The sequence below is a fragment of the Erinaceus europaeus genome, chromosome 12, assembly GCF_950295315.1.
Source record: "Erinaceus europaeus chromosome 12, mEriEur2.1, whole genome shotgun sequence".
In the NCBI taxonomy this organism is placed as follows: domain Eukaryota; kingdom Metazoa; phylum Chordata; class Mammalia; order Eulipotyphla; family Erinaceidae; genus Erinaceus; species Erinaceus europaeus.
Genome location: NC_080173.1, coordinates 45,050,944 through 45,102,336, shown reverse-complemented (window position 1 = coordinate 45,102,336; position 51,393 = coordinate 45,050,944). Strand labels below are relative to the sequence as shown.

General features: G+C 44.4%; 2 protein-coding genes across 3 annotated transcripts; both read right to left on the bottom strand.

The window, feature by feature from the left end:
- Window positions 1–374: 374 nt before the first annotated feature.
- On the bottom strand, window positions 375–11,713 carry TMEM101 (transmembrane protein 101). The gene is made up of 4 exons (XM_007531834.3): window positions 11,519–11,713; window positions 11,070–11,250; window positions 2,472–2,618; window positions 375–1,426 (listed from the first exon to the last, which is right to left on the bottom strand). The coding sequence occupies exons 1-4, from the start codon at window positions 11,653–11,655 to the stop codon at window positions 1,118–1,120; spliced, it is 774 nt and encodes a 257-aa protein (XP_007531896.1). The 5' UTR covers window positions 11,656–11,713; the 3' UTR covers window positions 375–1,117.
- A 15,169-nt stretch (window positions 11,714–26,882) lies between these two features.
- Window positions 26,883–49,724, bottom strand: LSM12 (LSM12 homolog). Of its 2 annotated transcripts, XM_060203408.1 has the most exons (6): window positions 49,512–49,724; window positions 47,070–47,203; window positions 34,175–34,284; window positions 32,153–32,279; window positions 30,929–30,985; window positions 26,883–28,487 (listed from the first exon to the last, which is right to left on the bottom strand). In XM_060203408.1, exons 1-5 carry the CDS (start codon window positions 49,633–49,635, stop codon window positions 30,944–30,946), a joined length of 537 nt encoding a protein of 178 aa, XP_060059391.1. In that variant the 5' UTR covers window positions 49,636–49,724; the 3' UTR covers window positions 26,883–28,487; window positions 30,929–30,943. The 2 variants fall into 2 exon arrangements, with proteins under 2 accessions (XP_060059391.1, XP_007531895.1); XM_007531833.3 differs by lacking the exon at window positions 30,929–30,985 and having other exon boundaries at window positions 49,512–49,723.
- Window positions 49,725–51,393: the final 1,669 nt, after the last annotated feature.

Below are 51,393 nucleotides of genomic sequence, written 5' to 3'. Positions count from 1 at the left end.
CAGTAGACAGACCTGACCTAGAAGCTAGCTTTGTGGTTTGAGGCTTACCTCATCTGTAAAATGCAAAAATCCTCAACCTTATAGTGAACACTTAGTTCTCTCCCCATTCACCAGAGATTTCTTCAAATGGAACTGGTACCGTATGTGAGGAAAAGGCGAGTACTGACAAGAGGAACTGAGTGAAAGGCCGAAAAGCATATACTACAGGGAGGATTAGGAGATTCTTGAAAAAAGAGTCAAGGACTGGAAACTCAGAAAAGAGGGAAGGTCACAGGAGGACCAAAGCAGGGCCTACTCAGATACAGTCTTTCAAAATCCAACACTGAGCCCAGTCACTGCAAAGTGCCCCACAGGAAGAATGATGCAAAGCCAAATGTCTATAAAATGTTTTATTTTCAAAGGACTGTGTGGTCTAGTGTTTGGGAGGATACCCACTTTAACCAGGAAGGCACCTATCCCACCAGGCCACCATGGAGCTGGAAATGGAAACAGTAGGAGGTAGGAAGCTGGTCACTGGTTGCCCCACCCCTGTGAGTCCCAGAGGTAACTGGCCTGCTCTGCTCTCAAGGTGTGTGACAACTAGTGCAGTTTCTCTTCCTGGCATGCCCTGAGAACCCATGTGACTGCCATGGCACCTGGCTCCTCTGCTCATCTGGTGCCTGATCCAGGAGTCAACAGGCATACTCACTACTCCCAGTCTTCAAGAAACACTGCAAAGCCTAGCTGCATCTGCCATGTTCAAAAGGACTTTCCCCCACCCCATATCACCTCACTTCTGGTTCTTGACCACTCTTAGTAACCCTACACTAGCACTGCCTTAACTCATTTCTTAGGGATAAGAGACCTGGTAGAGCAATTGGTGTCAGTTTTCTCCCTAATAAACAGGAAAAACAAACAACCTGTAAGGCATCATCCTCAGGACTCCTACCCACTCAAAGGCTAAGCCCAAGAATTGTGGAAGAGATCTGCTTCTTACCAACACACACATACACAAAGTAGAAGATTAAACAAATAACCGCCCCAAACGCATAAATAAACAGCAACTGGGCCAGTAAGGAAGAAGGAAAGGTGGCCTTCAGTGGCTCCCTGTACCCATCTCAGCCTCCAGCCACACAACTCAGCCATCAGTGGCCAGGATGACAGCAGCCCCAAAGATGCCCACACTCTCTCCAAGGAGCTTCATCTGGTTCCAAAACTCTACACGCCGGGTGTTGTGCCAATAGGCAACATTGCCATCGATGAGCAGCATGACTGGGGGCAGCAGTACAGCCAGGATCTGGGCAGCCAGGGTCACATAGTATCCTGACAGAAAAGCCAGCGCCAGGACTCCATAGAGCACAAAGAAGAGCTGGATCATTAACTCCCCTCCTGGAAGATGATTCAGATAGGCTAGCCGGTCCTCCTTACTGTGCTGCAGTGAGTAGGCCTAGAAAGACAACATCATCTAAGATTCTCCAAAGGGCTAAGGAGCCTGTCTGGGGCAGGTCATCTCAGAGATGGCACTTGCAGGTTAGCTCCTGCAAGAAGAGCTTCTGGCCTTCCTCTCAGACTTGAGGTGGTCTGAGAGTAGGGCCTGTCTCCTCAGACTAGGTAGGGAACTCTAGGAGGTTAGGGCCTCTGTCTCTTCTCACCTTAGGGGCTCAGAAGGGAAGAAATATATCTCCATGGGGGAGAAGTGGGGTGGTTGTTCCAACCTCCGATTCCATAACTCCATGCATAGGACAAGATGATTACTAACTAAGATGAAGACAAGTAATCGTGCCCCCACCTACCTACCTTCCCCCCCACAACAGGGAAGGGCAGAACTGGATATTATAGGAAACCCTCATCAGCCCTAACTAGAGCCAAACGCTACTCAGTCTCACCTTTGATCACTGTCCCATTCTTCTGGAGGTTGGAGCCATAAAAGAACCAATCTAGGGAGTCGGGTGGTAGCGCAGCAGGTTAAGCGCATGTGGCGCTAAGCGCAAGGACCAGCATAAGAATCTGGGTTCGAGCCCCTGGCTCCCCACCTGCAGGGGAGTCACTTCAGGTCTGCAGGTGTCTTTCTCTCCCCCTCTCTGTCTTCCCCTCCTCTCTCCATTTCTCTCTTCCCTATCTAACAACGACAATATCAATAACAGCTACAATGATAACTACAACAACAATAAAAAACAAGGGCAACAAAAGGGAAAATATGAAAAAAAAATTAATTAAAAAAAAAAAAAAACCAGTCTAACTTGTTTTCCTGGCACTCAGATTTGGGGCTGAATGGTCCATCTAACCTCTTTTTTCCTTGGTAACAGTAATACTAGGAGGGATTCTCAACCGGATTAAGCACTTGGAGGGGCCTTGATGTTCACAAACTGGCTAGGGCAAGTCCCAGAGGCAATGTGCAAGGCCTTTCTGTCCCACCTCCATAGGTTCAGTCAGCCATGATCTCACATCTCCCTCTCAGTCAAGCAGTTCTAGTCAACAGTGCCCCAACCTACCACACAGATGAGGTAGATGCCCAGAAACACCTGGCCAGTAGACTGAAGTGAACGACTTCGGGGTTTCCGGCGATAGAGCTCCCCAGCGCCACTGGCCAGCACAAGAAAGCCACCAATGATGGCAACTGTGCGTGAGTACATACGGACCTAGGTCAAGGCAAGAAAACCCCAGTCAGAAACTGCAGCCAGACACCACATTTCTCCCAGTTGTCCAGAGTACAGGCCTACCTATCTTTAAACATCCCATTTCATCTGATGAACCATCTCACCATATCCAAGTCCAATGTGCCAGTACAGCAGAAATAGGGAATACTTGTTATCAAAAATGGGTTAATCCCAGAGGGTATAAGAAAACTATCCCAGGGCTGAGGAAATACCATAATGGTTATGCTAAAAGGCTTTCATGCCTGAGGCTCCCAAGTCCCAGGTTCAGTCCCAGGCACTAACATAAACCAGAGTTGAGTAATGCTCTGGTAAAAATAAGTCATAATAAGGGGTCGGGCGGTGGCGTAGTGGGTTAAGCGCATGTGGCTCAAAGCGCAGGGACCGGCGTAAGGTTCCCGGTTTGAGCCCCTGGTTCCCCACCTGCAGGGGAGTCGCTTCACAGGCGGTGAAGTAGGTCTGCAGGTGTCTGTCTTTCTCTCCCCCTCTCTGTCTTCCCCTCCTCTCTCCATTTCTCTCTGTCCTATCCAACAACGACGACAACAACAATGGCAATAATGATAACCACTGCGAGGCTACAACAACAAGGGCAACAAAAGGGGGAAAAATGGCCTCCAGGAGCGGTGGATTCATGGTGCAGGCACCGAGCCCAGCAATAACCCTGGAGGGAAAAAAATAATAAGTCATAATAAAATAAAGAAAAGAACAAAAGCTATCCCAGGTCCTAGAGAAAGTAGCAGAACCTAAGTCCAGTCTTCACTCCCAGGCCTGTAGACTCAAATCCCAACACTCTCTCCTTCATACAGTTTAGTCTATTTCACACAAAAAAGTTACTGAGGGGGGAGTTGGGCGGTAGCACAGCAGGTTAAGTGGAGGTGGCGCAAAGAACAAGGACCAGCATAAGGATCCTGGTTCGAGCCCCTGGCTCCCCACCTGCAGGGGAGTCGCTTCACAGGCGGTGAAGCAGGTCTGCAGGTGTCTATCTTTCTCTCCGCCTGTCTTCCTGTCCTCTTTCCAATTTTCTCTGTCCTATCCAACTACAACGACATCAACAACAACAATAACTACAACAATAAAACAACATGGGCAACAAAAGGGAAAATAAATATTTTTTAAAATATTTTTTTAAAAAAGTTACTGAGGAGTCAGGTGGTGGCATACCTGACTGAGTGCACACAAGGACCTGGGCTCAAGCCTCCAGGCCCCACCTATAGGGGACTTCGCAAGCAGAGAAACAAGTCTGCAGGTGTCTGTCTCCCCCCATCCCTCTCAATTTCTGCCTCTTATCAAAACAAAACAACCAAAAGAACTGCAGTAGACTAGGGAAGAGGGAGATAAAAAAAAATTAAAAAAATTAAAAAGCTGGGGCCCTATTTGGGGAGTCTTGAGATTCCCAAACAGACATGATGGGCCTAGACCTCAAATAAATCCCTCTCTCCATTGTTACCGGTCATCTCTATCAGGAACAACAAAACAGACCCCTTTGTGGGCCCCCACAGGACCTTGGCCTCAACTTGGATTAACAACAGTAGAGAATATTCCATCCCCCAAAGGGAGGCTGGACAACATACCCTATGCTACACCTGAGGAAGATGGGTCCTGATATTGGGGCAGCTTGGAATTTCCTACTCATGACCACAGAATGTGAGCTCAGATCTACAGGGATGCAGAGGTCACATAGGCTCCCTAAGCTGAATATGGGCCCCAGATCACATCAAATCAATGGGGTTTACAGTCAATAATATTTATACACTTTCCCATATTTGGGAGCTATTCTTTTCCCTGAACCAGCTTTCTGGTCCTTTTTCCAGCCATGACATCATCTCCCCAGACAAAAATGTGGATCCATCTGCATATCAGATTTCAGGCTCAGGGGAAAAAAAAAACTAGTATAGCCACAGGCCCATTGGAATATAACTAAAATATGCCTACTAGCTATCTACAAAATGGAGATCCCACCCCTGCAACTCTTCATCTGCACTACTCCAGCCTTTAGGTTCATGATTAGTCAACAATTTGTTTGGCTTTATATGTTAAGTCTCTTTCAGCCACCAGGTTCCAGATGCTAGCATGATGCCACCAGACTTCCCTGGACAGAAAACCCCACCAAGGTATCCTAGAGCTCAGATTCCCCAGAGCCCTTCCCCACTAGGGAAAGAGAGAGACAGGCTGGGTGTATGGATTGACCTGTCAACACCCATGTTCAGCGGGGAAGCAATTACAGAAGCCAGACCTTCCACCTTCTGCATCCCACAATTACCCTGGATCCATACTCCCAGAGGGTTAAAGAATAGGAAAGCTATGTGGAGTTGTACCCCTCATATCCTATGGTTTTGTCAGTGTTTCCTTTTTATAAATCAAATTAAATTTAATTTAAAAAATGGAGTTTAAAAAAAAGACAAAAACAAACAAACAAAAAACCTCACGTAGAGGTTCTGCTTTAGAGGTTCTCTTCTCATGTTCTGCTTTACCATGTGCACAACAAAGGGTGAAGTATAGCCTTCACCACATTAAAGGAAGCTTTGGTTTCACTCCCTCTCATTCTTTTTTTTTTAAATTTAATTAATTTATTTACCCTTTTGTTGCTCTTGTTTATTGTTGCTGTAGTTGTTGTTATTGATGACATTGTTGTTGGATAGGACAGAGAGAAATGGAGAGAGGAGGGGAAGACAGAGAGGGTGAGAAAGACACCTGCAGACCTGCCTCACTGCCTGTAAAGTGTCTCCCTTGCAGGTGGGGAGCCAGGGGCTTGAACCGGGATCCTTACACCGGTCCCTGCACTTCGCACCAAGTGCACTTAACCTGCTGCGCTACTGCCCAACTCCCAAATTTTATTTATTTTTACCAGAGCACTGCTCAGCTCTGGTTTATGGTGGTCCAGGGGATTGAACCTGGGACTCTTGAGCCTCAGGCACGACAGTCTCTTTGTATAACCATTATGCTATCTACCCCTGCCCCCTCTCACTCTCTCATTTTATTTCTTTTTTTCTCTCTCTCTCCCTCTCTCTCTTCAGAGCACTGCTCAGCTCTGGCTTATGGTGGTACAGGGGATTGAATCTGGGACCTCAGGGCCTCAGGAATGATAGTCTTTTTTGTATAACCGTTAAGATATCTACCCGGGAGTCGGGCAGTAACACAACAGGTTAAACGCACATGGAGCAAAGCACAAGGACTGGTGGAAAGATCCCGGTTCAAACCCTCAGCTCCCTACTTGCAAGGGAGTCACTTCAGAAGCAGTGAAGCAGGTCTTCAGGTGTCTTATCTTTCTCTCCTTCTCTCTGTCTTCCCCTCCTCTCTCCATTTCTCTCGGTCCTATCCAACAACTACAACATCAATAACAACAATAATAACTACAACAATAAAACAACAAGGGCAACAAAAGAGGGTAAATAAATTAATTTTATATAAAAAAAAAAGATATCTACCCCATTCCCTCTCATTTTTTCTATTTGAAAAATTACAAAGCAATAAAAGCCCCAGAGTAAATTTAAAGAAGAAAAGAGGGGGAAAAAAGTTTTTGATATTGGAGTTGGAAAAAATAAACAAGCTATTTATGCTACTATCCCATAGCCTTTCACACACTTGCCTCCCCTGCTAAACCAGCAGTTCGCTTCTTAAGAGCAGTGCCATTGTGACTGGCATAGGTTTGTCATTTACAGGTTTAAATGCTCCACTAAGATGGATTAAATTTCATGAAATCAGATGAATGGATCAGGTACTTTCAAAGGGCTCACTGCACTCTGATCCTAAAGTTAAACTAAGTGTTTAAAGGGTTCTGGGCATCAAATGACATGGGTCCTGGTCCCAGCAATAAAGCTAATAATAGTGTGGCTTTGGAAAAGCATGCTTCCCACCTCTGGAATTCAGTTTCTATATTCAGAAAGAAAGCCTTGAGTAGGCAGAGGAGATAACATGCTGATTATGCAAAAGACTTTCATGCCTAAAGCTCTGAAGTCCCAGATTTGATACCACCATAAACCAGAGCTGAGCAGTGTTCTGGTAGCGATACGTAAGTAAATAAATAATACCTTTAAAATAAAGACTAGTCTGGGAAGTGGTGCAGTGGATAAAAGACTGGACTCTCAAGCATGAGGTCCCAAATTCAATCCCCCACAGCACATGTGCTGGAGTGATGCTATGATTCTCTTTCTCTATCTCTCTCATTAATAAATGTTTTTTTTTTTTTCTTTTTTGTAATAATGAAAAGATAATGCCTTGTATGGTCTAAAGTTCCTTCCATTCTTAGTTTGTAATAATATCCAGAAATCTGGGGGATTTTTTTTTTTTCTTCTTATTTTACCAGAGCACTGCTCAGCTCTGGCTTATGGTAGTGTGGGGTATTGAACCTGGGACTTGAGAGCCTCAGGCATGAAAGTCTCTTTGCATAACCATTATGCTATACCCCCACCAGATCTATTCTAAGATTTGTTTATTGGTGGCCAGAATCAGTGAGCCTGGTTGTGCACATACAAGAATATAAGTTCAGGTGGCCAGGAGGTGGCGCACCTGGTTAAGCCCATATGTTATAGTGTGCAAGGACCCAGGTTCAAGCCCCTGGTCCCCACCTCAAGAGAGAAAGCTTCACGAGTGGTGAAGCTAGGCTGCAGGTGTCTTTCTTGTCTCTTTCCCTCTCTACCTCCATCTCCCCTCTAATTTCTCTCTGGCTCTACCTAATAAATAAAATAAATGGTCCAGGAGGTGGCACAATGGATAAAGCACTGAACTATCAAGCATGAGGTTCTGAGTTCAATCCCCAGCAGCACATGTGCCAGAGTGATGTCTGGTTCTTTCCCTCTCTTCTCTTATTTTTTTTCTTTAATAAAATATAATATTTTTTAAAAATAAAAGAATCTGAACTAGGAATACCAAAGGAGACCACCCGGACCGAAACAAGACAGGACTAGAATGACCACAGAAACCCAGTAAATCACCCGTGAGTACAAACACGCGTGGCTGGTGACAGAGAGGAGAGAGGGGCCTAAGGAGAGATTAAGTGACTGCTAACAGTTCGACAGTTTGTCAGTGGAGACACCACCACCAGTCTGCTCCACCAACAAGGGGACAGCTGAAGGGAGGAAAGGACTCCCCAGAGACTCACCAAGTACAACTCTGAGTCCCCATTGCTACTACCCTCAGAATCTGGAGCAGCAACAGGGAGGGACACCAGGGCACAGAGATCTAACCGGGAAACTCAGGAGAAGACCTATACCTCGGTGGCATAGCTGAAGGGCTGTGAAAGTCTCTTTGCATAACCACTGGATTACCTCTGCCACACCCTGCTTTATCTCTTGGTCAGGAGTCATTGATTAAGCCAAGAAGCCTATTGATAGTTTAAAAGCCCTCAGGCTACCATAGCCTACAGGGGGAAAAAAAAAGGCTTTTACACCACTGAACTCCAACTCAGGGATTGAAAAACCTCTTAACTTATATAAAATGGTTAAAACAACAAGAAAAAATAATGGAGACTCGAACCAGGACAAGAGTCCAGCTAAAAGTCCTCCAGAGGGCAAAGCACAAAACAACGAGTTCAACATCCAAACATTAGCTAAGGAAATAATAACAGGAGTGAGTAAAGAATTTGAAAAAATTGTAATCAGAAATGCAGGAACAACAAATGAGAATATGGAAGAAAATTCTAATTATCTCATGGTTATTAGAGAGCTGAAAGCTGAAATTGCTGAGCTAAGAAGGCAACTAGCTGAACAAGCTAAAACAGTATCAGAGCAGGGCAACAAAATAGATGAACTCCAGAAAGCAGTAGAGGGCAGAGAGAATAGAATCAATGAGGCTGAAGACAGAATTAGCAAGATTGAGGATGAATTAGAGACAACTAAAAAAGAAGTAAGAGATCTCAAAAAGAGATTAAGAGATGCTGAAAACAACAACAGAGTCCTATGGGATGACTTCAAAAGAAACAATATACGCATTATTGGCTTACCAGAGGAAGAAAGAGAAGGGGAGGAAGAAAGCGTTCTCCAGGCCATAATAGCTGAAAATTTCTCTAGTCTAGACAACACCAAAGACATAAAGATTCAAGAAGCCCAGAGGGTCCCAAACAGAATTAACCCAGACCTAAAGACACCAAGACATGTCATACTTAGATTGGAAAGGAATAAGGATAAAGAAAGGATCCTCAAGGCTGCAAGAGAAAAACAAAGAGTCACCTACAAAGGAAAACCCATAAGATTAGCAGCAGACTTCTCCATACAAACACTACAGGCCAGAAGAGAATGGCAAGATATCTATCGAGTGCTCAATGAGAAAGGCTTTCAGCCAAGAATACTATATCCTGCTAGACTGTCATTCAGACTAGATGGAAGCATCAAAACCTTCTCAGACAAGCAACAGTTGAAGGAAGCAACCATCACCAAGCCTGCCTTGAAAGAAGTTCTGAAAGGTTTCCTATAAACAACCAGACCACCACAAATAGAACATATATCAAAACACTCTAAAACTCTACAAGAATGGCGTTAAAATATCTTCAATCTTTGATATCAATAAATGTGAATGGCCTGAATTCACCTATTAAAAGACACAGAGTAGGAAGATGGATCAGAAAACACAACCCAACAATATGTTGTCTACAGGAAACTCACCTAACGCAACAAGACAAACACAGACTTAAAGTGAAAGGATGGAAAACTATCATTCAAGCCAATGGCCCACAAAAAAGGGCAGGAACAGCTATTCTCATATCTGACATGATAGACTTTAAAATACATAAGATTAAAAAAGATAGGAATGGACACTACTTAATGCTCAGAGGATCAGTCAATCAAGAGGACTTAACAATTATTAATATCTATGCACCCAATGAGAAGCCATCTAAATACATCAAACTTCTACTGAAAGAGCTACAGCAATATATTAACAGTAACACAATCATAGTAGGGGACTTCAACACCCCACTATCTCAACTTGACAGATCATCCAGGAAGAAAATCAGTAAAGACATAAGGGAGCTAAATGAAGAGATAGATAACCTAGAACTATTGGACATTTTCAGAGTCATTCAGAGCAAGTTGTGGTATATATACACAATGGAATACTACTCAGTTGTAAAAAATGGTGACTTCACCGTTTTCAGCCGATCTTGGATGGACCTTGAAAAAATCATGTTGAGTGAAATAAGTCAGAAACAGAAGGATGAATATGGGATGATCTCACTCTCAGGCCGAAGTTGAAAAACAAGATTAGAAAAGAAAACACAAGTCGAACCTGAAATGGAATTGGAGTATTACACCAAAGTAAAAGACTCTGGGGTGGGTGGGTGGGTGGGGAGAATACAGGTCCATGAAAAATGATGAATGAAATAGTGGGGGTTTTATTGCTAAATGGGAATCTGGGGAATGTTATGCATGTAAAAAATAAATAAATAAAAAATAAAGTGAAAAAAAAAAAAAAACCCCAAGGGCAACAAAAGGGAGTAAATAAATAAATATAAAAAAATAAAAATAAAAAATAAAAAAAAATAAAAAAATAAAAGAATCTAAGTTCAAACCCCTGCTCCACCACCTGCAGGCGGAAGCTGCATGAGCAGTGAACAGGGCTGCACATGTCTCTAATTATTATTTATTATTGGATAAAGAGAAATTAAGAGGGGGAGGTAAAGGAGAGTGACAGACACCTGCAGTCCACTCCACTGCTCATGAAGCTTTCCCTGGGTCTTTGATCACTGTAATGTAAATGCTTAACCAGTTAACCAGGTGTGCCACCACCTGGCCCCACACCCCCTCTCTTCTAAACTCTCTGTCCTATCAAATGTAAGAAGGAAAGAGACCTAGAAATATCAGTCTGAACTATCAGTGTCAAAGGCCTTCACAGTTGCATGCCCAAATCTTTTTAAAATTTTATTATCTTTATTTAATAGAGACAGCCAGAAATCGAGAGGGAAGAGGGTGATAGTGAGGGAGAGAGACAGACACCTGCAGACCTGCTTCACCACTCATGAAGTTTTCCCCCTGTAGGTGGAAACTGGGGGCTTGAACCCAGGTCCTTGCGCATTTTAACATGTGCGCTCAACCAGGTGCGGCACCACCCGCGCCCCCCCCCCCCATTTATATCTTGATTGATTTTCACCAGAGTACTGCTTAGCTCTGACTTATGGTGGCGCAGGGGAATTGAACCTGGGACTTCAGAGACTCAGGCATGAGAGTCTCTTTGCATCATCATTACACACACCGCCACCACCCCACCCCAGTTCTGGCAGGGGACTGAACCAAGGTCTTTGGAGCCTCCGCAGGAGTTTCTGCATAGCCATTTAAGCCCAAATCTTTGCCCACAGCGCCACCTCCCGGGCAACAGGATCAGTTTTTTAAAGTGTTCCAGTGTACCTACCTGTTCAGCCGTAAGTACTGCCCGACTGACCCAAGGAATTGGCCTCTGGCTCCCCATCAGTCACCCTCGTGAAGTCTCATCTACTGTCAGGACACTCACCTTCAACCAGTCCCCGTAGTGGACTTGGCCCCCGATGTAGGCAGCGTAGGTGCTAATGGCCAACTGGAGTGCAGCCCCCAGTGCAAACCACCGTCGCTTCACTCCAAAGGACATGAAACTGGCGCACAGCACGGCCGCCCCCATGTCGAAGTACAGGTAGGGCACTGGGATGTCAGGCTTCCTGCAGCCGGGGCGCGGGGAAGCAACGAGGACAGCATGAAGCAGAGCAGAGACCTTCGCGTTCCCCAAAGCTCCACTGCTCCCCCAACCCGACATCCTAACCCCCTTTTCATGGTAGAATCCCAGCATTTATGCGTGCTCTACATCTTGCTGAGGAGAGTGCCTCCCAACAAGCCTCTTCAACTTCGCAACCTCACTGCACCCCCGTTTCAGCGACCGGCCGGCCGTACCGCCCCCCACCGCGTTGGGCGGCTCGTGAGCCAGCTCACCGGCGCGCCTCGGCCCTCTCAGCGTACAGCATTAGCTGGCTGAAGCAGCCCCAGAAGGGACAGCGTGTGAGCAACACTGAACCCAACTGCATAAGAAGCTGCAGCATCCAGCGTCTCGAACCCATCTTCGACGCCATCTTAGGAAAGGGCAGTCCGTGGCGGCCTCACCCGGGTCTGGGAGGCCGGCGAGAGGATGACACACGCAACTTCCGGGCCCCCCTGAGCTCTCACCAGCCGCTTCCGTCGGGAAACTAGGCTCCGGCTCTCTAGTTCTGAACTGGGGAAAGTGTACTGAGAGTTGAGCCTTTCTCTCTGCCCCTGAAGACTTTAGCCCGCACCCCTCGCCCCATTAGAGCCGCAAATTTGAAAACTGGACCAGAGGATGGAACAGTGAGTTCAAAACAGCAGCAGCCCTGGGCTGAAAAGTGCTGTAACAAAGCAAAGCAATCTTTAGAAGACAGCCGAACATGATTTACAATCCAGCTCCAACCCTGGGACTTTTGGCACCTAAGCACGTTATTTCACAGGGCTTTCGCGTGATGCATAATGCGACAATTCGTCCTTCCACATAGGCAGGGTTCAGTAAATGGGGCAGGGCATGGGAGCAGGCGATGGCGCACCTGGTTAGAAGCACACACTACAGTGAACAAGGACCTGGGTTCACGTCCTTGGTCCCCATATTCAAGGGGGAAGCTTCACAAGTAGCGACATAGAGCTGCATGTGTCTCTCCCCCCCCTCAAATTCTGTCTCTATTCAATAAATGGCACACATCCCCAAAAGAACAATCTCTGCTTAATTTTAAACTAAGGGGTCCATGGTCCAGTGAATAGTGTTGGATCCTCAAGTATGAGGTCTCAAGTTTGACTCCTGGCATTCAGAATGCCAGAATGATGCTGTGGTTCTATATTCTGCCCCCATCATTAATAAACAAGTCTTTAAAAAATAAATAAGGGGCTCCCCAGACTAAATCTGTCTGAAAAAGTCTTGGTCTATCTTTCTTTTGTTCTCGGAGAAAAGATATTGGGGGGGGGGTGCAAGAGGTGGCACACCTGGTTAAGGGCTCACATTAGTGCACAAGGATCCAGGTTCAAGCCCCTGGTCCTCACCTGCAGAGGGGTTGCAGGTGTCTATCTCCTTCTCCCCTTTCTTGTCTCTAACCAATAATAAAATCAAAGATATGATGTAGACATAGAGAACATCTCAAGTCCACTTAAAAAAAAAAAAAAAACACTTTACGGGAGTTGGGCAGTAGCGCCGCAGGTTAAGCGCAGGTGGAGCAAAGCGCAAGGACCGGCATAAGGACCCCGGTTGGAGCACCGGCTCCCCAGCTGCAGGGGAGTCGCTTTACACGCTGTGAAGCAGGTCTACAGGAGTCTTTCTTTCCCCCCATCTTCCCCTCAATTTCTCTCTGTCCTATCCAACAACGACAACAATAACTACAATAAAAAGGGGGGGCAACAAAAGGGAATATTTTTAAAAAATTTAAAGAATAGAAATTGAAAGGGAAGGGGGATAGAGACATCTACAGCACTGTTTTACTACCTGTGAAGCATTCCTCTTGCAAGTTGAGAACCAGGGGCTTGAACCCAGGTCCTTGTGCTGGTAATAGGTGCTATCAACCCAGGTGTGCCACTGCCAGACTCCATTGGGGTTTTTTGTTTTTTTGCCTCCAGGGTTATCTATGGGGCTGTTGGCTCCACCAGGAATCCACTGCTCCTGGAGGCAATTTCCCCCATTTTATCGCCCTTGTTGTTATATTGCTGTTGTTGGATAGGACAAAGAAAAATCGAGAGGGGAAGGCATAGAGGGGGAGAAAAAGATAGACACCTGAAGACCTGCACCACTGCTTGTGAAGCGAACCCCCTGCAGGTGGGGTGCCAGAAGCTCAAACCCAGATCCCTACACTAGTCCTTGCGCTTCGTGCCATGTGCACTTAACTCACTGCACTACCTCCCGGCCCACCCCAGCTCCACTGTTCTTTTCAAAGCTCCCACTCTACATTAAACTACCTTTTATGTTTTTTTTTTAACCAATGAGAGACCCAAAGCAGGGGTTTAATACAAGACCTCATATTTGCAGATACAGTGCTTTAGCCACTGGGTCACTTCCCAAGGCAACTTGTCTGCTTGCTTACTTGACTGATTCATTGATTAGACACTGGGTGAGGGGGGTAGCATATTGGTTACACAAAAAGACTTTCATGCCTGAGGGTCCTATGTCCCAGGTTCAGTCTCCCACACCACCATAAGCTAGAGCTGAGCAGTCCTCTGTTGAGAAAAGGAAAAAAAAAAAAAACATGACTTAGGGTGACTTCAAGAACTGGGTGACTTGCTATTCAAAAGCTCTCTGCTCCCTAATGTTTCATGTTGTCATATATGCATATGCATAACTTCACCACTTCCAGGCTAACTTTTCATTCTTTTTATTTCAGAGGCAGAGGAAAGAGACCACAGCACCCCCAGTGCTGTTACTTCCATGTGATGCCAGGCTTTTAACACAGGTTGTGAACATGGCAAAGCATGCTTCCTACCAGGTAAATTATCTTCCAGCCCTTTCACTTTCAGTCTTACCATTTGCTTGGTGCCCCCAACATCATCTCAAAGAAACCTTCACTTCATCTACCTACCCCCTTCCATGATTTTATCTGCTACCTACTGAGCCTCTGGACAAGAACCACCTAAAGTTGAGATCCCAATGTTCTGACTCCCCACTTCCAGCCACTCCTTATTCCTAGCAAGATGGGGAAAAAAAAAAAAAAGAGCAGGTGGCCTTTTAAATTTTCTGAACCTTCTTTATAGTAACAGCCCACCTTACTCCCACATGGTGCCAGAAGAAATATTGCTTCTGTCCCTAAACATTCATTCAGCTCCTCCCATACAGCCACCACCACTTGCAAAGGTCCTGTTTTATTATTAGCCTAAGTGCAATTGTGGGGGTTTTGTTGTTGGTTGTTTTTGCTGTAAGAGAGCTGCATGCCTGTTTTGTTTTTTTTTAAGATTTTATTTATTAATGAGAAAGACGGGGAGAGAAAGAACCAGACATCATTCTGGTACATGTGTTGCCAGGGATTGAACTCAGGACCTCATCCTTGAGAGTCTAATGCCTTAGCCACTGCGCCACCACCTGGACCACTTGTTTTCTTATGTGGTGCTGTATGAATGGAACCTGGGCTTCACTCATGCAAGGTAATACTGTTAAGCCACCAGGAGTCTCTGGTCTGTAAGAGGGCAGAGCCTTAGCTAGATATTGATCTAATCAGGCCACTGAGGTCAGGGTCTCCATTCACAGAAGTCCACGCACTTACCTGTATTCCTAGCAACACCTGTTGAGTGGACCCCCAGCCCAGAAATGGCAATAGAATCTGAGTTCTAGTTATGAGCTCTCCTGCCAGAGCATTATGCCCCCCTCTCAGAGAAGTTATAGCCCTATAGGTGGGGACAAGGGACAAACTGATGAAATCTCCATGGCCTTATATGCCAAAAAGCACAACTCTGCCCCATCCTTATTCTACACACACACACACACACACACACCAGGGTTATCACTTCTTCTTCTAGCGTTTTCCCTTAGGGTTATCACTGAAGCTCAGTATCTGCACGATGAATCCACCACTCCTGGTAGCCATATTTTTCCATTTCTTTCTTTTTCCCTTTTTGTAGATGAGACAGAAATTGACATGGACAAGGGAGATACAGAGGAAGAAATACCTGCAACATTGCTCCACCACTCATGCAACTTTCCTCCTGAAGTGGTGACCAGTGGCTTAACCCAGGGTCCTTGTGCATGGTAACGAGTATTTTACCAGGTGTGCCACCACCCAGCCCCTTAACTTTTTGTTTGTATTTATTTATTTATTCCCTTTTGTTGCCCTTGTTTTATTGTTGTAGTTATTGTTGTTATTGATGTCGCAGCTGTTGGATAGGACAGAGAGAAACGGAGAGAGGAGGGGAAGAGAAAGGCACCTGCAGACCTGCTTCACCGCCTGTGAAGTGACTCCCCTGCAGGTGGGGCTCGAACCGGGATCCTTACGCTGGTCCTTGCTCTTGCACCACATGCGCTTAACCTGCTGTACTACTGTCCCAACTTTTTTTTTAAGATTTACTAATAAGACAGAGAAGAGGAAGAGTGATCTAGAACATCACTCTTGCAAATGCAACACCAAGGCTCAAACTTGGAACTTCATGCTTGAAGAGTCCAGCACTATGGCACTTCCCTGGCTACATATGTAAAATGCCTTTTTTAAAAGATTTTTTTCATTTTTTAATTTCTTTTATTTGATAGAACAGAGGAAAACTGAGAAGGGAGAAGAATGGGAGAGAGACACCTGAAGACCTGCTTCACTACTTCTGAAGCATTCCTTCCCCCTGCAGGTGGAGAGCAGAGTTGTGCATGTGGCTACCCTCTGGTCCGGTCCTTCAAACTCTCCAGTGGGGAATTGGGGGGGGCGGGGCGGCTCTCCAATGGCAGGGGCCAGGCACGCCTGTCTAAGTGCACACATTAGCGTGCAAGTACCTGGGTCCCCATCTGCAGGCGAAAAGCTTCATGAACAGTAAAATAGGTCTCTCAATTTCTGCCTCTAACCAATAATTTTTTTTTTCTCCAATGGCTCCCAGTTGTGCTAAGAACAGATCCAGTCCCCACAGTATAAGGTCCTGCATGACCTGGCTCCTGTCTTTTTCTCCATCTTGTTCACTAGGCTTCAGCCATCTCTTATATGCCGACTCCCCTGCAGGTGGAGAGCCGGGGGCTCGAACTGGGATCCTTACACCGGTCCTTGTGCTTTATGCTACATCTTTTCTTAATGTGCCACTCTGTAGGAACCTCACACTAAAATCCATGTTCTGGGGGCCGGGTGGTGGCACATATATCACAATGTGCAAGGATCCACATTCAAGCCTACCACCACCACCCCACGCCCTGGAGCACTGGTTAAGTGCACTCATTACTCCCTCCCCTCCACATGCAGAGAGGATGCTTCATGAGTGAAGTAGGTCTGCAGTTATCTCTCACCTCTTTTCTTTTTTGATTTTTTTTTAATTATCTTATTTATTGAATAGAGACTGCCAGAAATTGAGAAGGGGGTGATAGGGAGAGAGACAGACATCTGCAGTCCTGCTTTACCACTCGCAAAGCTTTCCCCCTACAGATGGGGATTAGGGGCTCGAACCCAGGTACTTGTGCTTTGCAACATGTGCACTCAGACGCGCCACCATTTGGTGCAGTATCTCTCACCTATCTCCCACTTCCCTCTCAATTTTTCTGTATACAAAATAATAAGCACAATAAATTTAAATCCATGTCTGTCCCTGCTGTGCTGCCTCCAGTATGTCCAGATTTTTTTTGTTTGTTTTGCCTCCAGGGTTACTGCTGGGGCTTGGTGCCTATACTATGACTCCAATGTTCCTGGAGGCCTTTCCCCCCCCCCATTTTGTTACCCTTGTTGTCGTTTATTGTTGCTATTGATATTGTTGTTGGATAGGACAAATTGAGAAGACAGGGGGAAAGACACCTGCTTCACCTCTTGTTAGGTGACCCCTCCAACTCCCCCCCACCTGGCAAGTGGGGAGCCAGGGGCTCGAACCAGGATCCTTCCGCCAGTCCTTGCGCTTTGCACCACATACACTTAACCCACTGTGCTACCACTAGACGACCCCCCCACCTTTTTTAAACAAACCAGAGTACTGTTTAGCTCTGGCTTATGGTGGTCCTGGGAATTGCAGCTGGAATTTTTGGTGCTTCAAGCATTAACTTTTTTTTTTCCATAACCACTATACTATCTCCCCACCCTGAGATTTCATCATAAAAATCACAGCTCAGGCTAGTTGCTTTAAAATGGCTTGTGGGACCAACAAAATAACTCATTTGGTATCGTTCTGCTTTGCCATGTGCATGACCCAGGTTCAAGCTCAGCTTCCACTGTAGTGATGGAAGCTTTGGTGTTGTGGTCTCCTTCACTTTCTCCGCCTCTATCTAAAATAAATATGGACTGGGGAGATACCAAAACTGAGCTTATACTCCGGTCTCTGGTTAGAAGAAAATCTAAAGAAAAAAAAATAAAGTTGGTGTCCTTTCACACAGTAAGCACTAGTAACTTTCAGTTAGAAAGCAGACTAGAAACAGGGGCTCAGATGAACAGCTGTCACTTGTTAGTCCCTCCACCATAGTCTACATCAAGATTAGTGGAAGGGGAAGATTATGGGAATAGGCACTGGAAGTACCACCTCAACTCATGCTGCTAGTTTAGTAAGGTATCTCATTCAATAAGAGATTTTTCAACAAGACTGAAAAGTAAAGGAAACTGGGTGGCCCAGTGAGCAGAGCACGGGAGTTGCTCATGTGGAGCACAAGCTTGATTCTCAGCACCATGTATGTTAGGTATCCTGACTCCATGTATGGTACAGTACTTGCCCTTCAGAGTAATCTACAGATCCTAAATGGACTTTTAGAATTTTATCATAAAGATAAACTTTATCTATTAATAATAATAATTTTTTTTACCCTGTCCACTGCTCCTGGCAGCTATCTTTTTTCCATTGTTATTACTGGATAGGAGAGAAACTGAGAGGAGGGGAAGATACCTGCAGACTTGCTTCACTGCATACAAACCAAACCCCCTGCAAATGGAGAACCAAGGGCTCAAACCAGGATCCTTTGCACTATGGGTGCTTAACCCAGTCCCAATTTATTTTAATGAGAGGTAAAAGAGAAAGAGAGTAAGACCAAGAGCACTGCTCAGCTGTGGCTTCTGGTGGTGCTGGGAATTTAACTTGGGACCTCAAAGCCTCAGGTGTAGTCTTCTGCATAACCATTACACAATCTCTTAAGTCCCTTGATCTTACGTCTCTCACAACACTAAATCAGAGCTAAACTATGGTTTATGGTTTAAAAAAAAAAAGGGGTGGGGGAGGGTGGGATATAAATTACAGAAACCACCACCTTTCTTCATGTTGTACATATGTAACTCTGCCATTCCTGGGCACATTTTTAAATATTTATTTATTCCCTTTTGTTGCCCTAGTTGTCTTTTTATTGTTGTAATTTTTGGATAAGACAGAGAAATTGAGAGATGGGGAAGACAGAGAGGGAGATAAAGATAGACGCCTGCCTATGAAGTGACTCCCCTGCAGGTGGGGAGCCAGGGGCTAGAACCAGGATACTTACAGAGGTCCTTGTGCTTTGCGCTACCTGTGCTTAACCCACTGCGCTACTGCCCGACTCCCTCCTGGGCTTTTTTTTTTTTTTTTTTTTTTTCTATGCAATGCCAGCAATGTAGCCACTGAGTGTTTTTTTGTTTGTTTGTTTTTTGGTTTTTTTTTTGGTCTATTTGTTTTTTTTCCTTTCAGAGGCAGGAGACACACAACATTCTGTTATATGCAACGCCATAGGTCTAACATGGGCCCTTATGCTTGGAATCCCTGCACTCTATGGCTGCATAGCCTTATCTCAGCTACCACTCCCTTTCTCCCTATCCCTTTTGTCAATGATTGCTTCATAGGTGACTGGGAATCAAGGGACCACAGGATAAGACAGATTAAAGGGGCTGAGCACGGTACAGTGCGCAATGACCAGGTTCGAGGTCTCGGTTTCTACCTGCAAGGGGAAAGCTTTGAGTGGTGAAGCAGGGCTGCAGGTGTCTTCTCTTCCTATCAGGTGTTTCTCTTCCTATCTATCTCCCCCAGCCCTTTTGATTTCCGGCTGTCTATCCAATAAGTAAAGATAATAAAAGAAAGATTAGTTGGAAGCCACCTCAATGAACCTAGTTCCTTACCTTTAATTTCACTTTACTTTAATTTGGGCATCACTGCTTTTTCAAATAGAAAGGGTAAGATGTAACAGCACTTAAGCCTCTTCCTCCATGCCAGAGTACGCCCATGTTGGGTACTGGAGGTTCAAACCTGGGAAGAGTACATGGTAAAGCAGGTGTCCTCCCAGGTAAGGTATCTCAACATCTCTCTTAAGATCTTCTGAAAGAAGGGGCCCAGTGGTGGCACACCTGTTACAATGCACAAGGACCCGAGTTCAAGTGCCTGGGCCACATCTGCAGGGGGAAAGCTTTGCAAGTGGTTAGGCAGTGCAACAGGTGTCTTTCTCTCTCCCTTTCTCCCCCTACCCATTCTCTATACAATAAATAAAGATAATAAAAATTTAAAAATAAATACTGTTGGAGCCAGGTGGTGTCACACCTGGTTAAGTGCACACATTATAGTGCACAAGGAACGGGATTCAAGCTCCTGGTCCCCACCTAGAAGCATCTATCTCCCCCTGCCCTCTCAATTTCTATCTCTATCCAATAATTTTTATTTAAAAAATTTTAAAAAGGGGTGGGAGTAGACAGCATGATGGTTTGGCAAAGAGACTCTCATGCCTGAGGCTCCAAATCCCAGGTTCAGTCCCACACACCACCATAAGCCAGAGCTGAGCAGTGCTCTGGTAAAAAAATTAGAAAATATCTTACGAAAGAGACTAAGATGTCAGCACAAACATGCAAAACCTGTTTTGCCACTGATGCCTTTTATTTTTTTAAGTTGCCCCCAGGGTTATCACTTGACTCAGTGCTGGCACCACAAACCCATGGCTGCTGACAGCCAATTTTTCCCATTTCTCCTGGATAGGACAGAGGTACTATGTGTGCTTAACTGGGCCCCCTTGTGCCTTATTTTAGTTTTCCAGCTATAAGCTATATATGGCATTATCATATAAAAGAATAACCTCATGTTCAAACTTTATTACCCAGTCTAGTGTCTGATATCATCTCTTCTTCACCTGCATAGTACTTCCTATTGTTAATTATGTAAATTCCTGAAATGTTAGGTAGTACATGCTGATTTAAAAATTGTAAGCAAAAATTCAAACACAGATTAACAATAGATTTTTATGAGAATGAGAGCATCACTCAGCTCTGGCAGTATGACCCAGTGGTCAAACCCAGGTCAAGTTGGCAAGTCCTACACTTCACCCATGCATTATCTCCCTGTCCTCCTGAAAAACTGAGCAGTGCTGATAGCACTCTTTATCTTTCTATATCTGTCATTAAAAAATAAAATAGTGGCCCGGGAGGTGGCGCAGTGGTAAAGCTTTGGACTCTCAAGCATGAGGTTGCGTGTTCGATCCCCGGCAGCACATATGCCAGAGTGATGTCTGGTTCTCTCTCTCCTCTTATCTTTCTCATAAATAAATTAAAAAATACTTTATAAAATAATTTCAGTGGGAAGCAATTACAGAAGCCAGACCTTCCAACTTCTGCATCCCATATGATCTTGGGTCCATACTCCCAGAGCGTTAAAGAAAAGGAAAGCTATTAGGGGAGGGGATGGGATACAGAGTTCTGGTGGTGGGAACTGTGTAGAGTTGTACCCATCTTATCCTACGGTTTTGTCAGTGTTTCCTTTTTATAAATAAATAAAAAAAAATACATTACGAACACCCATCAGGTCAGGCAACAGCTCTGTGGTATCAACAGTCTCCTGAAGCCGTAGGTTCTTTTCCCAATATATATAAATAAAATTAAAGGACTAAAAAAAAAAAAATTAAGAAATTTTATTTAAAAAAGTTAACATACAGGGTAGATAACATAATAATTATGCAAAGAGACTCTCATGCCTGAGGCTCCACAGTCCCAGGTTTAATCCCCTGCACCACTATAAATCAGAGCTAATGAGTGCTCTGGTTAAAAAAAAAAGGGGGGGAGCCGAACCCCAGGTTCCCCACCTGCAGGGGAGTCGATTCACAGTGAAGCAGGTCTCCAGGTGTCTTTCTCTCCCCCTCCTCTTTCCATTTCTCTTTCCTATCCAACAATGATGACATCAATAACAATAATAAGTACAACAAGGGCAACAAAAAGAAATTATTTTTAAAAAAATACCTTGACATTAAAAAAATATGTGTGCACATCTAAAAAGCTAACATACCTATTTATTTGTTAATACATGTATCAGAATGGCCTTTCATCCTGTCTCATGTAAAACTCAGTAAATAAATCTTTAGAAAAGATTTAGGGTGGTGGCCCACCTGGTTGAGCACACACGTTACAAGGACCTAGGTTCGCGTCCCCAATCCCCACCTCCATGGGGAAAGCTTTGCAAGTGGTGAAGCAGTGTTACAGGTTTCTCTGTCTCTCTCCCCCTATCACTCCCTTCCCTTTCGATCTCTGGCTGTGTGTATCCAATAAATTTAAAAAAATTTTTTTAAAAGGTTGGTTCATTCCAGGTTCAATCCCCAGCACCACAAAATGCCAGTGCTTATTTCACTAAAATAAGTAAAATAATACTTACTATAATAATAAAATAGTAATAGTTTTATGAGAAAGAATCAGAGCATCACTCAGAAATTTGCAGGGTTAGGGATCAAACTGGATCTTATGCTTCCAAGTCCTGTGCACTAGCAATGGTTACTTCCCACTTCAACTCACTAAAGTAGAATCCTCAGATCAGAGACAGAGAACTCACAAATAGGGCATGTGCCTTACTATAGGCACAGCCCATGCTGGAGCCCCAGTACCACATAGGAGCTGCTATGCCACTAGAGGAAGTTCTGATGCAGTGACTTTGCTTTTACAAGTGCTGCTCAGCTCTGGCTTATGGAGGTGCTGGGGATTGGTGCCTCAGGCATAAAAGGGTTTTCTGCATAGCCATTATGCTGCCTCCTCAGTCCAAAATTGAGATCTCTTTCTCTGAATGAGAAGGCCCTGGAGTAATGGAATCATGGATGTGCAAGGCTCTTGCTCCACAAAAAGGAACTGTCTGGCACCAGCAGCCCACCGTAATCGTAATGATGAAAAGCAAAGCCAGGCAGAGGAGACAACATAATAGGTATGCAGAGAGACTCCCATGCCCGAGGGTCCAAAGTCACAGATTCAATCCCCCACACAACAAGCCAACGCTGACCAGTGCTCTGGTAATATATATTTATATAGCAAACCCACCACATAAACAATGACCATCTTCCAGCTGCCTGCATGATTTGACTGCTCCCGCCGAACTTTCTTGCTGTTAAAGATAAAGGGTAAGAGACAAGAAGAGAAAGACCACAGCACTGCTCTGTTGCTTGTGAAGCTTCCCCTGCGCGGGTGCTCCCATGTGTTGGGGGAGGGCTTAAGCCTCGGTCCTCACACATGATGTGTGCTTTATTGAGTGAGTTATCTACTGGCCCTCATCAGTATGTCTTTATTATTTTTTAATGGAGATAGAGAAATCAAAAAGGGGGTGTGGACGTAGGGAGGAGAGAGAAACAGAGACATCTGCAACACTACTTTAGCACTTAGGAAGCTCCCCCTACAGTGGGCACTCAATGTGTACACTCAACCAGGTATGCCACCACCTGACCTCAAGTCAATCTTATGTCTTTTTTTTTAAATTATCTTTATTGGATAGAGACAGCCAGAAATGGGGGGGGGGGGGAGAAAGAGGGAGAAAGAGAAAGACACCTGCAGCCCTGCTTCACCACTTGCAAAGCTTTCCCCCTACAGGTGGAAGTTGGGGGACTTGAACCTGGGTCCTTTCGCATTGTGACATGTACACTCAACCAGGTGAGCCACCACCTGGCCCTGTCTTATATGTCTTTATAACAGCTTTTGACAATATCTCTAGCTTCAAACGTGCCAAGAAGGCCTGGGACGTAGTACACTGGATAAAGTACTGAAGCCTCACACAGGAGCTCCTGAGTTCAATTCCTGGTAGTGCATGTGCCAGAGTGATATTCAGAGTGGTTTTCTCTAATAATTTTTCTTAATTATATTTTTATTTATTATTGTAGAAATACAGGGAGAAATTGAGAGGGATGGGGAAGATAGAGAAAATGTGCAAGGACCCAGGTTCAAGCCCCTGGGCCCCACCTGTAGGGGGAAAGCTTAGCAAGTGGCGAAGCAGTGTTGCAGGTGTCTGTCTCTATCACCCCCTCCCCTCTCGATTTCTGACTGTCTCCAATACATAAATAGGAGGAAAAAAATTAATATTTATTTTTCCTTTTGTTGCCCTTGTTTTTTATCGTTGTTGTGGTTAATGTCGTCGTTGTTAGATAGGACAGAGAGAAATAGAAAGAGAAGGGGAAGACACAGAGGGGAAGAAAAAGACACCTGCAGACCTGCTTCATCATTTGTGAAGGGACTCCCCTGAAGGTGGGGAGCCGGGGGCTTTAACCGGGATCCTTAAGCTAGCCCTAGCACTTCACACCATGTGCGCTTAACTTGCTGCGCTACCGCCCGACTCCCAAAAAAAAAAAAATTGTAAAAGAGAGAAAAGAGGGAGTCGGGAAGTAGCACAGTGGGTTAAGCGCAGGTGGCACAAAGCCAAGGACCGGCAGAAGGATCCCGGTTCAAGCCCCCAGCTCCCCACCTGCAGGGGGTTTGCTTCACAGGCGGTGAAGCAAGTCTGCAGGTGTCTATCTTTCTCTCCCCATCTGTCTTCCCCTCCTCTTTCCATTTCTCTCTGTCCTAACTGATGACATCAATAACAACAATAACTACAATAAAAGAGAGAGAAGAGACAGAGACACCTGCAGCACTACTTCACCATTTGTGAAGCTTTTCCCCTGCAGGTGGGGACCAGATGCTTGAACCTGGATCCTTGCACACTACAATGTGTGCATTTAACCAGGTGCGCCACCATGTGGCCCCTCTAATAAACCTTTTTAAAAAGTGGTGCACCCAACTGAGCACATATTACTAAGTGCAAGGCCCCAGGCTCAAATCCCTGGCTTCCACCCACAGGGGGAAGCTTCACAAGAGGTGAAGCAGTGCTACAGGTGTCTTTCTCTCCCCCTTCTTTGTCAATTTCTCTGTCGACTAAAGAAAGGAAGGAAAAAGGATACTGAAGTTGAGAAAAGTCAAGGGCTCTTTATCCTGATTTAGTGGTTCCCAAGCTGCAACTCCTAAACTCATAAAAAAAGTGCTAAATATTTACAGTTTCTAAAAACCAAATGCCAGTAATGAGCTGCTTAGGTTTAAACAGCACAGATCCAGTACCAACTCACTGTTGTAATATTTGTACCATACTAACTCAATGATCAAAACAAAAGCAAACCCAAAGGTATCCGATGGCAATGGGAGGTAACCAGTTGTCACACTCGTGTATCTGGGAATGCCTCAAAATCAAGGATACCTTATTAACATGCCTGTATGATTTACCACAGATGCCAAGATCTCTGCATCAGTCTCTTCAGTTGAATATTCTTTCAATCTAGAGGATAATTCTGCCATCAAAGTCTCTTTGTCATCCTAACACCGGCAAACAGAAGTTATCAGAACACAAGGCACATGTTTGAAGTCAGAAAACTATTAGGAATCAATGGGGCAGAGGCAGATACTCTGAAGTCCCAGGTTCAATCCCCAGCACCACCCTAAGCCAGAGCCGAGCAGTGCTCTGGTAAATAAATATGAAATCAAGTAGATGATGCCTGTAATTTTGTTCCAGTTATGCCACCATGGTCAACAGCAATCCTCTCAAAAGGTCACATAGTCCTGGTAAACTGAGTGGTTTTTAAATTATAATCAGACATACTAGTCAGGACTCCAGGGAAGAGGTAGTGCTGAGTTCCTTAAGAAACTGAGGGCAGGGTTCTGAAATCCCTTACCCTTGCTCAAGTATTTTACATTAGGCTCACTTGTAATGTCATCTAAACAAAGACTTCTAAAACAAAGATAAAAATCTCTGGGGTCTGGGAAGGTGGTGCAGCAGATAAAGCACAGGACTCTCAAGCATGAGGTCCCTAGTTCAATCCCCAGCAGCACATGTACCAGAATGGGGGTGAGAAATATACCTGCAGACCTGCTTTACGGCTTGTGAAGCGACTCCCCTGCAGGTGGGAAAGCCGGGGGCTTGAACCGGGATTCTTACATGGGTCCTTGTGCTTTGCGCCTCATGTACCAGAATGATATCTGGTTCTTTCTCTCTTCTATCATTCTTCATGAATAAATAAAATATTTTTTAAAAAAAGAATCTCTGGGGAAAGAGTTGGGGAGACAGCATAATGGTTATACAAAAGATTTTCATGCGTGAGCTCAGAGATCCTAGGTTCAATCCCCAGCACCACCATAAACCAGAGCTCAGCAGTGCTCTGGTCTTTCTCCTATATCTCATTAAAATAATGTATTTTTTTTTTAAAGTCTGTGGTCTGGGAGGTGGCACAGTGAATAAAGCATTGGACTCTCAAGCATGAGGTCCCAAGTTCAATCCCCAGCAGCACAGGTACCAGAGTGATGTCTGGCTCTCTCTCTCCTTCCATCTTTCTCATGAATAAATAAAACCTTAAAATGTCTCTCGGAAATTTCCAATCTAAACTCACCTCCAAACTCAACCATCTCAGGACCAATGTAATTTTTTTTTTTTTAACCAGAGTACTGCTCAGCTCTGGTTTATGGTGGTATGAGGGATCAAACCTGGGACTTTGAAGCCTCAGGCATGAGTCTCTTTGCATAATTGTTATCTACCCCCACCCCCAATGCAAAATTTATATTGACATTTACACAGCACCTTCAAAGTAATGCAGTGGATAAAGCAATGGAAACTCAAGCATGTGGTCATGAATTCGATGCCCAGTATATCAAATGTGCCAGAATAATGAGGTGGCTTTTTTCTATTTACCTTACTCATGAAATAAAATAATTAAATCTATTTATGAAAAAAATAAACATCAGGGGCCGAGTGGTGGCACACCTGGTTGAGCGCACATGTTATAATGCGCAAGGACCCAGGTTCAAGTCCCCAGTCCCTACCTGCAGGGGGAAAGCTTTGCAAATGGTGAGCAGTGCTGCAGGTGTCTCTCTGCCTCTCTAGTCCCCCACTTCCCTCTCGATTTCTGGCTGTCTCTACCCAACAAATAAAGACAAATAAACAAACATCTATCCATGGTCTTGGAGGTGGCACAGTGGCAAGAATATTGGAATTGGAAGCATGAAGTCCCGAACTCAATCCCCAGTATCACATGTGCCAGAATGATGCTCTGGTTCTCGTATGATTCCCATTAACCACCTTTCTTCCTTTTATTGCATCTTTTACGTGTTTTATATCTCTCAAGGAATCTTTACTGCACCCCAACCCTTTTAAGATCTCCAGAAGTATACATTTGCACAAAGAATAAAACAAAGACTTAAGTTTAAATTGGTGCCAGGTTGACTTCATATAGCTTGGTAAAAAGTGATCTCATGTGTACCAACTACCTTTTGTTCCCCTTCTCCACTTATATCCCTAGACCCTCTTCTTAAATTATATGCTGTATACTATATTCAGGATGAGATCTCAAGGAATGGAAAAAAACAAAAAGTGTAGTAAAGAGTAAAAAAGAGAATCTCAAGGAGAGGGTCAAACCAGATACACACCCCCAGACCCTTCCCCCATGTCCTCTAAGACACATACAAACCCAAGACATGAGTGATGGTTAAAAAAATTGGGGTTTTATTGTTTTTGCTAAACAATACTAAAAAAAATTCATTTTGAAGGCAGGGCTTGAATTATTTAATTTTGATCCATTTATTTAAAAAAAAGGGGGGGAAGAGACCATGGCCAAAAAAAGAAAAAAAAAAGTAACCCCCTATCCCACCCCTAAAGCTCTAGCCAGTCACATGAGCATCACCCACATTGCATTCATCGAGTGATGACGGCACTCTGCCCCATGACACTGTCTGGGAGGCACAAGGGCAACAAGTGTCAGTCTTAGCTCTCAGCAGGTTATTCGACACTAAACTAGTGGGCTAATGTCCAGAAATTCTTCCCAGGTTTTCTGCTCATTGGCTGAGCACATACAAACTTGTAAGCTTGTAGAATTTAGGAGTATGAGGAAGGGGTACAATAGGACTTTGGCAGAAAAGAAACGATAGACCACCCAAGTTTTCTCTTGGGGTAGTGGCTCTGAATAAAGACTTAAAAGAGGTCAGGACAAGTGGACTCCAGGTTTCTTAGGAAAGACAATCATCCCTCAATAAAGAGCAGAAATGTGCCATGCAAAATAGTTTCCTGCAGAGGGCACAGGAAGAAGGGCAACTGACTCTCCCATCTAGGAAACAGGAGAACTGTGAGGAGATTCTTCTAGTACCATGAAATAAGACAAAAGGCAGAAGGAGAATCCTGAGTTTTTGGCCAAATGTGAGACTGATACACAGTTAAAGGCTAAATGCCATCAGGAACCCTCAAAGCTGAATCCCATCTGCATACACTAGATCTACAAAGTATTGCAGAAGATTCTTGCTATGAACTACATCAAGTTAGTTGCCTGGTTATGGGTGGTGGAGAGGGCCATATTTTCAGAGGGATGAGTGGCCATGATCTAGTAAAAAGAGACCTGCAAGAAGCAGAAAATATTTAAAGAACATTTTAATATATATTTTCATATATATATTTAAAGTTAAGAAAAATAAAACTAATTCAAGCCATGCCCTGAGCAAAAAAAAAAAAAAAAAAAAGAAAAGTGAGACCTCTGTCTGTTGCTCTAGTCTCAGTTTTAAGTATCACAGTCAGCTTGTTACTTTTATTTTGAAAAAGATGTAAAAGTTTCTTTCAATCACTCAGAAGGCAAGTGTAGCCACTTATAAAAACAGAATAGCAGGGACAGACTAGGAAAGGAAAGTCGGAGGTAAAAGGGCAGAGCAGGAAAGGAATTTCAAAAATAAAATTAACAAGGTGACTGTTTCAAAAGGGGGCTGTGAAAAGGACATGGTGGACCAAAGTCTGTTAGTCAAGTAATGATTCAACATTTAAATTATTCTCTTGTTCTTTGTTGTTGTTGGGTGTTTTGTTTGTTCAAGTTTAAGATTTGGAAACGCTGACTCTCTGTTAACAAGAGTCAACAAGAAACATAGGATCCCTTCCCTCCCCCGGCCTGCCTCCGCTGAAGCCACCACCAGCGCCTCCGTGGCTGGATGCTGTAGAGTCCTCTGTGTATGTGGACTCAGGATGACAGAGCAGCCTCCTTCTGTGGTTGCTGGGCTTGTGAACGCTGCATTATCTTTTGGCTTTCCACGTCTCTAAAATGTTTTTCAACCTGAAAGAAACCAGGCAGTTAAAAGTAAGAAAGGGAGATGGGCAAGATAGTCTCCCCAACAATTCACTCAGGTGCCTTTGCCTCGGCTTCACCAATTTTTCTGCAATTTGCACTGACTGGCTAAAAGAAAGTGACTAGGGGTCAGGTGGTGGCGCACATGTTATAACGTGCAAGGACCTGGGTTCAAGCACCTGGTTGAGAGTACATGTTACAGTGTGCAAAGATCTGGGCTTGAGCCCCCGGTCCCTACCTTCAGGGGGAAAGCTTTGTGAGGGGTGAAGTAATGCTGCAGCTGTCTCTCTCCATCTCTGTCTCACTGTTCCCTCTCAATTTCTGGCTGTCTAGCCAATAAATAAAATAATAAAACATGAAGGGGGAAGCTTCGTAAGCAGTGTTGCAGGTGTCTCTCCAGCTTCTTCTCTATCACCCCCTTCCCTCTTGATTTCTGGCTGTCTCTATCCAATAAAGCAATATAATTTAAAAAATGTAAAGCATCTTATTAAATAAATAAAAGGTGGTATAGGAACTGAAGAGAGGGCTGGGTGGTGGTGCACCTGAGCATACATGATACAGTGCACAAGGACTTGGCTTTGAACCCCCAGTCCCCACCTGCAGGGGGAGTTTTGTAAATGGTGAAGCAGGGCTGCAGGTCTCTCTCTGTCTCTTTTTCTCTCTACTTCCCCTTTCCCTCTTGATATCTGGCTGTCACTATTCAATAAGTAAAGACAAGAAAGAAATAAAACTAAATTGGAATGGCCAATAAAACAGTTCACCTGGACAGTGTGCTGCTTTGCCATGTGTACAACCCAAGTTTGAGCCTAGTCCTCCCTCACTACATCAAAGGAAGTTTCAGTGCTGTATTTTGTTTTTTTTCTCTCTCTCTTTTGCCTCCAGGGTTATTGCTGAGGCTAGGTACCGGCACTTCAAATCCACTTCCTAGAGGCCACTTTGCTGCCGTTGTTATTAGTTATTGCTGCCATTGCTGTTCTTGGATAGGACAGAGAGAAATCAAGAGGGGGGAAGTCAGTAGGGGGAAGAGAAAGACACTTACAGACCTGCTTCACCACTTGTGAAGCGACCCCTTGCCCTGCAGGTGAGGAGGTGGGGGCTCAAACCAGGATCCTGGCGCTGGTACTTGCACTTCTACGTCATGTGCGCTTAACTCACAGCATTACCACCTGGCCCCCTTGTGATTTATTTCTCTTTGTTTTTTCCCTCCCTCCCTCTTTTTAATTAATTGATTAATTTTTAATCAGACCACTGCTCAGTGCTCAGCTCTGGCTTGTGGTGGTACAGGGGACTGAACCTGGGGCTTTGGAGCCTCAAGCATGAGTCTCTTTGCATACCCATTATGCTATCTACCCCTGCCCCCCTCTTTCTAAATCAGACCTCTGCTCAGCTCTGGTTTATCACGGTGCTGGGTTTTGAACCTGGGACTTCAGAGCCTTAGGTATAAAAGTCTTCTGTGTAATTATTATGCTGTCTCCCCATCCCTTTCTCTTAACTCCCAACAGGGTTATCACTGAGCCCCAAGGCCTATACTACAAGTCCACCATTGCCAGTACCATATATTTTTCTTTTTTATAGAGAAATTGAGACAGTAAGGGAAGAGAGAGACACCTGCAACATGGTTTCATCACTTGTGCTCTATCTGGGGTGCCACTATCTGTCCCTCTCTACCTCTTTTCTAAAAAGGTCACCCTAGAGCAGTAAAGTAGAAGTGGGAGGCGAATTATTATGATCCAATTCCCTGTCCCTTCAAAGTACAGGATGGATGACTGGGAGGTGTCTCAGAGTATAGCCATATGCTTTGTAAACTTGAGGTTCCCAACTTGATGCCAGCACTACATATTGGTCTTTCCCTCTACCCAACCATTAAATAAACCAATAAATCTTGTTAGTGGTTGTGGTGTGGAACTACACACTGTGATCTCACAGTCTTGTAACCTATTAATCACACACACACACACACACAATTAATCCACCCCCCCCTTTTTTAGCACAGTACTATGAAATGAATTCAAAGCCTTACTCATGCACACCGTAATGGAATATCCTTGCCTGGCATTATTTTCCTTTTTTTTTTTTAATACAGAATGAGAGCAGAGAGAGGAAAAACTTAAAGGTTATATAGATATCACTGCTCCACCATCCATGAGGAATGCTCAGTACAATCCATGTAAACCATCTCCTGCCCACCCCACCCTACCCCCACCAAAGGAGGTGACCAGAGAGGTGGCTAAGTGGATAAAGCACTGGACTCCAGTATGAGGTCCTGAGTTTGATCCCCAGATAACATGTGCAAAGTGATGTTCTGGTTCTCTCAAATAAACGGGGGGGGGGGGCAAAGAGGGAGGGAGGGAAGGAGAGAGAAGAGGGAGGAAGGGTGGGGGAGGGGAGGGGGAGGGAGGGGAAAGAAAGTAGGAGCCATGTTGGCGCACCTGGTTGAGTGCATGTTACAATGCACAAGGGCTCAGGTTCAAGTCCCCGGTCCCCACCTGCAAGGGGAAAGCTTCATGAGAGGTGAAGCAGTGCTGCAGGTCTCTCCTTTTCCCACTCTATCTCCCCATACCTCTCAATTTCTGTCTCTATTAATTGGGGAGGGAGGGAACCAAGAAATGGCTCACCCAGCTGAGCACATGTTAACATGTGTGAAGACACATGTAAGCACTCCAGCACTGGGAGAAGCTGTGGTGCTGTGGCACTGTTACCTCTCTCCCTCCCCTTGGGTGGGGGTGGTAAATCAACTCAGAGCAAAGCAGCGCCCAACCCCCCCCACACACACACACACACAAAAAGTTTAGGGGCCAGCACTGTGCACAGCATTGGTTTGAGCTTCTGGCACACCACACAGGGATGAGGGATGGGTGGAGGGAGTAGGTCAGGAAACTCCAGTGCTGTGGTGTCTCTCCCTCTCTGTCTCTCTCTTTTTAAGGATTTTATTTATTCATGAAGAATGAGAGAAAGAGCTAGACATCACTCTGGTATATGTGCTGCAGGGGATTGAACTCAGGACCTAATACTTGAGTCCGATGCTTTATCCACTGCACTACCTACCAGACCACTCCCTCTCTGTTTCTATCTGATTTATATATCAGAAAATGGCCTAGCAGTGAAATCATGCATGAGATCCAGGCACTGGGGGAAAAAATCATTTTACTTATATATACAAGAGAGAGGGTTTCACATGAGACAGAGACAAAGACTAGCCAGAGTACTATTCTGGTTTATGGGGCATTGGGGATTGAACCGGAAACCTCAGGCATGAAGTTCTGTCTCCACCAATTTAGCTATTTCCCCAGCCACAATGCTGTTTTGTTTCCATAAATATCACAACTCAATCCAGAAAGCTGGATGGCATGTATAGGGTCGGAGACACCAATAGTAACTGATCTATACCAATTAGCCTCTCCTGAAAGGATTCTAGCTTGGGATGAGAACCACCTAATACCATGACATAGTCTGGCTAACTCTCAAGACACATTGCTCAAGAGGACATGGGATTGACCACTTGCTTTATTCCACACTGCCCAGGGGTTCCATCCTCAGAGGAATGCCAAGTGACACAGCACAGGGAGGCAGGGACTGCAGCAATGTCCATCTGGAGGGATCAAAGTTGAAGAATCCTCTTCTCCCCCCTAAAGTTCCATGGCTCCTCTACTTACTATTTTTCGTACATGGCTCAGTGCACTCCCCTCTTTGCCTTTACAGTTTTCCACTTGATATGGGGGTGTAATAACAACTTCTTCCATGACTACAATGTTCTTTTCTTGCCATTTACAATCTTTAATGCTGCAAAGAGAAGAGAGATGGTTAAAGTTGCCTCTTGAAGGCAATTCCATATCTGACAATTAACTACAGAAAGATGTTTCCAGCTCATCACTTTGCCAACTAAATGCTCACAGCCCAGAGAAGTAGTCAAGAAACACTTCCTGGGCATTTCCTAGCTGGAAAAGCAATAAAACTGATACACATTTATTCTGAGGAATACTCAAAAGAATTACTTGGAAACCGGTCAGGTGTTGGTGCAGCAAGCTGAGGGAACACATTATCAGGACCAAGGACCCAGGTTCAAATCCCCAGACCCATCTGTAGGAAAGAAGCTTCACGAGTAGTGAAGCAGTGCTGCAAATGTATCTTCCCACTGCCACCTTCCATGTCCCTCCTGATTTCTGTCTCTTGTCTGTATAATAAACACATTTCAAAAAGAAAGAAAAAATTACTTGGAAACATTAGAAAACTTGGTGGCAGTCTCAGGAATCCAAACCAAATTGAGCTGCAAATAAACATTAGATTCTGGACCATATTCAACTTTAGTAGCAACAAGAACAAAGGTGGGCAAACTTTCTTTAGTGCAGGGGCCAAGGCAACCAGAGGTAGGACTTAAAATTCAGTAAATCTAGGAGCTTTTTCGTAACAGTAAGTGCTAATTTTTAAGTTGATAATTCTATATGGACTATGAATGTTATAAATATTCAAAGGGAGGTTAGGCAGTGATGTACCTAGTTAAATGCACATATCACCAAATGCAAGGACCCAGGTTCAGGCCCCCCACCTGCCAGTGTGATGCTCCATAAGCATCAATTTTTCTCTGCCCTGTCAAATGAAATAGAAACAAAGGGAAATAAATTAAAAATTGCCACCAAGACCAGTGAGTCTGTAGTGCCAGTACTGAGCACCAGTGCTACCTTGATGGCAAATAAATACCTAAAAGGTCTTTCCAAGAAAGAAGGGTTCCCCACCCCTGCTGTACTGGGTTAAACAGCAAATGCTTTAAATTCTGTGGACCATACCGTCTCTATCTCGATTATTAAACTTTGCCACTAACCACAAAAACAACCTCAGATTATATATATAAACAAATGAGCAGTGCAAGTTCACATACTATAATTTGCCCCATGCTGGCCTAGGAGAAAATGGCATCTTACTACAGAAGTACAAATTCTGTCTTATTTTGCTCTTTACTCTTCTGGTCATCCCAAATGGAAGACACTCTTCAAACTGGCCTCTCTCAATTACTGTGTATCTCTTCACTTGTCAGAGTGGGAAAACCCACTCCAGCTGATAACACTAAGGAAGTTACTTCGCATGTTCAGACACTCAAGCCATGGTCTCAAACAGCTCTGATGCCAGCTGCCATCTGTGCACCAGACCCAGGTGGTAAAATAGGGTAACAGAAGGTCGAGTGGGGGCTGGAGGGGACTGTCAAATATTTCGGTTTTTCTGCAGCTAGGAAAGCCAGTGGAAAGTCAAATGACTTCTGCTGTGACAAAATGTCTTTTAGGAGGTGGCAATAAGGTGGCGTCTGCTCTCCCTAACTCCTTATGTTCATCCTAATGTACAACTGGTAAGGCTGAAACAGGTGTAGCTTTCCCCTAGTAAAACTGCTTTAGTTTGTAGGGGATGGTACAAGAACACTGGAAGAAACCTTTAGGAATAACTGGATTCAAGTTAAGTTTTACAGATGAAAAGACTGAAGCTCAGAGAAGAAAGCTTCTTCATGATTACACCATTCTTCTATAGGGAATGGCAATAACCAGCTGCGTCCCTGAATACTGGGACTACCCAGCTTATCTGGTGAACTTCTAGGAATAAGAAATACAACTACCCAAAAGTCAACCACCAGACAGCACAACTAGGCAGCATTAATTATCCCCCTGGACAAGACCCCTGTACCCCCAACTCACGTCTTGTGAATGGTCTGGAAAAGCTGCTGGCCCTCAAGGGAGACACCGGCGCTGATTGCATAGGCCTGGCTCAGCTTCTCCTCCTTCTCTGTCCGTGCTTTGCTGGCAAGCTAGGGTGGGAAAGAGAAGAGAGACTCAGAAAAGCATTCACCTTCATTTTTCCCAACAGTCAGGACCTAGGTTGAGGAAAGGAGGTCAAAAACACTGGTTTGGGTAGCGCAGGTTTTTCAGATGAGAAACAAAACAAAAACACACAGTATAACTGAACAGTTAACTGATGCTCCTGGCAAACATTCCCTCCTTCTAATACTGAGTGCCTGCCACATGCCAGATACTCACTATGCTAAATTCAACTCAGTACTGAAGGAGGAGAGGGAAGGCAAACTATGAACAAAAGCACAAACAAGGTAACGCAAAGCAGTGCTAAATGTTAGGGAAAAGACAGAGAAAGGCTAAGGCATCAACAGCTTTCTTTTACATGTATAATGACTCAGATTCCAGCCCCTGGCATTCACATGGAACCATACAGGACAATTTCACGAGCAGTGAAGTGGTACTATGATGTATCTCTGTCTCTCTACCTCTGTCACACTACCTGGAAAAAAGGAAAGAGTTTGCCGGGAGTAGTGGTGGAATCACAGAAATTCAGAACTACTGCAAAGCCCTGACAGCAGTGGTGGCAGAGGCGGCTGGAGAGGTGGCAGAGGAGGGAAAGGGAAGAAGAAAGGGGGGGGGGGGGCAGCGCTCCCTGAAACATGATGGCAGAGGACATAGTGGGGTTTGTATCATTATGTGGAAATGTAATACATGTACAAACTATTGTATTTACTGCTCACTGTAAAACATTAGTCCCCAAATAAATTTAAAAAAGAAAAAGGGCAGGGGTAGATAGTATAATGGTTATGCAAACAGACTCTCATGCCTGAGTCTCCAAAACCCCAGGTTCAATCCCCTGCACCACCGTAAGCAAGAACTGAGCAACGCTCTGGTTGGGAAAAAAAAAAAAAGGAAAAGTGAGCCAGCAATATAGGTCCCCCAGACAGGCTGTTTGCTGCAGCGCTGTGATCACTTTCCCTCTCACTCTTGTCTCAAATCTTTCTACCTGAAAAACTTAGTTCAGAGCAGTGATGCCCAAGTGACAAAAATAAAGTTTAAAAAGGGAGTCAGGGGAGTCGGGCTGTAGCGCAGCGGGTTAAGCGCAGGTGGCGCAAAGCACAAGGACCGGCATAAGGAGCCGGGGGCTTGAACCGGGTGAAGCAGGCGGTGAAGCAGGTCTGCAGGTGTCTATCTTTCTCTCCTCCTCTCTGTCTTCCCCTCCTCTCTCCATTTCTCTCTGTCCTATCCAACAACGATGACAACAATAATAACTACAACAATAAAACAACAAGGGCAACAAAAGGGAATAAATAAATAAAATTAAAAAAAAAAATTTTTTAAAAAAAAGGGAGTCAGGCAGGTAGTGCAGCAGGTTAAGCGCAACGACAGGTGTAAGAATCAGGATTTGAGACCCCGGCTCCCCACCTACAGGGGAGTCGCTTCACAGGTGGTGAAGCAGGTCTGCAGGTGTCTACCTTTCTCCCCCCCCCCCGTCTTCCCCTCCTCTCTCAATTTCTCTGTCCTATCCAACAACGACATCAATAATAAGTACAACAATAAAACAAGGGCAACAAAGGGAAATAAACAAATATTCAACAAAAAAAAAAGAAAAGAAACAGGCAAGCAACACTGTAGAGTAAATGAAGAACTACTTGTTAAGAGTACAAAAGAGATGGTGGGGGGGGTGACACACTGGCTAAGGCACTGGACTCTCAAGCATGAGGTCCTGAGTTCAATTCCCAGCAACACATGTACCACAGTGAAGTCTAGTTCTTTGTCTCTCTCCTATCTTTCTCATTAATAAATAAAATCTTTTAAAAAAAAAGTACAAAAGAGGGGCCAGGTGGTGGTTCACCTGATTGAGTGCACGTTACAATGCTAAAGGACCCAGGTTTGAGTCCCCATCCCTACCTGCAGGAGTGGTGAAACATGCTGCAGGTGTCTCTCTGTCTCTTCCTCTTAGCCCCCCTTCCCTCTTGATTTCTAGCTGTTTCTATCCAATAAATAAATAAATAAAAATAAGGAAAAAATTTAAATAAATAAAGAATACAAAAGAAAAGTACAAGGAAAATAAAAATTTCTAATCATCTACTGCGCTAGAACTCCAGGTTTATACATTCTTATCTACCTCACTTCCCACCTGCAGGCAACTCTGACTCCAGCAAAAAAGCTACATGAAGTGAAAATATTCGGTCTCTATGGAAAGAGAACTGCTGATAGTTATTTTAAGAAGTCACAAGCAAAGCTTACTCTGTTAACAAGTTAAAACCCTGGTCACAAGGAGTTTCCTTGAGTTTTATTTTCCAAAGAACCCTGTGAAAATCTAGTTTCTTAGGAAAGAAGAAAAAGCTGAAGAGCTGCAGATGTTTATCCCTTGAACAAAGTTAAGTAGGACTTACTTGGCAGTCTTAAAAAAAAATAAAACTAAAAAATATATATATAGTGTTTAGTGGTCTGGGAAGTAGCACAGTGGATAAATCCTTAGACTCTCAAGTATGAGGCCCTGAGTTCAACTCCTGGCACTAAATGTGCTAGAGTGATACTCCTCTCCCTTTCTTTCATTAACAAATAAATCTAAATTAGGGAGTTGGGCAGTAGGTTGGTGCAGTAGGTTAAGGGCACGTGGCAGAAAGCGCTAGGACCGGCTTAAGGATTCCAGTTCAAGCCCCAGGCTCCCCACCTGCTGGGAGTCACTTCATAAGTGGTGACGCAGGTCTGCAGGTGTCTATCTTTCTCTCCCCTTCTCTGTCGTCCCCTCCTCTCTCCATTTCTCTCTGTCCTATCCAACAATGATGAAAACAATAACTACAATAACAAAACAAGGGTAACAAAAGGGAATAAATATTTAACAAATCTTTGCAAATAAATAAATAAGTCTACGTTAAAAAAAAAATGCTGAAAGTCCAAAACAACTCCCATTGTTGTAGGAAACAAGGCTGTACAAAGTGTGTTCCTGACTGGGAAGATACTATAATAGTTATGCAAGTGACTTTCTTACAAGCCCGAAGTTCCTAGGTTCCCAGTACCACCATAAGCAGTGCTCTGGTAAAGACAGGGAGTGGGGGGTAGTAGGTAGCATAATAGTTATGCAAAGAGACTCTCATGCCTGAGGCTCCAAGTCCCAGGTTCAATCCCTGCAATACCATAAGGCAGATCTGAGATATATATATAGTATTGTTATATGGAAAACTGGGAAATGTTATGCATGTACAAACTATTGGTCCCCACCTACAGGAGGAAAGCTACATGAGTGAAGCAGTGCTGCAGATGTTTCTGTCTCTCACCTACCTTCCCTCTAAAATTCTGTCTCTATTGAGTATTAAAAATAATAATATGGAACCTGGGAGCCTCAGGCATGAATATCTGCATAATCATTATGCTATCATCCCTTAAACTCACTATAACCACAATACATCCATTTTCCATGCAAACATGCTAGATGCACGTCTCTCCTCTAATTAAAATCACATGGAGAGTGGTCTTGCCCTTCTTTGTCTATCTGAATGAAAAAGTTGGCCATAAACACATTTGAGGCCTTAATTCCATTTAAAAAATAAAAATCAGGGAGCCAGCAGTAGTGCAGCAGGTTAAGCGCAGGTGGCACAAAGCGCAAGGACCGGCATAAGGATCCTGGTTCGAGCCCCCAGCTCCCCACCTGCAGGGGAGTCGCTTCACAGGCAGTGAAGCAGGTCTGCAGGTGTCTTTCTCTCCCCCTCTCTTTCTTCCCCTCTTCTCTCCACTTCTCTCTGTCCTATCTAACAACAATGACATCAACAACAACAACAAGAATAACTAAAACAATAAAAAACAACAAGGGCAACAAAAGGGAAAATAAATATTTTTTAAAAATCACCAAAGAAAAGCAAGGGTGGATGGCATGGCTATGCAAGGTGATTCCCATGCCTGAGGCTACAACGTCCTCAGTTCAATCTCCCACACACCCATAAACCAGAGCTGAGCAGTGCTCTGGTCAAAAAAAAAAAAAAAAAGGGGGGGGCGAGGGTAGATAGCATAATGGTTATGCAAACAGACTCTCATGCCTGAGACTCCAACGTCCCCGGTTCAATCCCCGGCACCACCATAAGCCAGAACTGAACAGTGCTCTGGTAAAAAAAAAAAGGGGGGGGCGGGGGGGGAGTTGGGCAGTAGCACAGCTGGTTAAGCGCACGTGGCGTGAACACAAGGACTAGCTTAAGGATCCTGGTTCGAGCCCCCAGCTCCCCATCTGCATAGGTGGTGAAGCAGGTCTGCAGCAGGTGTCTATCTTTCTCACCCCCTGTCTTCTCCTCCTCTATTTCTTTGTCCTATCTAACAATGATGACATCAACAACAATAACTACAACAATAAAACAACAAGGGCAACAAAAGGGAATAAATAAATAAAATATTTTTTAAAGTTATCAAAGAATATTAAAAGCACCAACTTTAGAATACAATGACATAATTAAATTGGCTGCATAAGATGACCTGAGCTATGTGACTAACTAGTGTTCCCTCTTAATTTAGAAACAGAAAAGCACACCAACTGAGTAAGCCTTGAGTGAGCGAATCAATGAACACCAAGGGTCACCCAGTGACATGGAGAAAAGGAAGCATGAAGAGGTAGCAGTCACAACAAAAATAAAATCCAAGTATTATGTTCTTCATCTTGTTATTTAACCACCAGCTGGGTCATCTTATTTCCACAAACTGCGACCAGAGGGCACAGGTGCAGCAGGGGACTCCAGAGGGATTCCTACTTCAAGTACTTAACAGGTTGTGACAGCTGATAAAACAAGGGAAGCAGAATCCAAAGAATCTGCTGGGTGTGACCTACTGACTCCAATGCGCCACTCTCAAGTTTGTCTTCTGTGTGTATTGGGGCCTTCTAACCAGTTGCCCTGACAGAGAAGTTAGGAAGCACTAAGGCTGTTGCCTGGAACTGCCAGTGCTGCCTTCAAGTCCTAATGGAGGCTGAAGGATGGCAGACTTGAACCACTAAGAATAACTGTCATCCTAAGGACTCATACTTGCTCCTGCTGTTTCAATTTCTGGGTATGTTCTTAGAAAATCCTCATTCAAGCTTGGGTGGGCAAGCTAGCTAGCTGACAGAGAAGGATACATGGTTTACCATGAACACCACAGAGTCAGACCTCTGGCAGAGCACAAGAGTGCTATGGCAATGGGAAAGCTTTGGTGTCATAGTACCTCTTCCTTCTCTCCTCCTAACTGAAAAAGTTAGCTCACAGTAGTAGGGGAAAGAAAAGTAGTAGTGAGAAGAAAGGAAGGCAGGCAGGCCCAGCAAGCTCTTTGCAATAATAGCATTCCAAGTCTTCCTATGTAAAAAAAGTTTCTAACAAGAAAACCATTCTTTACTTCAGATAGTTGGGGACTCAAAAAAGTGCCCCACTTAAAGTTGTGTCCTAAAACACAGTGATGAGTAAAACATTCATTAGACAGAACACTACATCCAAAAAGAGTTAGCAATGAACATAAAGAACGCTAGCTTTTTAAATTTTTTTCAATTACCTTCATTTATTTATTGGATAGACAGCCATAAATCAAGAGGGAAGGTGGTAATAGAGAGGGGAAGAGAAACCTGCAACACTGCTTGACTACTCACAAAGCTTATCCCTTGCAGGTGGGGACCAAAAGCTCAAACCTGGGTCCTTACACATTGTAACATGTGCACTCAACATGTGCACTCAACCATGTGGTAATATGTCACCACCTGGCCCCAAAAAAGCTAGCTTTTGTTAAATGGCAGCTTACTCCATGCTAGGCACCAAGTTAAATACAAGTAAAACAACCCTATGAAATAAGGACTAGAATTACTAATGTCATCATCAGCAAAGAAGGTAGCTTGTGGATCAGTTCAGAAACAGCCACATGATCTCACCTTCCGTTAATCAATGAGTACAGTGCACTCTCCCATTAAGTTCCTATAAGAACAGCTGGGGGTGGGGCAGCACACCCAGTTGAGTGCACAGACTATACAAAGACCCTGGTTCAGTCCTCCACTCCCCACTGTCAGGGAGGGATGCTTCATAAGCAGTATTCCAGGTATCTCTCCTCTTTGTCTCTTCTCAAATTCTCTGTCCTATCAAATAAAACAGAAAAAAAAAAGGGAAAAATGACTGCTGGGAACTGTGGGTTCATATTACTGGCACTGAGCCCCAGTGATAATATTGGTGGCAAAATAATAGTAATAAGAAGAAGGAGAAGGAGGAGAAGAAGAAGAGGCAATAGCACAGTGCTTAAGCGCACATGGCACAAAGCATAAGGACTGGAAAAGGATCCTGGTTTGAGCCCCAGCTCTCCACCTGGGGGGGGGTGTTCACTTCACAAGTGGTGAAGCAGGTCTGCAGGTATCTGTCTTTCTCTCCTCCCACTGTCTTTCCCCCCCTTTCAATTTCTGTCCTAGCCAACAACAAAAACAGTAACAACAGCAGCAACAACAAGGGCAACAAAAGGGGGGGGATGGCTTCCAGGAGCAGTGGATTTGTAGTGCAGGCACCAAGCCCCAGCAATAACCCTGGAGGCAAAAAAAAAAGAAAAAGAAAACCTGACCCACTAGAAAAGTTTTTATTATAAAAGAGGGTAGATAGCACAATGGTTATGCAAACAGACTCTCATGCCTGAGGCTCTCCAGATTCAATCCTCCTTACCACCATAAGCCAGAGCTGAGCAGTGCTCTGGTTAAAACAAAATTACTTTCAGTCTGTCTGCAGGTCAGAGGGAGAGTGCAGAGGTGGGGTGGCTGCAACGCCATACCAATGGCACAAGCACTTCCAGTCATCTGGCTGCCAGGCGATACAGCCCTAACTGAACTTCAACTTATCTCCCACCCTCCCTTTCCAACTTCATTTACTTTTAAATACAGAGTAGAAAGGCAGGGAGAATGTGTTTCTCAAAGAGACCACAGCACCAAAGATTCCTTCAATTCTGTGGTGGCTAGAATACAGCAAAGTAGCACACTATTTGCTGACCTCAACATTCATTTAAAAAGGGGAAAAAAGGCATTTTTACTTATTGAGAAAGGAAAAAGAGAAGCAGAGCAGCACTGTGACATATGCAATGTTGGGGACTGAACATAGGACCTCACGCATGAAAAGTGAGTTCTCTAGTCAGTGGGCTACCTCCCAAGGGCATGACTTGATTTTTTTCCCACCATAGTCACAGCTGGTGCTCAGAGCTTGCACAATGATTCCACTGTAACCAGTAGCTATTTTGTCCCCCACCCCCACTCCAGAGACAGAGAAGGGCATGGGGGAGACACCTATAGCAGTGCTCCCAGCTTATGAAACTTTCCCATGACAGCTGGTAAGTGTGGAGGACCTAGGTCCTCTTTTTTTGTGGTGCACCTGGTTAAGTGCACTCATTACAGTGCACAAGGACCCAGGTTCAAGCCCCTGGTCCCCACCTGCAGGGGGAAAGCTTCACGAGTGGTGAAGCAGGGCTGCAGGTATCTCTCTTTCTATTTCCCGCCCCCTCAATTTCTCTCTCTATATATCCAATAATGAAGTATATATTTTTTAAATTTCACAGCATGATTGTGAGGATGAACAGTGCCAAAGCTCTTTGTAGTGCACAAAACAGAATCTCAGTAAATGTGATGAATGCTACATGAAAAAGAACCTCCTTAATGTTGATATGTTCCAAGTCATCTCCTGAGAGAAATCATAGGCAATCTTTATCCCCTGAGAACAAAACAGTGAATTCAAGGAACTTGTTGAGAAAACACCCTATTTCACTCTTAACATGTAGTCTGAAATCCCTCTAGGGCTCTCCTCCTCAAGCAATACTTAAAGCTTTAATAGGCTACAATGTTACTATGGAGAAGATAGAATGATATTTAAGACTTCCACGTTCTGAAATCCCATCATCCTCTCCCATCCTACTGCTAGGGATAGAACTTTTCAGCCTGCAGTGAACTGCTACTCAAATGCAAAGTAGGCTCTACCTTCTCTAGTTGAGCTAAAGTGCTTTCTCTTCCATTTCATGCTGGGACAGAGTAAACAAAATATCCAGTCTATATCAAGATTTAATCATACAAAGCACTTACTACATGTCAGCAAGAGGTGGCAGGTATCTTCCACTAGAAGTGGAGTCAAAAGCAAAGCTCCCATAGACTGAGCACTTTCTATGTACCTGTTTTGGAGATCTCAGAGCATTTACTTTAGTGCCCTTTCACATGCTTAAAGAATGAATAAATGAAAGAGAAAGGAGGAACAGAGTCCCAGGGAGTGAGGGAGTGGGAATAGATAACATAATGGTTATGCAAATAAACTCTTATGCCTGAGGCTAGGTTCGATCTCCTGAACCCTGGTTTAAGCACCCAATTCCCACTTGCAGGGGGAAAAGCTTCACCATTAGTGAAGCAATGCTGCAGGTGTCAATCTCTTTCTCTCTCTCTCTGTCTCTCAGGCCCCTTCTGTCTTAATTTCTCAGTCTCTATGCAATAATATTAAAAAGAAAAATTCTCCTGTTTTATTTGTTAGCATCTAATTTTTCAGAGATTTATTATTATTAACATGAATGAACTAGAACATCACTCTTGCATATGAGATGCCAGTGATCAGACTCAGGATTTCATGTACACAAGTTCACCACTCTTCCTACTATGCCACCTCCCAGGCTGCTGATTTATCATTAATTTCTTTTCCCCAAGCACTGCTCAGCTCTGGTTTATGGTGGTGTGGGGGATTGAACCTGGGACCTCAGAGCCTCAAGCATGAGTGCCTGCATAACCATTTTGCTATCTACCCCACCCAATTTATTAGTTATCAAAGATTGACTTTTCTGTGGGAACAGGTGGTGGCACACCAGGTTAATGCACATATTACCAAGTGCAAGGATGGGGTTTGGAGCCCCACTCCCCACCTGCAAGGGAGTACACTTGATGAGCAGTGAAGCAAGTCTGCAGGTGTCTTATCTTTCCATCCTCTCTCAATTTCTCTAATAAAAATTATTACTACTGTGGTCCAGGAGGTGGCGCAGTGGATAAGGCATTGGACTCTCAAGCATGAGGTCCTAAGTTCAATCCCCGGCAGCACATGTGCCAGAGTGATGTCTGGTTCTTTCTCTCTCTCCATCTTCCTCGATAATAAATAAAATCTTACATTATTATTATTATTTTTTACTTTTCAGTGAAATAGCTCATCTGAATAGTGTGCAGTTCTGCTATGTATGCAGCCCAAGCTCCAGCCCAGCTCCTACCACACTAAAGGAGGCTTTGGTACTGTGGTCTCTCTCACTTTCTTTACCAATCTCTATAAAAATAGTATTAATAATTAATAATCAAGTAAATTGAAGAGAGAACCAGAGCATCAATCTAATACATGCAGTACCAAAGACAAAACAAGAGACCTCATGTTTGCATGTCTGTTGCTCCAGCCACTGTGCCTCCTCCCAGGTTGCAGTGTCTTTTTTTTTCCATTGCCACCAGGGTTATCACTGGGAGATCTGTGCCAGCACTATAAATCTACTGCTCCTAGAGGCCATTTTTCTCCTCTCTCCTGATTTTATTTGATAGGATAGAAATTAGAGGAGGGGGAGATAGAGAAGGGGAGAGAAAGGTATACAGGGTGGGGACTGATAGCATAATGCAAAGAGACTCTCATGCCTGAGGCTCTGAAGTCCCATGTTCAATTCCCGGAACCACCATAAACCACAGCTGAGAGGTACTCTGGTAAAAACAGGAAGGAAGGCAGGGAGACAGAAAGAGAGGGAGAGAGAAAGGGCGCTACAGATTTACTTCACTGCTTGTGAAACTTCCCACCTCCAAGTGGGGAGTGGGGGCTTGAAGCCAGGACCTTGAACATGTGTGCACTCAATCTAATGCACCACTCCTAGGCTCTGCTTAATTTTCTTAAATTATTTATTTGAAAAAGAAGTTGAGTGCACACATTACCATGTGCAAGGACGGGTTTGAGTCCCTTCTCACATGCAAGGGGGAAGTTCACGAGTGGTGAAGCAGGTCTGAAGGTGGCCCTCTCTCTTCCTCCCCCTTTCAATTTCTCTCTGTCCTATGATAGGAGTCAGGCGGTAGCACAGCAGCTTAAGCGCACATGGTGCAATGCGCAAGGACTAGCAGAAGGATCCAGGTTCAAGCCCCCGGCTCCCCACCTGAAGGGGAGTCGCTTCACAAGCGGTGAGGTCTACAGGTGTCTATCTTTCTCCCCCTGTCTTTCCCTCCCCTCTCCATTTCTCTCTGTCCTATCCAACAACGACATCAATAACAACAGTAACTACAACAAGGGCACCAAAAGGGAATAAATATTTGAAAAATAAATAAATAAATAAATAAATAAAATAGAATAGAATAAAAATTAGAAAGAGAGCGGTCTGGGAGGTGGTGCAGTGGCTAAGTCACTAGACTCTCAAGTATGAGGTCCTGAGTTTGATCCCCAGCAGCACATGTACCAGAGTGATGGCTGGTTCTTTCTCTTCTCCTATCTTTCTCATGAATAAATTCTAAAAAAAAAAATAAAAAATTAGAAAGAGAGAGAGGAGAGAAAGAGAACCAGAACATCAACTGGTATATTTTATGCCAAGGATTAAACTCATGATCTCATGCTTAAACCACTGAGGCACTTCTCAGGCCACAGAACCTTTTTATTGGGAGTCGGGCAGTAGCGCAGCGGGTTAAGCGCACGAGCCCCTGGCCCCCCACCTACAGGGAGTCGATTCACAAGCGATGAAGCAGGTCTGCAGGTGTCTTATCTTTCTCTCCCCCTCCTCTTTTGATTTCTCTGTCCTATCCAACAACGACATCAATAACAACAATAGCTACGGGCGGGGGAGACAGCATAATGGTCATGCAAACAGACTCTCATGCCTGAGGCTCCTAAATCCCGTGGGGGGGGGGACTGAACCTGGGACTTTGGAGCCTCAGGCATGAGAGTCTGTTTGCATAGCCATTATGCTATCAACCCGCCACCCACCTCTCTCCATTTCTCTGTCCTATCCAACAAGGACATCAATAATAACTACAACAATAAAAAAACAAGGGCAACAAAAGGGAATAAATTTAAAAAAAAAGACTCAGGTTTGAGCCCCTCATCCCCATGGTAAAGCAGTGCTGCAGGTGTCTGTCTCTCCCTCTCTACTACCCTCTTCTCTCTTGATTTCTAGTTGTTACCTGTCTAATAAAGATAATAATAAAAAAAGAGATTTACTGAGCTAGGGAGATAGTTTCATGCCTGAGGCTCTGAGGTGCCAGGTTCAATCCCCAGCACCACAAAAAGCCAGAGTTCTCTTTCACAGCTCCCCACCTGCTGGGGAGTCACTTCACAGGTGGTAAAACAGGTCTGCAGGTGTCTATCTTTCTCTCCCCCTCTCTGTCTTCCCCTCCTCTCTCCATTTTCTCTGTCCTATCCAACAACTATGACATCAATAACAACAACTACAATAAAACAAGGGTGACAAAAGGGAATAAATAAATAAATAAATAAATAAATGTCTTGTGTGTACATGATGGGGGGAATGAACTCGTACTACTCAAGCATATGCAGTGCCAGGGATCAAACTTGGATACTTGATGATATACGCCCTATGCTCTACCACAGACCCATCTTTCTGGCCAGTCAGCACCTTTTAAATTTGAGATCATCTTTCCTCTGCTATTTTCTAACAGTCCAGAAATGTAGTTCCAAACCACTACACACACTAAAGGCTAACTTAGGAGTCCTTTTTTTTTTTTAATTTTTATTTACTAATGAGAGGGAGGGAAGGAAGGAGGAAGGGAACATCACTCTAGTATATGTGTTGCTTAGGACTGAACTCTCATGCTGCAGAGTACAATGTTTTATCCACAACACAACTGCCAGGACCACTAACTTAAGTCTTTTTTCTCTAAAACATAGCAGGAATAAATTATTTCATATGAATCTTTTTAAAACAAAATCTTTTCAGCTAATATAAAACTACCCATGGGGCCAGGTGGTGGAGCACCTAGTTAAGCACACGCATTACAGTGTGCAAGGACCCAGGTTCAAGACCCTGGTCTCCACCTGCAGGGGGGAAGCTTCATGAGTGGTAACGCAGAGCTGCAGGTGTCTTTCTCCCTATCTTCTTCCCTCCTCTCGGTTTCTCTGTCTCTATACAATAATAAATAAATAAAAATATTTTTTTTAAAAAAAAAGAAAACCACCCATAAAAACTTGTTAGTATGAGTAAGTTAGGGTTTCAAAACTGTAGGTTTTTAGACCAGGGAGATAGCTCAGTGTGTGACAGTACAAAATTTGCATGTCGGGAGTTGGGGTAGCATAGTAGTTAAGCGCAGGTGGCACAAAGCACAAGGACTTGGAGTAAGAATCCCGGTTTGAGCCCACTGCTCCCCACCTGCAGGGGAGTCACTTCACAGGTGGTGAAGCAGGTCTGCAGGTATCTATCTCCCCCTCTCTGTCTTCCCCTCCTCTCTCCATTTCTCTGTCCTATACAACAACAATAACTACAACAATAAAACAAGAGCAATATAAAGGGAGTAAATAAAATAAATATTAAAAAAATTAATTTGCATGTCTGGCCTGAGGGTAGACAGCATAATGGTTATGTAAATAGCCTCATGCCTGAAGCTACAAAGTCCCAGGTCAAAATCAGCACTACTTTACAGAGGTCACACTGGTACATGTGCTGCCGGGGATTGAACTCAGGACCTCATGCTTGAGAACCTAGTGCCTTAGCCATTGCCCAACCTCCCTGACCACCAGAATAGCAACTTTTAAGTCAATGAAAAACAATGTATGTTACACCAAGAATGAATGAAACCCAATTTCACAAAGTTTAGGGAACCAAAACCATTCTCTTAAGTTCTTACCTTACTAACATTGAGTGAAGCTAGGGGAGGAGGGGTTTCCGTTCGGTCATTAATAATTTCCACTTCTGAAACATACTGTAAATTAATGAGCAAGATGTCTGCATGGTTGGGCTTTCCACTGGAAGAGGGACATTCTGGTGGGAAAATAAAGTTAAGGAAAAGAGGAGAGGAAGACATAATCATACACAAGGCTTGTGTAAAAAATATCTGCCAGGCGTTAGCACAGCTGGTTAAGCTCACATGGCGAAAAGCCCAAGGACCTGAGTAAGAATCCTGGTTTGAGCCCCCAGCACCCCAACTGCAGAGGGTTGCTTCACAATCTGCAAGTGTCTTTTTCTCCCTCTCTCTGCCTTCCCCATCTCTCTCAATTTCTCTCTGTCCTATCCAACAATAACAGCAACAAGTGCAACAAAAATGGGGAAAAATGGCCTCCAGGAACACTGGATTCATGGTGCAGGCACTGAGTGATAGCCGTGGTAGCAAATAAAATAAAATTTTTTTTAAATATCTGCCACAAGCAAGAGAGAGGAGAAAATCACAGCTCTTGTAAGGAAAGCTCTTCTGTCATGTTCCTCCTGCTCAACCCCGTAAGCAAAAGAACAAGTTTTTTAAAGTTAAAACAACAACAACAAAAAAAGATACAGCACTGGAAGTTTCACAGGGATTTCCTGTCACCTCTCAGCTGGCTTTACAGCGTCATGTGTTTAGTTTATCAACCTACCTGTTCCTGGTAGAATAATCCCTGAATCTGTAAGTGCTCTTTTCACTTGAGACTTGAGATTTTGCATTTTAAAGGGGAAAAAAAATGTGGTCTGGGAGGTGGCACAGTGTATAAAACATTGGACTCTAAAGCAAAAGGTCCTGAGTCCAATCCCCCATATGTAAATGTACCGGTACATGTCTGGCTCTTCCTCTCCTCCCATCTTTCTCATTAATAAATAAAACTGGGCGGGGGTAGATAGCATAATGGTTATGCAAAGAGACTCATGCCTGAGGCTCCAAAGTCCCAGGTTTAATCCCCAGCACCACCATAAGCCAGAACTGAGCAGTACTCTGGCAAAAAAATAAAATAAAATAAGGAAAAAACCATAGCCCTGGAAATAAAATTCAAGGTGACCCACTTAACTCATTCGTTCATTCATTCATTCATTTTCCAACCATTTATCAAGAGCTTTCTGTATTTCAATTAAAACTACGAGCAATTCATCAACCCAAAATCCCTCCAACCACAACACTAGTGTGAAAACGTCTCATTTAATACAGGTCTGAATTCTCTAATAAAATAAATGCAATTTTTACTGCTGTCATTAGATTCAGAGAACATCTTTCTTAGTGAGTAATCTACAAGTGGACATGAACTAAAATACCTGACACTGTAGCATGCTCAGTAGGAAACTTCCTTTTGGAAGATGCCATTAAGAGCACTGCTCAAGGAAACAAACAAATAAATCAACCTGTGGCTCAAATTTAAGGGCAAGGGGTGGCACATTTATTACAGCCAGGAGGTATTTTATTTACAGGAGTGAGCTTTCTGGACTAATTTAGAAATTATTTCCACCCCCCAAAGAAGCAGGTCACCATTTCAGTTGTTAAGACACTGCTACTTTCAAGAGATTACAACTTTGGAAAAGTGAGCACTCCATGTTGAGCAAGGAAAATTAACTTACCCTTTCACCTATACTCCACAGCCATATATATATATGTGTGTGTGTGTGTGTACATATATATGTGTATATATATGCATGCCACTGAAAAATGTAGTCCCCCTCTAGTACAAGAATCACAGTGCAAACACCCTAACACAGCAAATTTCCAATGACTGAAAGCCTGAAACCCAGCACTCCCCACCCCCAATGGCACCACGCGCGCACACTCAGCAGCAAAGACCCCATCCCCAGTTCAGACAAACTCTACAGTTACTGTCTCAGAAACAGGCCAGGCTCTTTAGTCACCACCTCACCGTCCTTCCTTGGTCTAAATGCCACCAGCAGACACCCCCTTCTGGACCCCAGACCCCTGCTTACCATGCCAGCAGTTCCTTACTCTACACACCCCCCTCCCCACACGATTTTACCCGCCCCCTTCCATCCGGGGCTCCGAACCACCAGCCCTCTCCCACGACCACCCTCTTCTGATCACCGTGCCCCTCTCACAGCGCTTAGCCCTAAAAGCCATCAGCGTGTCAAGACCCCCTCCACCCACAGACTCTCGCTAGGAGGCCAGCTCCCCAAAAGGGTGCGAGACAGGATCCCCAAAGCAGACCAAGGGACCCGCGAGAGGGGGAGGGGAAGTTCAGGCCGTGCGCATGCGCCCCGGGCGCCGCGGTAGCCGGTCGCCCCTAGGCCCGGAGAGGGCCCCAGCCGCGGCCGTCGTCTCCCACTCCCACCCCCCCGCCACACAGACACGCCGGCCCGACCTCGGGCACCACGCAGGAAAGGATACTTAAAGCCAGCATTTTGGACTGGTAGTCGAAGGCTACAACCTCGCCCTGCAGTCGCTGCTCCTGGCACGTCCGGCACGACACCTGGCTCCCAACGCTGAAGTACTCGCCCGGAGGAGCCGCCATCTTGGGAGAGCAGCCGCGGCCGGCGGCGGCGGCGGCAGGAGCGGGCGAAAGCCGGGCCCCCAGTGAGCGCCGTGACGCGACGCAGGGCGTGTTGGCGTCACACGCTAGGGCGTGGCTAGGCCCTGGGTGGAGCGGGAGCCTGGGTGGAGGAAAGAGGAGGAAATAAAGAGGGAATCGGAATAATTATTATTGTGCAGCGACTACCTTAGTCAAGCACTTGCGGGGTCTATTTCAGAAGTTAAAAATAAAATAGTTTACGTGTAATGAAATGAGAAGAAGGGAGCTGCAGTCTCCATTGTGTGCGCACCTTGACACAGGAGTTAATGAATGAACTCAATATTTTAGAATGAACTTTATTTTTCATATGAGGAATCCGAGACCCAGAGGAGATGCGGAAACTTTCAAGAAGATTATAAGTATTTGCGAAGTGGTAGTAGAAAGAATACTGGCTCTGAAATTGCTAATCTAAATTTGGAATCCCATCTCTGTCATTTAATAAGTGACCTTGAGCAATTTACTAAACCTGATTCTGCTTCATTTTCTCCTGTTCTCTTATCCAGTACTAACCAGCCTTTTGAGATATAATACAATTTTTTTCTTTAAATGGAGGGGGAGGTATAGCATAGAGGTTATGAAAAATAGGCTTTCGGAAGGAGGGTAAATAGCATAATGGTTATGCAGACTCTCATGCCTGAGGCTCCAAAGCCCCAGGTTCAGTCCCCCGCACCACCATAAGCCAGAGCTGAGCAGTGCTCTTGTTAAAAAAAAAAAAGAAAGAAAAATAGGTTTTCATTCCTAAGGCTCCAAAGTCACAGGTTCATCCCCCTGCACCACCATAAACCAGAACTGAACTATGCTCTAGTTAAAAAGAAAAGATATATTCGAGAGTGGAAGAGACCACAGCACCAGCATGGAAACTTCCTTCAATGTGGTAGGAGCAGGGGTCAAGCGTGTGTTGCACACATGGCCAAGCACTATCCAAGTAAGCTATTTGCCCACCCAAGAATTCAGTTATCATTTTACAGATGAAGAAACTAAACATAGTGCTGAGTAGTGATGCACCTGATTGAGCACACACACTACAATGCACAAGGATCTGGGTTCAAGCCCCTGGTCCCTACCCGCAGGGGAAATGCTTCACAAGGGGTGAAGTAGCATTGCAGGTATCTGTTTTCCTCTATATCTCCCCCTTTCCCTCTCAATTTTTCTATCCAAAATAAATAGGTAAATAATATTTTTTAAAAATAAACTAAACTTTTTTTTTTTGCCTCCAGGGTTATTACCACCAATCCACTGCTCCTGGAGACTATTTTTTTCCCTTTTGTTGCCTTTGTTGTTGTTTTATCGTTGTTATTCCATCGCTGGGGAGCCAGAGACGACCCGAACTGCCCCTGCGGCTACAGACAGACTATGACTATGACCCACATAGTCAACCACTGGACTGCCACCTCTCCAGATTCAAAGGAGGTCTCGAAACTTTACATCAGGCTCAACCTGATGCTGTTGACTGGCTACGGAAGAAGGGCAAACGCTAGAAGAAGAAGAATCGTTGTTGTGGCTATTATTACTGTTATTGATGTCATTGTTGTTGGATAGGACAGAGAGAAATGGAGAGAGGAGGGGAAGACAGAGAAGGGGAAAGAAAGTTAGACACCTGCAGACCTGCTCCTGAAGCGACCACCCTGCAGATGGGGAGTCTGGATCTGGAACTGGGATCCTTATGACATCACGGTGTTTGCTTGGCACCATGTGTGCTTA

Coding starts and splice junctions, on each gene's coding strand:
- LSM12 (XM_007531833.3), bottom strand. CDS start 49,635: ATGGCGGCTCCTCCGGGCGAGTACTTCAGCGTTGGGAGCCAGGTGTCG. Junction 32,280..34,174: donor TTCCAGACCATTCACAAGAC/GTGAGTTGGGGG, acceptor TTCTCTTTGCAG/CATTAAAGATTGTAAATGGC. Junction 28,488..32,152: donor TGAGCCATGTACGAAAAATA/GTAAGTAGAGGA, acceptor GGTTTCTTTCAG/GTTGAAAAACATTTTAGAGA.
- TMEM101 (XM_007531834.3), bottom strand. CDS start 11,655: ATGGCGTCGAAGATGGGTTCGAGACGCTGGATGCTGCAGCTTCTTATG. Junction 2,619..11,069: donor ACTACGGGGACTGGTTGAAG/GTGAGTGTCCTG, acceptor GCCTTGACCTAG/GTCCGTATGTACTCACGCAC. Junction 1,427..2,471: donor GCATCTACCTCATCTGTGTG/GTAGGTTGGGGC, acceptor TTGTCTTTCTAG/GCCTACTCACTGCAGCACAG.